Source organism: Bidens hawaiensis, unplaced genomic scaffold, assembly GCF_021521415.1.
Source record: "Bidens hawaiensis isolate Kalapana, Puna unplaced genomic scaffold, B.hawaiensis_p1.1 tig00041074_1, whole genome shotgun sequence".
NCBI lineage: Eukaryota > Viridiplantae > Streptophyta > Magnoliopsida > Asterales > Asteraceae > Bidens > Bidens hawaiensis.
The window spans coordinates 1-72,089 of record NW_027497254.1 but is presented as its reverse complement, the minus strand read 5'-3'; the positions used below and the strand labels follow the sequence as shown (position 1 = coordinate 72,089).

The 72,089-nt window shown below is 39.7% G+C and overlaps 2 protein-coding genes and 1 pseudogene across 2 annotated transcripts; all 3 read right to left on the bottom strand.

The window, feature by feature from the left end:
* Positions 1-6,351: 6,351 nt before the first annotated feature.
* Positions 6,352-8,307, bottom strand: LOC143592586 (SNW/SKI-interacting protein pseudogene; annotated as a pseudogene).
* Positions 8,308-37,290: 28,983 nt separating this feature from the next.
* Positions 37,291-38,269, bottom strand: LOC143592585 (caffeoyl-CoA O-methyltransferase-like). Its single transcript, XM_077072472.1, has 3 exons — positions 38,112-38,269; positions 37,746-38,022; positions 37,291-37,631 (listed from the first exon to the last, which is right to left on the bottom strand). The coding sequence occupies exons 1-3, from the start codon at positions 38,264-38,266 to the stop codon at positions 37,338-37,340; spliced, it is 726 nt and encodes a 241-aa protein (XP_076928587.1). The 5' UTR covers positions 38,267-38,269; the 3' UTR covers positions 37,291-37,337.
* A 22,877-nt stretch (positions 38,270-61,146) lies between these two features.
* On the bottom strand, positions 61,147-69,637 carry LOC143592583 (phytyl ester synthase 1, chloroplastic-like). The gene is made up of 13 exons (XM_077072471.1): positions 69,223-69,637; positions 69,005-69,056; positions 68,732-68,787; positions 67,924-68,082; positions 67,622-67,726; positions 67,299-67,402; positions 65,683-65,804; positions 64,749-64,857; positions 63,959-64,089; positions 62,951-63,320; positions 62,237-62,350; positions 62,052-62,137; positions 61,147-61,447 (listed from the first exon to the last, which is right to left on the bottom strand). The coding sequence occupies exons 1-13, from the start codon at positions 69,605-69,607 to the stop codon at positions 61,147-61,149; spliced, it is 2,094 nt and encodes a 697-aa protein (XP_076928586.1). The 5' UTR covers positions 69,608-69,637.
* Positions 69,638-72,089: the final 2,452 nt, after the last annotated feature.

Here is a 72,089-nt window from a genome sequence, read left to right as displayed (position 1 = left end):
GGACAAGATGGAGGTCGTTCTCAAAAGTCAATGCTTATCTTACTAGCATGTATAATATATTTTGTAAGGTTATAATTGGATTTGAATAATAGTGTTGTGTTGATGATTAACACGAATATATAATATAAAATTAGAGAGATCGAGAGATAATTTTCTTTAAATATTCAGAGCTTACATGACTCAAGTCCTGGTACTACAATTTATTTATAAATATTACAATTTCAGGTGAAGTTGGCCTATAAGTGGTTATACGATATGCTTTACCAATGTTTTATGCATAACATGGTGGTACAATTTAAAGCTTATTCTGTACCATCATACCCACTAATGCACCGATCATTTGTCAAGGCTTCTTTCAACCCAGTCCCTTCTGTTGGGTTTCGTAGGCCTTTTGTTGGCCCGATTTGTTATTTGAAGTCCAAAGGGCAGATGGGTGTAGGGTGGCCAATCCGAAGCCCGGCCCGGTTTAGATTTCTTGCATAATAATTTACTAACCCTAGTTCAGTCTCTATATAAACAACATTATGTACTTGTAATCTTTCGTCATTCAATAAAGAATATCTAGTTGCCACCCGTGGATGTAGGTCAGTTTAGACCGAACCACGTTAAATCCTCGTGTTCGTTTATTGCTTTCGTGTGTGTGTTCGGTTTCGTGTTTGAGTTTAATCCTAACAAGTGGTATTTAGAGCTTAGGTTTAGATCACGCGAAGAACACGTTGAACCAGCCGAGTCGCCGCTAAACCATCCAGCCGCCGCCACCCTACTGCGCTAGGGTTCCGCCGCCGCCTACGGTTTTCTGATCGCCGTTAGGGTTTACGCAGTTGTTACGCCGCTACTAAACCCAGCCCGTCGATCTACGTTTTTGTTGGTTGTTGGTTCCATTCGAAAGCTACAGCAGTCGGCAGTTTCCGCCGCTGCCGTTTAGGGTTCCGCCGCGTCGGAGTTTTGCTTGCACCACCGTTCGCCACCACCGGTAATCGCCGTTTGCACCGTCGCTATCCCTTGTTGATTTGCCAATGATCAAAAGATCAAGGACAAAGAAGAAGTGTGTGAACAGGAAGGTTAGATCAAGCCTCATTTTTTTATTTGACCAGGTTGAATAGTGCCTATATTAGGCTTTGAAAAAAAAAGAAAAAGGGAAAATCTGGGCTGTGAACACAAGGAGTAAGTGTGGACCAGAATTTATTACTTTCTTTTTGAGGTTTGGTACATGTTTCTTTTTTAATTTAATTTGGTATTGGCAACAATAATATATATATTGGTATATATATATATATATATATATATATATATATATATATATATATATATTGTTTTGGGTGGAGATCATATTTTGCAAAGTACGAGCCACGAACGTTTGAATCAAGATCCTATTATTTGAATAACCGTTGTCAGGTCAGAAGAAATTGTTTAAAGAAACGGATAATCAGTGTCAACCGCGTTTGTCAGGTTTTATCGTTTCAGTTTAAAGTTTCAGTTTCTGATTTACAGTTCGTATTTCCGCTGCCGTTTAAATAGGTTGATTATTTAACAGAGTTCAGTAGAACAGCCGTTAAGTTCAGGCCCGTGCCATTGCTGTGTCTGTCTCTGTTTTTATCCAGTTTTTCGTTTAGTCATTGTCATGGCAGAAGACGGAAAGGTTTCTATACAGAAGTTTGATGGACAGAAATTTGGTTGGTGGAAGATGCAGATTGAGGCGCTACTTTGTCAGAAAGATTTAGATGTGGTGCTTGAGGATGTAAAACCAGAAAAGATGTCAGAAGCAGATTGGAAGAAGTTAGACAAGAAAGCCAGGGCTTGTATTACTTTGTCGTTGTCGGAAGATGTGGCGTTTAACATTATGAAAGAAACCACAGCACGTGGTATGATAGAAGCACTATCTAACATGTATGAGAAGCCTTCGGCAGCGAATAAAGTCTATCTTATCCGAGAGCTAGTAACAACAAGAATGAAAGAGGGTGGGTCAGTTACAACGCATATCAATAATCTTAATTCGATCTTGTCCCGCTTAGTGTCAGTTGACATTAAGTTTGATGATGAAGTTCAAGGCCTCTTGTTATTATCCTCTTTGCCCGACAGTTGGTCGCAAACAGTGACTGCAGTTTGTAGTTCGTCTACAAATATTACTTTCGATGGGATTCGAGATCTGATTCTGGGAGAAGATTCAAGACGCAGAAGTTCAGGTGAATCATCAGGCAATATGCTAGTCACAGAAGGTAGAGGTAGGGGAAAACAGCGAGGCAGTGGGAGCAGGAAGAGGAGTCAGTCTAAGACTCGTAAGGATATTGAATGTTGGGGTTGTAAAGAGAAAGAACACTTCAGGAATCAGTGTCCGAATGGTAAGAAAGAGGTGAACGTTACAGAAGACGACACAGATGACGGGGTCAGTAGTGATGAGGCTTTGGTTTGTAGTGTTGAGAGTAGCGTTGATGCTTGGGTGATGGATTCTGGTGCATCGTTTCATGCCACTCACTGTAGTGAAACGATGAAGAATCTTAAATTTGGGGATTTTGGAAAGGTTCGACTAGCGAATGATGATATTTTGGAGGTTACGGGTATGGGAGACGTTGATTTGATAACTTCAGCCGGTACTTCTTGGACTTTGAAAGACGTGAGGGTTATTCCAAGTTTGAAGAAACGTTTGATTTCAGTTGGGCAGTTGGATGACCAGAGGCACGATGTTAAGTTCGGGAATGAGCAGTGGAAAGTAGTCAAAGGGAATCTTGTGGTTGCTCGTGGCACGAAAATGGGTTCATTGTATATGGTCGGCATGTCATCGAAAGGAGTGGATCCAGTTTTGGTGAAAGACAAAATCCGGTTCACAGAATCTCGTGGGCAGAAGAAGGTTCGTTTTGCAAGTAACAAACCCAGAGCCAAAGTGAAGATTCAGGATGAACGAGCTAGGAAGGTTAAATCAGTTGGGGGACATCGTGACAGTGGGAGCACAGGTCGTGTTTCAGTTACAGTTCCAGGTCGACAGTGGATTAAGAAAACCGGTATTCCAACTTTAAAAGTCTCTCCAATGAATTACTTGCTGAATATGGAGAGTGTTTGTTCTCAGGTTATCTCAGGATCCGGTAGTTTGTTACAGTGGGAGCCGGTAGGGACAGAGAACGGGTCAGGGGCAGTTTCAGCCGTGACTGACGTGTTGGAGCTCCGGAGAGCTTCAACGGGCCTTCAGGTTAATTGATGAGAAGGCGGTGGCAACTAGAAGAAGTTTAATGTTCAGATTACAGAAGTACAATTAGGAGTGCAGATGAGAGTATTCAAGGCCTCCGAGTGGGAGATTGTTGGGTTTCGTTGGCCTTTTGTTGGCCCGATTTATTATTTGAAGTCCAAAGGGCAGATGGGTGTAGGGTGGCCAGACCGAAGCCCGGCCCGGTTTAGATTTCTTGCATAATAATTTACTAACCCTAGTTCAGTCTCTATATAAACAACATTATGTACTTGTAATATTTCGTCACTCAATAAAGAATATCTAGTTGCCACCCGTGGACGTAGGTCAGTTTAGACCGAACCACGTTAAATCCTCGTGTTCGTTTATTGCTTTCGTGTGTGTGTTCGGTTTCGTGTTTGAGTTTAATCCTAACACCTTCCACCGCCATAACCGCCATCATTATTGATGATAATGTTGCCGAGTTCCGCTTTGGAACCCTAGGTGATGGTGGCGTTGTCTATTGTTTGATTTGTGCAGGGGATGTGTAGTCTAAATGTTTGTTAGTATATTATGTGTGCACCAAGAACAGTTAATAAAGTAAATCCATTTTTCCCGGTGAATCACATATTTGTAGTCTAAATGTTTGTCAATATGTTGTCATTTTGTATTTTATATTTTTAGACTTTGTTTGACTTCGATTAGTGAATATGTTTTATTCAAATTATTAAATTATATTGATCACCATTATGGTTGACGATAAGGAAGCTTTAGCGGTGGAATTGGTTGACAAGAATATGGATACTAATCGGTTTTGCCGGACGACAATATGAAGACTGGAATGGAATTGGTTGATGGTTCAAAATGGGTGAAATTGTAGGCGGAGTGGCACTTCAGATTTATTTGAAGATGGATTTGATGAAACAGCAAGCATTGTTTGTTCTTGAGGAGGTTAGAGCCCTCTTTGTAAATAATCACTGCTATTCTTTTGGTAAATAGCACCTACAGCTTTGTTATTATCAACTATTCTTGATCCGCCGCAAAACATATGTTATGCAGCCCACATAGGTGTAACTAATATGGCTACTATCTAAAAAGCAGACAAGTTTGATGCATATAACTATGTTGGTCAGTTTGATATGTGCAACTAATATGGATGTTACCTCAAATGTTGGCCACTTTCTTAACCTGGTGTAAGACTGTTGCTTTCTACAAGCAAAACAAAAAAGTACACCAGACTCCGTTGTCGCATCGTGATGGGTTAACCAACTAGCTATATTATATATTAAAAGAAACATACGGTGTTTCCTTTCATATATAGTATAATTTTGCACCTTAGTCCTTAAATTTTAGATTATTTCAATGTAGTCCCTCCAAGTTTTAAATTGTTTTAGTTTTGATTCATGGCATTTCTTTTTGCTAAACTTTGTTTACTTTTTACTTTAGCATCTCAAAGTTTTCATGGTTTTAGTATCTATCTTAACATGTGTTTTCCGTCCAATATAGTTTTTTGTTATTACTTATACATTTACGTTATTGATTCTTTGGTAATCTTTAGCATACGATATTTTAAAAACTTTAGTATGCCGTTACAACATGCTCATATTTTTATGTCATGCCGTTAAAACAAAGTTGTATTCGCAACAACTTATGTAAGTTCCGATGAAAACAGAGTTTTTTTCGCAATAGAATTTTTTTTTTGTATTGTAACCACATACCGAGTGTCGGTACCACATCAATGCCGTAATGAGCCGAACCAATACCAACTATTTTGTTGTGCCGAAGTGATATTCGTTACGATGTGTTTGCGTATTCGTGTTTTAATATGCGGGTCTGTTGTCGAATTCCCCGCGCAATGCGCGTCGGGAACACTCTAGTTTACATAATTATGTAATAGATCTTGTATTTATGTGAGTAGTTTTCTATATTAAATGGGATAGTTGTAAGTAATAATGAGAGTATGAGAGAAAAAATGTCAATGTTTATAAGCAAATATGAAGAAACGGTGTTTATCCTTTATACTAATGTTTTTTAAAATGTTATTGTGGGTGAAGAATAGAAAAAGATAATGATAAATGTATAAAAAAAATAATACTTGATCGAAAAGTAGAGGAAAAAATAGTGATCCGTAATATGATTGTAGAGATAGATATTAAGAAGCTATTGGAATGCTCTACTAGGTACTAGGATTGATAATAAGGATTAGCTTTTATAAAGAATGCATGACTTCTTGTATGGCTTTATGCAGTCATCATGCTAAACGCATCTAGCTCTCAGCAATGAAAAGAATGTATCCAAGTCTGCAAGGCCGGCTTCAAGAAGGCGAAAAATTTTTGTTGGGTTTAAACAATTTAATTTTTAAATTGACATATCTGGTTATGATTTGAGTTGTGTAAAAAACTTAGCTTAAACTTATCTCAAATGAGACTAGAACCCGCAACCTTTTGATTGGGAGTTATACCATTTTGCCAATAGACCAAGTTAGTTGTTATATAATTAAGTTTAAACATTAAATATACATATTGTTTTTCATAAAATTACATAAAAAAAATTTCGGGCCTAACGAGGTGTCGGGCCGGGGGCCATCGACCACCCAGCCCCCCCCCCCCCCCCCCCTCCGCCAGGTCCGGCCCTTCTGTGAAGACATTGCTAACTAGGTTTGCATTATATACCACTTGGCTACTTGCTCTCAATGCATTGGTGTTTAAGAAAAAAAAACATAGATTTGCATTGACCTGATGTCAAAACTTGGCCACAAGCCCACAAATACAGACGAGAGTAACCATATTTTTACATGTGCAATGCATTGCTAGAACATGGTTAGTCCCTGTGAAGTGAATTATGACAAATATAAATTGTAGTCATTTAAAATACTTCAAATTCTAAAACAATTTAAAACTAGAAGTATTTATATTTTATTTAAAATTTTTAAATAAGTAATTTGGATAATTATCACTTATTAAATGCAAACAATTTCATGCTAATGTTTTAAAAGATGCATAAAATTATCTATATTAAACAAAGCACACTCATGTGACAGTTTATATCTGAAAAATAATAAGATAGTGCAGATGAAATAAACTTGCATAGTTTTGAGTAGTAAAACAAACATCCAGTTTAATACAAAGTCAAATACTTAAGACATGTAATGCAAGCAATTCCCATAGGAACCAAATCGGCAACACTATGGACTGGAATCACTGCCCCTTTTCAAACCCAATACGAGCCCTACCGGACCCTTCATATCCTTCTCGTGACCCACCCCCACTCGCTCTCATGGTCCCACCACTCCCAATCTTATCAAGCGGTTTCTTCCCGTCGTTGACCTTGGTCAAAAACTGATCCAAACCAAACGGATCATCTTCAAGCGCATCCCTCTCAAACTGAACCGCCCCACCCCTCGACCGGCTCTTCTCACCCGCACCCGTGAACCCCTTAAACCGGTCTGTCTTCCTAATCTTGTCAAGCTGCTCATCAGCCCTACCATACATCTCATCATCAGCGTCCTTCTTTGGCCTGTATAAAGTAGATAAGGTCGGTTGTGCAGTAAATAAGCCTTTATCGTATATATTATATTGATCATCGGTTGCAAAACCCGAGTCCATTCCCTTGTCTTGGTTAAATAACCGCTGGTCATACATGACCTCACCACCACGGCTCAATCCTGCTGAAGCCATACCAAGAGCCACTTTTTCACTAATGTCACGGTCAAAGTCTCGTGTGACCTTACTCTTTTTTCCCATGGCTGCATCTTTAGCTTCCAGCCGTCTTTTTCTCTCACGCTCTCTATGTCTTTCTTCTCGAATTTTCTCTCTCTGGATCCGTTCTTCCCTCTCCTCTTTTGTCTCTCTTGCCTAGTCTTGATCAAGGTCGAGCCCACGTTTATCTTTATGTTCATGTACAGGCATCGTTGGCTCATCGGTGTTCATCATTCTGATATCAGGTACAAATGAGCCTGAACCAGTGACAGTGAGACCGGTACCAGTCCTCTCAAATTGAGCTTTTTGGGCCAATGCGCGTAGCTCTTGCTCTTTTCTTTCTTTTTCTTTCATCACCATTTCTTTTTGAACTTTGGATCTCAATGATACCTCTTCACGAACCTGTTGTTCTGATACATATAGAGCTGCTGAAAACTTTGCAAAGTTATCATTAACTTGAACCTCTTGAAGTCCTCTGCCATTGGCTGCCAAACGCTTACCAAGCGGAATTGTGTACCCTTTAGGATTTTTCGAGTTGGAAATGCAAGGTGGGATTTTCCAATCTTGCTGGTCCTTAACCGTCACGGGTCGTGGTGGCGAGTGCATGATGGGAACAGGGGGTGACCCGTTGGCTTTTGGGACCCGCTTGTATTTATGCTTGGGTGGATCTAACGGATCAACTGCCATTTCCTTCATCCTGATGATTCTTTCTTTGGCACCTGGGTTAAAAGTAGCCGATTGCTGCGACGGTTTGTACCTAATAAGTTTTGAGTCTTGAGATTTAGTTTGAACGTTTTTCGGTTGTGTTGCGCTTAATTTCACGTTTCCATTCTTTTCAAGAGCTTCTTTTGTTTCTTGTGTGACTCTCTCAATCTCCTGTTGTTTCTCATAATCGTCTTCATGTTTTTCTTCATCGTCTTTCAGAATCTTGGGGACGATATCTCTGTGTTGCGAATACACAATCTTTCTAGAATTTTCATTTTGCTTCACTATAGCATCAAAAGTTAAAATTCCCCTGTCATCGACAGTAACAGGTATTGTTTCTGGGCCAAAAATTGAATCTTTTTTCCTACCCATGTCAAGTGGATATTGTGCATAGTGACTCTCGGGAAATGCTCCACCATCACCAAAATCTTGTGGTTTTGATGGCCGGTATTTGAATCTTTCTGGTGCATTATATATTGGGATAGGGTTGGTTTTAACAATATTGGCTGTTTCTTCTTCTGTTGAGGCAGAGTACCTATGCTTGAACCAAGGATCATTTGAATGATCATAGGGTGTAGCGGCAGATGATTTGGCTGGTGGCATTATCTCCTTCAGAACTGTCATTGCTACAAACACCTACAAAAAGAAACATCAAAATAAATCAAACAGATCCTTGTGTAATATCCAATGCTACTGAGATATACAAGTTAAACTCATGATGACTTATATAAACAGCCTAAATAAAGATTTACTGCATCAACAGTACCGCCTAACTAAAGCCTATGTAGTTAAAAACTCAGAGGAACGCGCCTAGGTGCCTTGAGTGCCAGAAAACAGTTTAAAACAGACGAAACAACACTCAAAACGGCCTATGCGCCTTGAGCCTTTAACTACCATAACTCAAACAGCATGAACAGCAGCAGCTCAAACAAACTCAAAAAGATACTACCATCATCATCAACGTACTCAGTAGTCCCACCAATAGCAAAGCTATGGTAGGGTCTAAGGAGGGTAAGATGTAGACAGCCTTACCTCTACCCCATAGGAATAGAGAGGCTGCTTCCGGTGAGACCCCCGGCTCGGTAAAAAGATACTACCACTCATGCATAAATATAGTCACAGATTTTCAAGATAATACCATCATCTGTATATATGTGGCTAATACATAACTAACTATACAAGCGATTCAGCAAATAAATTTGGTATAAAGTAGCAACTTACTAAACCAGCTAAAACAAAACGAGCGCAGGTCAACTCGTTACAAACAGTCAAAACCAAGATTTTTTTCCTATGGGTTCACCTTTTTCCCGTTGTTAAATTTTTCATAACCATACTTTAACACTTTAGTGTTGGGTCGAGGAACATAACAAAATAAACTATTATAATAAATATCGAACACATCACATAATACCTTCTCCATAACCTGGCCTGCTATGATTCATAATAGGAACATATACAAGTATAAACAGAAGCTTACAAGGCACTAGGAGAAGGTAAATGCAAGCATGCAACACACTTATAATAATAATAATTAAAGGAGAAACAATTAAACAAAAGTGCTAAAAGGATTGTAGGGACACTGAAGAGGTAGGTCCCAGCAGAGCCCAGTTGGACCCGCAAGACTCACCTTGAGTTGGGACGTCTGCGCAGAAACCAACTGGATCCGCAGGACCCACCATGCTCAGAGACGTGACGTCCTTACGCGCAGTACGCAAGCTGTTCCCGCAGGAAATGCCTCCCAATGGTGAAGTACTCTGCCTGTTCCCGCAGCTGCGGATACAAGCCATCAGGGAAGGCCACCCGCGCAGCAAGGCTACACGCACAAGGCACTTAGCTCTCAAATCACTCAGTTGTCACCTGAAGGAATGAGCAAAGCCGGGAACAATCCCGCACAAAGGCGGGAGGGGGAATACTCCCGCCCAAAAGCTTGTCCGTACGATACAGGAAGATCTTTTGTACTGTACCTGACGAGGTATGGGCAAAAGATCTGACTAAAGATACGACAGCTTATTGACAACAGTATGGCGAGCAGCATGCTCTTGTACTGTATGTCACTATTAGCCGCTGCCTACTCACCAACTCCTGTTATACCACGTGCATAGCCGGCAGTTGGTGGAAAAGGAATAGTACACAGCAGGCCTGGTCACTATCAGCCGCTGCCTACCCACCAACTACCAGCAGGGCACGTGCGTAGGCCACAGTTGGTAGAACAGGAATACTATTCAGCCGGCCACACCTCCTTGGAAACCTACCTTCGGCTATAAATACCCCAAATGGTATGATCATCTCATCTTATCATATTATCATCATATTATACCGGATATCTGCTCTAGCAATCTCTTAATATACATTTATATTTAAAGAGCAATCTAGTCTGATTCTCACGCCGGAGGGTGGTCACAAGGAGGAACCCCCCCTTCTCAGTGACAAGCTCACGGTGTCTGTTTTGCAGGTTATCAGAAGAACCATCTTTACCGGGTCTAACCCCTCGTGGGAAACATCTATCTAACCCCCAGGTTATCCGTAATCTGCCCCGGGTCACTTAGTGTTTCTTCATTGGCGCCATCCGTGCATAAAAGCTAGAACTTCATTTCTTTTCAGTTTTTTCAAACTTCTGGAAAGATGGTTAAAGAAATTCCGGTAACCACAACCCCAGCTACTGGGGGGAATACTGACTACACAGTTTTTACAAACACTACCCCGGTTACCCAAGCCGGGGCAAGTGAAGTAAATTTTACGAACACTACCCCAGTTACCCAAGCTGGGGCAAGTGCAGTAAATAATCGCTCACTGGGATTCACCGATACCCAGTTAGAGAAACGAACAAGACTCCCCCGCCAAACACTCGATGAAGTTAAGGCATGGGCGGAGGCACGTCAGAAGGAATTCCAAGCTGAGTTGGACGAACGCTTGCGTTCCGTCCAACAGGCTGACGAATTCGAAGAATACTTGGACGATGACTCGGAGGAATCCGACACCGACGCGAACCCTCGCCATAGGGCAAAAGGGAAGCGTAAGGAAACGGACTCCCAACAGAGAAGGCGTTTTGGAGAAGCCTTCAAACCAAAAAACACAGGTGGAAATCCACGTGACTTCTCCAAAACATTCAGACCAACTGTGGCAAATGCGGGAACGTCCAAATTTGCAAGGGACATTGGGGAAGCAATTGCCCCAAAAAGTGCCAAACAAATGTCCAACATAGGCACATATGATGGTATATCTGACCCAGACGATCATTTGAACAGATTCATAGCGGGGGCAACCGTCAGCAATTGGACGGAACCTACGTGGTGTTACATGTTCCAAATGACGCTTGTTGGGCCAGCTAGAGCGTGGTTCGATCGTCTACCGGTCAACCACATCTACGACTGGGCAGACTTCCAACAGAAGTTTAGCCAACACTTCAGCCAACAACGAAAGTATACCGAAGAGCAATGGACAATCCTCAAATGCATTCGAGAGGAAGATGAATCTTTGCCAGACTTCATCACTCGCTTCAACTCAAAGAAGTTAAGTCTGGGTAACATTAGCGAAGATCTTGTTCGCGCTGCTTTTATTCAGGGCGCGAACGACCCAGAGCTCATCCGCACCTTAACGGGTAAAGATGGCATGCCATCCACATGGGATGCCATCATGACAGCAGCTAAACGCTTTGCGGAAACTGAGAGGCAACTGGGTAGAGATCTCCCACAGAGCACAAACCTCTACACCCAGAAAACAAGAGAAGACAACGTCCTTACCGCCCGATTAAACAAAAAGCGGAAGCTAGGCATTTGGCAGTCAAGGGTAAACTTTGACACCTCATCCGGCTTGCAACATCGGTTAGGCGGAAGGGATAACGTACGGTCGAACCAGAACTCCAGATGGACGCCACTCACCAAAAGCGTCACCGAGATATTCGCCACTGAGGAGCTCCCATGGCCAAAGGCTCCAATAATCCGACATCGTCCCAATGCTGATCGGAGCAAATACTGTGACTTTCACAGGACAAAAGGCCACAACACTGAAGAATGCACAGACGTAAAAGACATGGTCGAAGCATTTGTCAGAGATGGGACGCTCGCGCACCTCGTGGCGCAATGAACGCTGAGCAGGCTGATCCGTGTAGAACCCCAGCTGGGGAAAACACGAATAAAATTTCCAGCTTCAATGTGGAGACTACATACTGCGTAAAGAATGAGATCCCGAACCAGGTGCATATCGGCTCGATGGCAATCCCATCCCAACAACATGGAAGGGAGCTCAATTACACAGTTTGCATGTAGATCAATTCCAAATTTGTAAAGAAAAGGCCCAGAGCCACTTCTAATGGAAATGATTCTCCTTAGAACATCGACGCTGATGATTTTACATTTATACTTTATGAACTTTCAACACGGATATGCCGGTTTTCACCGCATAATTACGAGGAAAGTCGTTGCGTGGGGAAGGCGGCAAAACCCGCATAAACCCAAAAAACGGCAAACCTTCACGCAGGTCAGTTGAAGGGGAAAAGTTCAGTCATCCCACTAAATGAAAGTGCCGGTCTATCCGCATGAATCATGATAGAGGAAACTGAACACTAACCTATTAACAACCGCGCGTCGAACGGTTAATTTATTCAACACGGATATGCCGGTTTTCACCGCATAATTGCGTGGAAAGTCGTTGCGTGGGGAAGGCGGCAAAACCCGCATAAACCCAAAAAACGGCAAACCTTCACGCAGGTCAGTCATAGGTAAACTTTGGTCAACTAAATGAAAGTGCCGGTCCTAACCGCACAAATCATGAGAGGAAACCGAACCTATTGACAACCGCGCGTCGAACGGTTAACTTATTCAAAACAGAGAATTTCTAACAAAAGGATGAGGAAAACCTACACGCAGGTCAGATATAGGTAAAGTTTAGCCATCATACTAAGTGCAAGTGACGGTCCTACCCGCACAATCACGAAAGAGGAAGCAAAACTTCAACTTATTATCTACCACGTTCAAAGGTTAACTTATCCTAAACACTTAGAAATTTCAAAAAAATGAGGAAAACCTACACGCAGGTCAGATATAGGTAAAGTTTAGCCATCCTACTAAGTGCAAGTGACGGTCCTACCCGCACAATCACGAAAGAGGAAGCAAAACTTCAGCCTATTATCTACCACGTTCAAAGGTTAACTTATCCTAAACACTTAGAAATTTCAAAAAAGATGAGGAAAACCTCCACGCAGGTCAGATGTAGGTAAAGTTTAGCCATCCTACTAAGTGCAAGTGACGGTCCTACTCGCACAATCACGAAAGAGGAAGCAAAACTTCAGCCTATTACCTACCACGTTCAAAGGTTAACTTATTCTAAACACTTGGAAAATTGCTAATTTAAACTAAAGTATGCAAGTCATATAACGTTTATAAAGCAAGGAATCCAGTGAAAATAGCGGTCTTACCCGCACAAAGATTTATATTTCACAATGATTCATTACAAGAATGGCCGGGTAACTACCCGCCTACAAGAAAATAAATCTATACAAGCTAAACCTATCCTAACAGTGGGAAGGGATCTTCAGGATCAGGCTTCAGGGCCACTTCCACTTGGACCAGCACCATCAGTAGAGCGTGGCAGTTCAAGGAAAGCTTTAAGGATAGCTAGCCCATCATCAGCAGTAGCAACTTGGTTCACCTTCTCCACCACCGGATGCGGGAAGGCGGCATACTGATTCACTGCTTGGTCATAAACAGCTTCAGTATCAACATTATACAAAGGGAAGTTGGAAGGCGGGATGCCTTTCTCAACGAACCCTAGACCAAGCAGGAAGCCGGCCTTTTCCCCATCCTCGTGAGAAGCGTTGAGGGCTGCGCTCATAGCATCGTCATAAGACGTATCAGCAAAGACCCGATGCACAACCTACAAGAAAAAATACAAGTATCAAAACCTTTTCTATTTACAAAGAAAAGCGCGAAGACTTTATAAAACTAAACATACCTGAGACAACGCTTCTCGAAGAAGCCATTCCTTGGAAACCAGAGCCTCCTGGAGGGCAGCTTGAGCTTCAGTACGGGCGCGTTCGGCTTCACTCTTGTTGAGGTTGGCAAGCAACACTTCTTTAGCCGCAGCCTCTTCGACGCCCATTAGCTTCCGTTCAGTGTGGTCAAGCACCCCCCTCTGGTCCAAGATCTCTTGGAGCTTTTTGGCGTCTTCCATCGCCAAGGCATCATGAGCCTGCTGGAGAGCCTCTAATTTGGCTTTAAGCTCTTCATTCTCCACGCGTAGAGGCTCAGCAACAGCTTCAGCCTTGGTGGCCCTCTCGGTTGCGTTCCTTGCAGTTTCCTTAGCCAGCCGAAGCTGTTCATTAACAGCTTGGGCAGCCTTGGAACGGGCCTCGAGCCGGGCCTGAACTTCAACCTCGAGGGCCTTGAAGGCCTTCTCCTTTTCCGCAGCAGCTGCGGTAAGCTTTACGTTCTCCTTCCGGACAGCCCGCGCCCGAGCTACTTCTTGAAGACGAGCTGCTTTTAACTTGTCGTTTTCACGACAAAGCAGCTCGACGCGCGGCTGCATCCGGGCCAGGAGAACCCGAAGCTCATTGGTTAGCCTACCCTCCTGGTAGCTAGCCATGGCTTCCCCCAACGCACCACTGGGAGCAGCGTGACGAGCCCACTCCACGCACTCCACAGGTGTGCGAAGGGTTGTTCCTCGGCGGATGTTCCATCGTGGAACATACACTTCATTGGAATCCGACACTGCAAAAAACATAAAGCAGTTAGGAAAAGATGATAAAAATATGAAAAGGGCCAAAAGAACCCTACGCACCTGTAGGGTCAACAACAGGCCGATAGCCGCCAAACCCATCACCTGAACCCAAGGGAAATCCATCCAAGAGGTCAGGCAGATGGGAAGGAGGCAGAGGTTAGCGATAAGCCCCATGCATACCTGAAGGATCGGTCGTCGTTGCCGATGACGGAGGCATGGTAACAGCCGCAGCGGTCGCCGCTGCGGAATCCGCAGCAAAAGTAACCACCGGCTCAGTGAAAGATGCGGTAAAAATGGCACTGACAGCCGGCGGTGAGGTCATCACAGCTGGAACAGTCGGCTCAACGGAGTGAGCAACTGAACCAGTGGAAGCAGGCGCAGGCGCAGCCGCCTGGGTCGTCGCCTCAGGTAGGCTGACCAAGCCTACCGTCATGGGCGGAGGGGTACTCCTCTGCGCTCCACCCTGGAATGCGTCAACATCCACGCCTGCACAAAGAAGATAAAGTATTAAATATGGAAAATTATGAAGTTAAAAATAAAGTTTGTACTTACGGGTTTTCTTGAGCCTAAATGTACGGACAGGCGGGGATGAACCCGATGGAGCCGGCCTCTTCACGCCGCTCACCATTGTCATCCTGGGCTCTCCGGAGGTGACAGTTGTCGCAGCCTCCGGAGCGGTGGTCTTATCACCACCGGGATTCCCCGCCACCTCTTCGCTCTCGGTCTCCGAATCAGACCGAGGCACCGGATCGGCAGTGGAGGCCACCTTCTCCTTCCCCTTCCCGCCGGCAGCCTTCTTCTTCCGCACCAACGGAGGACCATCTGCGGATTCCTCATCAGAACATAAGATTAGAGGAATTCCAGCAGAGGTTTCAACATTGAGGGGTCGAGGGTTGAATAGCGCCTTACCTGGCCGCCTGGCGCTAAGGATCTCGTGGCCTAACGGGTAGACCTCCACGAACCGATCCGCCGTTTGTTCTAGGATGGGCAACTCGTTCTCGTCTAGAGCGCGAGTACCCATCCGAGCGGGACCGTCAGCCTCCCGCGGGTACATGAGCGACTGCAAGTCGTTCCCCTCTGAAATAAACAGGAAAGAAGTTAGAAGAGATTCTAAATTAACAAAAAGAAACAGAGCATACCGTAAGGAACAGAGTTCGAACCGTATTCAAGGACGATTGGGATCTTTTGCGCATCCGCATCCTTCCACACCCGGCTCATCCCCAGCATCACCATCCCGGACTCCGCAAACCGGTAAACCGGAGATTGGACTCGGGATATCTTCGAGAACCATTCCGCCTCCTGGTAGTTGGAGGCGTGAAGGCTGGGAAGTGCTTGCCCATTCTTGAATTTCATGGCAAGGGGGATGGCGCGAGCGGAGATGTAGAAGAACTCCCGCTTCCACGAGCGAAGACTGCGTTCGGTTGCGCAAATCTTCAAACCCTTAATCCGGGTTATCAGCGTATACCACCCCTGGATGCACCTCCAAGAGTAGAAGGTCATCAGGCGGTCGACGAAGGGCTCAATGCCCAGAATCCGGCACACCCACTCGAAGTGGCAAATCTTCGCGATCGCCATCGGGTGCACCTCGGTCAGGTGTACACCGTGCCTCTCAAGGACACGGTAAACAAACTTTGTCAATGGGAACCTAAGATTCCCATAAACAAAGAATGCAGCATATACCCCGATCTTGCCTCTGGGGGCATCATACACCGTCTGATGGGGTTCAGGAAACTCAGGCTCGAGAGACTCGAGCATGAACTTCCTGACGATGTACTGATACAGATCGACAAGCAGAGCACACTGGCACTCGCCAGCAGTACTCTTGTCATCGGCAAACACCCCAGCCTCCTGGGCTGTAGATTCGAGATCACGAGAAGACATCTTGCAGATGAAAGAAGAAAACGATTTCAAGAAAATGCTCGACTGAAAGGTGAGTATTCGCCGGAAATCGTTTTGAAGATGAAGAGAAGAGTGAAAGTGTGAATTACAAAGAACCCTCTCCCCCTTTATATACTAATCGCAATTAATGCGATGAATTTAATGCGGAGGAGAGAGAAATCGAAGGTGCAATGAAACTATGACACGTGGCAAAAAGCAAGCTGGCAACAGCTGTTGAAAGGACGCGTACCATTAATTTCGCGGCCACGCGCCCGAAAAATCGCGCCCACGCGCCTGAAAAAGCGTCTGGAATGACCATGTACTGTCACGTCACCATAACTTCCTGCACGTCCTGACACAGTCAGAAGAAACCGTCGCACGACGTTTCAGAGGTTTGGACTGTTCTTATCCTTTCACCAACCCTTCGAATTTCAAAAAAATTCAAAAAGATTCAAAAGTAAGCGGGAAAATACCCCTTACCTTGGCAACCAAGTAACCATAAGACGGGTGCGGGTACAGTGTTAAGGCAAAACCCTTCACATACTTAGCACCTGCAGGGAATTGAAGCCAAGAATACCTCGGCAACCAAGTAACTATAAGACGGGTGCGGGTACAGTGTTAAGGCAAAACCCTTCACATACCTAGCACCCGCAGGGAATTGAAGCCAGGAATACCTTGGCAACCAAGTAACCATAAGACGGGTGCGGGTACAGTGTTAAGGCAAACCCTTCACATACCTAGCACCCGCAGGGAATTGACGCCAGGAATACCTTGGAAGTAAAGTAACCGTAAGACGAGCGCGGGTACAGTGTCAAGGCAAAACCCTTCACATACCTAGCGCTCCCTAGAGAATTGAAACCAAGAAGGATCTTCTGGGCAATGCTTGCGGAAACGGAAATAACATCCCCGCATAGCGGGAACGTCGAGAACTACATTGTTTGAAGCTCCAGGATGAAATTGGTGGTTTTAACATAATTGATCACTATGTTCGAAACTACCAAAACCTCATGGAGAATCCACACAAGTGGGACTCAACGCTCCTGACTTGCGAGGAGGTTACAGAACTACCCGCATCATACCCAAAGATCAAGCAGGAAAGTCGGGAATTTCATCAAGTGACAAGGACTTCCGCGGGAAGAATCCCCATGGAAAACCTTAAAACTAAACCCTTTTCAAAACCCTTTGCTTAAGTCCAAAAGTTCACCTCACTTTATTAAACATTCATGAGAAGAACATTGGACTGGGGGGACTTGAAGAGGTAGGTCCCAGCAGAGCCCAGTTGGACCCGCAAGACTCACCTTGAGTTGGGACGTCTGCGCAGAAACCAACTGGATCCGCAGGACTCACCATGCTCAGAGACGTGACGTCCTTACGCGCAGTACGCAAGCTGTTCCCGCAGGAAATGCCTCCCAATGATGAAGTACTCTGCATGTTCCCGCAGCTACGGATACAAGCCATCAGGGAAGGCCACCCGCGCAGCAAGGCTACACGCACAAGGCACTTAGCTCTCAAATCACTCAGTTGTCACCTGAAGGAATGAGCAAAGCCGGGAACAATCCCGCACAAAGGCGGGAGGAGGAATACTCCCGCCCAAAAGCCAGTCCGTACGATACAGGAAGATCTTTTGTACTGTACCTGACGAGGTATGGGCAAAAGATCTGACTAAAGATACGACAGCTTATTGACAACAGTATGGCGAGCAGCATGCTCTTGTACTGTATGTCGAGCAGCTTATTGACAAATTCAGAAAAGAAAGCTTACTCTCGTTCGTTTGAAACTTCGTCCGATTGATCCTTTGAAAGAAAGGCGAATGTCGGTTTCGAGAATCGGTAACCCTAGGTTGGTTTTAAAAGTATATATATAATATATAATAAAATTAAATTAAAATGTAGGACAAATACGGAATCAAATCAAATGGTTTAGCGAGAGGAGGCTTCAAAGTTTTAAAATTATTGTCGGTTTACTCCGTATTTTGGTTATATCGTCTCTACTAAACTTTCAATTAGGTGTGTGCACAAATCTAAAAGATCAAGCCAAAACAACCATAAATATATATTTATGCATGAGTGGTTTTAATATATGGCTAATAACTATATGTTTGGTTTATGTATATATGGTTAATAACTAATAATATTAATACTTTTAGTTTTAATTTTGAATATATATTTTATTAAATTTTCAGTATTATATTAATCATTATCATTGTTCAGTAATATATTAATCATTATCATTATTTTATTTATTTATTTATTAAGCCCTAAATCCCAGTTTCAATATGTTGGGTTAATTTTTTTTTACAAACATTTTGACCCAATTAGCAAAATCTGAAAAACCGAATTGTACCAAATAACCATAAACCAGAAACCAATAAACCCGAAACCCAATAGTTTGAAAAATCTAAAAGAAAATTGGTTCGGTTTGGTTTTAGCTCAAAACCAAACTACACACAACCCTTTCAAAGTTTCAAGTTTCAACAATTAACTGGTTCCCGTGAACCCGATAGCTTCAATGTGGGTCCACCCTTGTCGGCTCCTCAATACATCTAACAATTTAGACCCACCGCTATACACCGGTAGGGGTTGGTAACTGGTCTGACGTGGCTGTCATGTCATCTGAGTGACACCAGTGAACACCGCCCCGTCCAATAATGGTTCACACATGACCTGAGGGGAATGACCATGGTTATTCAGGTCATTCACCCAATGGTAGAGCTAGCAATTTATACCCGATACACGAATATACGACACGTACCTACACGACTTTAACAGGTACCAGGTAAGGCCTTAACAAGTTTCGTGTACTAAACAGGTAGACACGAATCTACCTGTTAATTTTCGTTTCTAAACATGTAAAATACTTGTTTACCTGTTAAGTACATGTTAAGTACCTGATTAGATTTGAATAATTAAATATATATAATTATAAGTTATCCTAAACCCTAAATTCCTAAAACATTCTTACTTTCTCTCAGCCATCACATTCTTCCGACATTTCTAATTAGGTTAATACAAATAATTTGACTGTCGTAGGATCGATTTCAGTTCATATCATGTATAGCAGGTATTAACAGGTTCGTGTTCGTGTTTGGGATACAGGTACACGATAAGTTTTCGTGTCGTGTACAGGTCGGTACACACATTTCGTGTTCGTGTCTTATCGTGTACGGACATACACGATATGCCAACCCTACCCAATGGTGGTGGGGCCAACCTTTTTAATGGCCTCATTTCCTTTTAAAAGAAATCTAATTTAATAAAAAAAAAAGAAGATAGAAAATGGATAATGATAAAAAAAATGAGGAGAATTATGTATTTCCTTGGTTAAACGGTGTTGAAGGGTGAAGTTGAATAATGGAGGAAAGCTGACGTGACTCAGAGATGACGAATAAGATGAATAATGTTAAGAGGTGTATAGCCCTTAGCTTTAGTGAATGTTGGCATCATTCCATAAAGTAAGTGAGAGATTCAAATTAAGACCCATATAGGAACCTTATATGGTTCCGGTTTTGTCAAGTAATTATGTGACAATATTTTTTAATAACAGAAGAAATATTGATATTCAAGCAGTCTCCATTCTCCAAGACAGTGGACAAACCCTCAACGCTATTGAATTTGAAAAGTTACTAGCTCGAGTTATTGTTGGAGATATAACCAACATCAACCTTAGACCACATGTCCACATCTAAGTTTGGCAACATGTTCTCAAAAATTTGTGAGTGTATACTCTAATTTTTAGAGTACATATTTAAATAGGTGAAAGAGAAAATGTTACCATTCATTATTACATTTAAAGAAATAACATTCGTACTTTATATATTTTTAATATTTATTAAAAGTGGTTCTGGGTGTAGGAGAGTAAAAACTATTATTTGTAACTAAAAATTAGAAAGAAAATGTAGTGATTTTTAGTATAATTATAGATATGAAGTTAAGAGACATGTAGGAAATGCTCTTATGTATTTTTTTAATATATTATTAGTTTTTTAATTAATTTACAATTCTTAATAAAACAAAGAAATTATAAAGTTCTTATCACTCTGTATATATTTATATAGCAACTTAATTAAAATTATATTTTAGTTGTCGAATATTTTCAAATTTGATCAATATTATTACATTAAGAGGCGTGCCCTGTTTTAGTGGAGACTGGAAATGCAGGTTCGATTCTTATTTGGGCCAGTTCGAAGGATATTTGGGTGAATTGACGAATCAAAGATTTAATCTCAGGTTTGAACCCGATAGGGGACGAGGGTTTATGGATTTCATCTGGTTCCCGCGCATCATGGGATACGGTCTCACGGTGGTTGAAGTGTTGTTGTTGTATATAGCTCTGCAAGGATAGGTTTACACGTAAGATTCTTTGTCGTTTAAAAAATAATTAACACTACTTGAGCATAAGATTAATAAAGAAAAATAGGGTAAAATAAAACAAACTAAAAAATAAAGGTTTATTGGATTTTAATAATCCCTATTTAATGTTATTGACCGATAATAATCTCTATTCATTTTATCGCCACCAGCGGTCCCAAATTTAAAAAAGTTGGCCCCCAATGGTTCTCCGTTAAAAATGACTTACCGTCGTTATACTTTTTTCCGAATTTCAAGCTAATGTTTTAGGGATTTTGATCGGAACGAGAATACGAGTCGACTATCATAAAACTTTGTTTGAAACGGCGCCCTAAAATGATGAAACAATGCTTCGATTCGGGTCTTTGAACTTACAATTAACAAAAATCAAGCGTTTGGATCAACGTTTCGAGCTAAGTTTTACACCAATCGACTCGTATCCTCCTTCCGATCAAAAACCCAAATTAGTTTGAAATTCGGATAAAAGTATAACGCCATTAAGTTCTTTTTAACGGGAGACCATTGGAGGCCAACTTTTTTAAATTTAGAACCGCCAAAGGCTATAAACTGAACAGAGATTATTATCGGCCAATACCATTTGATAGAGATTATTAAAATCCAATAAATCAAAAATAAAATTAAAGTAACACTCCAATTTATGCCCATTTAAAATTGACATGACCTATATATATCTCATGTTGTTTTGGCAGATGTGGCATTATGTTTGTTTTAATAATTTTGACTTAAGTAAGTCAAAGTGGTGGATGATTAGCTGGGTTAAAATCATCTAGATTCATCAGCGAAATTTGTTTATATGCACCATTGATCTTCTAACTCAATTTGAACTTGCTTTGGTTTTATTTGTAAAATGAGAAGACAAAGCCTAAGGACCTATCAAAGAATAAGGATAATTACATTATGGTATGCCCTTCAAACAAACTAATCCATATTAGCTCCATATTTTTTTCATATATCAAATATACTAGTTTTAGAGCCCGTGTTACATACAAAATAATTCAAATTATAAAATTATAAGTAAAACAAATGGTTACATGGCGTATATGAAAAAAAATGTATTACATCTATACTTGTATTTATACAATTTGTACATAAATTGATTTTATTTATATCACAGAATGGTTTTTTTAAATGAATTTTAAAAAAAATGTCGGTGCAAAATCGTACCCGAGAATGCTTCTTTCTATTGGAAAATACATTCTCGGTGTCATATATGTATAATTGAAAGAATTTTGGTTATGAACCAATTTCGAAAATAAGACTTCTCAATTCTCATACGATAGTAGTTCTAACCACTCAGCCTAAATACAAAAGAGGCTTCACCTTTATTGATATATTTATCAATTTACCACCCATCAAAAGAAAGTAGGATATTAAATTGTAACAATGGTTATTCTTCAAGAGCTATGTTTTTCTGAGCTACACCATAAAAAAGATTTTGATAAGTTTCAGAGGGCTTCTCGACTTTGTCATAATGACAACATAAAAAATAACATGTTAACCCATTCAATTTTGTGAATATTTTGTTTCATTTAAGCATAGTTTGGCATGACATGCTTCCCATACAACGTTCTGATCACCATTGAAGGAAAAATTAATGTTAACATAAATATTTGAAATTTGATAAAAGTTAGAAGCATTGATAAGCATAGGGGTGACATGTCGAAAGTGTTCACAATCTTTTCTTAAGTTTTAATAGTTGAGGGAAAAATAGTCAATTTGCCAAATCCCAAACCTTTTGATTATTTCAAAAAATGCCCTTAAAAATAAACTTGAAACCCGAATCATGTTTAAAATTCTAACTTTCATACTTTTGACATTTTAAAGTCAACACTTTGAACCCATGACAAATTTGACGATAAATCTATTTTGCATTCTCGAACTTTTAAAAATACTCAAAATTTTCATTTTTTGACCCGTAACAAAATTTGACCTAAATATAATTAACTTGTACCAAACAATTTATTTACCAACTTTTAACCCATAAAATCAAAATTAACATCCACATAAAACCCAAAACAATTTTCATTTGAGAAACATGATTTGTTGTTGATTTTTGGAATTCACCAAGTATTTTGAAATATATAGTAAAATAACATGTTAATATTTATATTTATAAAAATATATAGATATTATATAAATATAGTGTAAAATAAAAGTGAATAATTATTGATTTTTATTACATATATTAGGGTATATTAGTTTTAGAGAGAAAAAAATTATGAGAATTAACCAAAACATGATAAGTGTCTCTATTTATTTTACTTTATTAGAATAGATAGATGTGGTCAAATTAAGTGAAAACCACCACGGAGCATAATTTTATTCCATGAAGCAAACTCCATAAACCAATCACCAAACGGGTCAACCTTTGCGGGTTCTTTGTTGAAGTCATTTTTAACTGTTATAGAAAGTTTTCGAGGTAATTTTGTTGCTTTTATTTGTGTGTTTTGTGTCTATATTTTCTTTTAAATATATGCACATATTTGGTTGAATCTGATATGTTTTCTTATATATATTTGGATTTAATTGAGCCCAATCAATGCAAGAACCTTTGGACAAAAATATAATATTATGTGGTATACTTTAACCTCTTTTAACTTCACATAAACACATCACTCATTTTTCTCTCTTTTACTCCATCTTACCTAAAGAAAATTGTTTAATCCATAATAATAACAAATCATTTAGTAATTAATACATAATTAATACATATGGTTCTTTTTAACCCGTGAAAAGCAAAATTCTTGAGTTTTTTTAACAAACTTAACACTAGTATGGAGTGGTTTAATGCATATTTAAAGTGTCATGTCATCTTAACTTATGTTAAGCACTAGAGTATACCGTAGGACCTAACAAGCAACAAAGAAGCAATAAAGACGTTTGAATGCGCTACAAAGGAAAAAAGAAAAACAATGAAGAATTTTGAAAGTGCCTTGCGCAAAATACGGAAATATTCATGTACATATAAATAGCAGATTCTTCTTTAAGAACATAAATGTCACTGCTAATTATACTAATTATATGCTTAACCATTGTCCCAATTAAAACAAAACAACCGTTACATATTTAATGATTTGGAAATCAAGAAATGACATGATCCTCAACAATAAACAAGTATCTTTTAACAAGTTTGTTAATGACATCAAAGCTACTTTGTTCTTATGGTTCAAACATAGAAACGTACAAAAAGTCATGCTTGAAGTGGGAGAAGTGATGCAAATTTAGTTTTATGAATTTTCTTTTATACGAGCCGGGGGTCTCGCCGGAAGCAGCCTCTCTATTCCTTCAGGGTAGAGGTAAGGCCGTCTACATTTTACCCTCCTCAGACCCTACAATAGCTTTGCTATCGATGGGATTTACTGAGTACGATGATGATGAATTTTCTTTTATAGTTTAATTTCTTATGTTGTGTTTCAAATTGGTCGGTTGTACCTTTGGGCTTCTTTCTTCTTAATTATAAGTTGCCTCTTTTTTCGTTGCCATATTGTTCTTTTAATAATAAATAAATAAATAAACAAAACAAATCATTAGATATTGATAAGTATTTGAAATTTTAAAACTAAAAGTTAAAGTAAAAAAACCGATTGTAAAATCAAACAGATGATCAGGTTCGAACAGTTTAAGGGTTTGAAATCGAATCTTAAACACCTCTAAATATGACAAATCTTATGGTCCACCATGGTTGACCAAGTTCACGCTCGTCTATCTGGACATAACTATTAAGATTAGGAAATCGTCACATAACTATTAACTATAAAGATAAAGATTAGGAAATTGTCCTGATATTATTATATTAATAATATAATTTGAAGAAGTCAACTTTGTTCTCAAATATTAGAAAAACTAAATGTAATTATTACAACATTTTATGAGTGAATGACGTACTTTGTTTCTTATTTTTCAAATGAAAAATTAGTTTTTCTTTTCTTTAAAAAAACAGCTATTTGGATCACTAACGTGCCACTAATCATCCGATCATCATCATTTCATTCTTAGAAGGTAGGGATGACAATGAAACCCGAACCCGATGGGAAAACCCGAAACCCGACATAAATGGGGCGGTAATACCCGACCTGTTAGGGTTTGGGACGGGTTTGGGAATAGTTTTGAAATTTTTCGGGGGTTTGGGATTTCTAATATACCCGATTACCCGATAACATAGACCCATTTACTCGATTATATACCCGATGTACCCGATATAGCTTATTATATTATACATATACTATATTCCAAATATATTATTTGTCGAAACTTGTTTATGTCAATTATTTTAGATATTTTACCTTTATAGTAACCATCTTTGTAATTGATTAGTTATATTTTGTCAAAACCCCGGTAGAAACCAGACGGGTTTTGAGCCGGGTATACTCGACGAGTATTTTGTCAAAACCCAATAAGAAACCCAAAACCCGAAGGGAAAACCCGACGGGTAATTACCCGATTAAAACCTGACGGGTTTTGGATGGACTTTTATAACCGGGTATGGGTTTGGGAATACTTAAACCCGACCCATTGCCATCCCTATTACAAAGATGTTTCACCATGGATGAGAAGCCTAGCTTATAATCTATCCAAATTGAAACTCCCTATTTTTTTGTGTCACATTTACAACTTGAACCCAAAACTTCTATTTTTAAATTGAAGTCTTTAAATGTTTCAACTAAATATCCTCAACCACTTGGGATGGTATTTCTTTTTTTTTTTTAAACAACTATTTGGATCACTAGCGTGTCACTAATCATCCGATCATCATCATTTCATCTTCAAAAGGAAACTTATTATAGATGAGAACAGGGATGACTCGTGGAACAGCAAAAACAAGTTAGGGCTTTAGGCCCACACTTAATTAGGGCCCCCAAGTCCAAAAAAACATTTATATAATGGGTAAAGTAAACTCAAAGTAATGTATTGGTATTGTTTGGTTGTTACCTAAAATATAGTTCATGAGTTCAAAACTTTTAATAAGCAAATTTTTTTGCTTAACTATTCTCATGAAAAGTCCCAAAAATCTTGTTTCGATTTATGTCTCCACATTCGTTGAGCCGGCCTGGATGAGAAGCCCCTTGATCTATCCAACTTGAAAACTCCTTATTTTTTTATTATTTTTTTTTCGTATTTATAAATTGAACCCAAGACTTCAACTTTTAAATTGAAGTCTTTAAATGTTTCACCTCAATGTACCACTTAGCTTGTTAGTGACATGAATATTCTTAGGATCATTTGATTTTATTTTAGTGACAGTTAGAATACACTATCATCAATAACACAGAATAATAAAATCAAACAAGCATACCAACTCTTCAATTATATCCTATGTATTGTCAACTATGGTTGGCCGAGTCGTAATTCAACTCTAACCAACACCACCCACACCAACCCACCACCTTCCTTCCTTCCTTCCTTCCTTAAGTTAATCATCCTTCACCAACTCCCAAGCCTTACTTACTATAAAGTCTGGGGCACCCCGATCATTACTTCTCAGGTTAATTATTCACAAATCCTAGCTGTAGGGGTATAGTACTAAACCCGGCTTACGACCTTAATTTATTATGTTTGGCTTATTTTATTATATGGACTAATACAATATTATTGGGCTGAGGGGGTTTTGTGGAGGTAACCCTAACTGGGCTAGGCCCATTAGGGTACCATGATGGTGGCCATGAGGCTCCCTATATAAGGAGGTCTCCACCTCCTTATTAAGGGTTGTTGTTGTTCTCAATAAGGGCCACCACCATAACCATTTTTGTGTCTGTAAACAAGAGATCCTCGAGATTTCTTAGCAGTCACCTCCACACCCCCAAAAGCCAGTGCAGATCTCAAGCTACCGGAGAAGAAGATCGAGTCGTGGTTCGTTCATCTCGAAGACCGGGGAACATCGTCATGGATCAGGTCAGATTCATTTCATGTTTCTACATTGGCGCCATCCGTGGGACGGCAACGAGCTACCCTTCGATTTTCGTCTCGGTTCTCAGATCTGTTCATCCAAGAAAAACCCAGATCTGGAAGTTTACAGAAAAATGCTTCAAGATTTGTTCTATTAAAGCTCAAAAAGATCCATAGATCTAAAAGATGCTTCCAGATCTGTGCAAAAATGAAGCTGAAAAAGATTTGTAGATCCAAAAAAGAAACTACCTGATTCGGACGGTCAGGCCTCCGGATCTGTGATGGTTTTAAATTCTCTCCACTCCGAGCTTCAGATCTATCTAGATCTGGTTTACAGATCTAGATCTAGGTTATAGATCTAGCGAACAAGACTCTCGACGCCGTGCACGCGCGCCCGCGAGTCATCACTCCACCGCCATGCATGCGCGTCCGCAAAAACCCACCATGCGGGTCGGAAGACAACTCCATGCCTTTGGTTTTGCGCAGAAGACTTCGCCGCTATGCATGCGCTCCCGCGGAAACCAACATGTGGGTTGGAAGACGACTCCATGCCTTTGGCGCAGAAGACTCCACCGCCATGCATGCGCGCCCACGAGTCACCACTCCACCGCCATGCAAGGGCACTGCGGATGATCAAGATTCTGCTACCATGCATACGCGCCACCGGAGATCAAGTTTCCGCTTCCATGCATGCGCATTGCCGAAGATCAAGACTTCGCCACCATGCATGTGCGCCCATGAGTCACCACTCCGCCGCCATGCATGTCACATCGGAGGAACACTCCTCGCCATGCATGCGTCGCCTCGGAGGAAGCCGCATTGGAGGAACACTCCGACGCCTTGCATGCGCAACCCCGCGGATCAACAACCCGCCATCATGCATGCGCGCCGCCTCGGATGATGTATTCCGCCGCTATGAACAGGCGCCCTGCGAAACAACTCCCGCCATGCATGCGCGCTCAACTCCCGCCATGCATGCGCGCCCAACCCCAAAAAGACATTCTTAATCGCTGAGAAGGTGACAAGAAGGAAGGCGGCGGGGAGCCTAACAGACCTTTACCAAGAATATGGACTCCCCTCACCTTTTGCATACATGTTTCACACTCCCCTTTATTAATTTTGAGCAATATGACAACATTGTATTGACATCAAACTAAAAATAAAACGAAGTAAAACATACATGCGCGAGCTCCAAGCTCAGACGCGTTGACGAGTTTTAACTCTAAAACGTCAGGGCCTTAGCCCAATAATATGAGCCTTAGCTCAAATTACTCATAGCATCCATCCTACGTATTGCGCAGCTGGACCATAAAAATACCTAAGCACAACTAAGGCAAAACACATGCCAAAGCATAGTTGTTAAGGTCTCAGGTCGGGGCCGCGCATGGGATTATAATGGATATAGGCAGAGTAACACATACTGACACGTAAAGGCTAAAAAACTCATTCATAATTCCCTATAATAAATGCACGATAACGTCGCGCAAAAGAGGAATAATGAAATGCCATGGCACGTGTCAGCATATTCAGAATATCGCGAAATAACTTGAAATATGACAACTGTTAAGGATTAAGTAAAAATAACTTCCTTACAACCTTGTTCAAGTTTCAATGTGTAAGCATACCTTATATTCAACAAGCACACGCATGCGCCACCGCGGTTCGATACACCGCCACCACGCATGCGCCACCGCGGTTCGATACACCGCCATCACGCATGCGCCACCACGGTTCGATACACCGCCACCACGCATGCGCCACCGCGGTTCGATACACCGCCACCACGCATGCGCCATCGCGGTTCGATACACCGCCACCACGCATGCGCCACCGCGGTTCGATACACCGCCACCACGCATGCGCCACCGCGGTTCGATACACCGCCACCACGCATGCGCCACCGCGGTTCGATACACCGCCACCACGCATGCGCCACCGCGGTTCGATACACCGCCATCACGCATGCGCCACCGCGATTCAATACATCGCCACCACGCATGCGCCACCACGGTTCAGTACATCGCCACCACGCATGCGCCACCGTGGTTCAATACATTTCCACCATACATGCGCACAGTCGAGGATTAACATTCCGTCAACATTCATACGCGCCACGACAAGTGAATCTCGCCACCGCGTAATGTCATTGCGCCACCACGCGTACACGCCACCGCGGATAACCATCTGGCCGCCATGGTGCATGCCACTGTGAGTTCCACCGCCATGAAGCAGCAGCGCGCCATCACGCATGCGCGCTGGCGTCGAGCACACGAAGGTCTGACAACGCCTCCATCTCTGATGCATGTCAACACCAACCAACCACATGCATTGACTCGTTTTAACCAAATGGATAGAATTTCGCGCAACACACATATGAGAAATGAAAAAGAAAAGACAAACCCTGTTAAAAGAGCAAACTATTAAGTCTAATATCTCTTTTACCTCGCTCGCGCGAGACAAGACACATTAGACTGGGGGGGGGGGGGTTGAAGGGGTATGCACCCGCCTTAATATCGAGTAGGGTGGGTCAACCCACAAGATATAGAGGCTTGAAATCAGGATGTCATGAAGACAAAGCCAAAACCTATGCGCGTGGCGCATATCACATATGCTCACGCATCACATATGCTCACGCATATCACATATGTTCACGCATCACATATGCTCACGCATCAGGATGTCATGAAGACAGCCAAAACCTATGCGCGTGGCGCATATCACATATGCTCACGTATCACGTATGCTCACGCATATCACATATGCTCACGCATCACATATGCTCACGCATATCACATCTGCGCGTGGCGCATATCACATATGCTCACGCATATTACATATGCTTACGCATATCACATGCTCACGCATATCACATCTGCGCATAAAACATCTGCGCGTGAGAATAAAGAGAAGACCTTGCGCATCCCCGGGATAGGCGCATAAAGGACAACACAACAAATGAGAAGTCTAATCCAAATCAGGATAAGGACAACCATGATTGTACTCATTAGACAACCTTCCAGAAGGTATCTTTTAAGGAATAAAGAATGTGCTGATGTTGACAGCTGCCAATGAAGGGTGGACAACTCAGCAAAACCCATGTGCCACCACGTGATGGCACATGGGTCAGGTAAAATACCTTGGTCAGAGAATAATCAATGAAAAAGCACCAGGTGTCCTAAGTACACGTGGCACAAAGCAATAGGAGGAGGCCAAAAAGGCCCTAATTGGGTCTGAGCCCAATCATTGGAAACCCTAATACTATAAATACCACACCACCTCCATAGTTGGGGTCAAGCAAGAAATATATTCTAAGTCCTTTACTCATTTTCACAACACACCGCCATGCATGCGCCCACGGACCAACACTCCGCCGCCATGCATGCGCACTCACGGATCACCACTCCGACGCCATACAAGTGCGCCGCGGACGAACTCTCCCAGCCATGCATGCGCCGCATCGGAGGAACACCCCGACGCCATGCATGCGCAGTGCTGAGGGTCAAGACTCTAACGCCATGCATGCGCACGCAACCCTTCGCCATGCATGCACGTTCAACTCTCCGCCATGCATGTGCACGCAACTCCCGCCATGCATGCGCGCTCAACTCCCGCCATGCATGCGCGCTCAACTCTCCGCCATGCATGCGCGTTCAACTCCCGCCATGCATGCGCGCTCAACTCTCCGCCATGCGTGCGCGCTCAACTTCCGCGGGTGACAAGCGCTCAGATATTCCAGCCCCGGCACAGTGCCACCATGAAACAATAACGGCGTGTCATCTGGGCACTTACGAGGATCAACTAGCAACCATAAAGAGCCGCATGCGCACTCCCACAAGCTAACTTCAGCCATCATGGATGTATCGCGGGTCATTTCTGGCTCCCGCAGATCACGAGAGTTCCATAGCGGGTTGATTCACACCATTCCGCGCCCGTAAACAACTTTTGCGGGTTACTACCGGGGCTCGTCACGCTTCCGCTTGGATGAAATTCACTACCACCATCATCGGGGACTGAAGAAGCGATCCGGATATCTTTCGTATGATGAATAAAGGTGTTTTCTTGATTTGAGTATATAGGATTTGCATGAAATGGCACAAAAAGTGCTTATATTAATGCAGAACACACGGCTACGCGCCGAATACATAGGTTTGGGAATCCTCATAAACCCATACGGCTACGCGCCATGCTTAAAGGTTGGGAATCCTCATAAACCCATACGGCTACGCGCCAAACTTAAAGTTTGGGAATCCTCATAAACCCATACGGCTACGCGCCAAACTTAAAGTTTGGGAATCCTCATAAACCCATACGGCTACGCGCCATGCTTAAAGGTTGGGAATCCTCATAAACCCATACGGCTACGCGCCAAACTTAAAGGTTGGGAATCCTCATAAACCCATACGGCCATGCGCCACATTTAAAGGTTGGGAATCTTAATAATATCCCACATGGCCACGCGCCAAACATAAACGTCGGGAGCTTAATAATATCCCAAACGGCCACGCGCCAAACATAAGGGTCGGGAGCCTAATAATATCCCACATGGCCACGCGCCAAACATAAAGGTCGGGAGCCTAATAATATCCCAAACGGCCACGCGCCAACGTAGGTTGGGCACACCTCATAATTTTCCCGAGGATGGGAACCTCGTAATACATCCACTTTTAGTTGATATGTTTTTGCAGGTTCGGCAACGAGTCGCACAAGCACCTATGACATTATTATTATCTGGCCGTTTGTGCCTCCATTATTATTTTGAAAACAAGTTCGGATAGTCATCCTGCGTAGAAGAGGCCCTTGTGGGCCAGTCATTATCATCATATTATAGCTCATAAGCCGCAACTCGCGCATGCTTCATTATTTTATAGCTCGTAAGTCGCCTCGCGCGCAAGCTTCATTATTTTTATAGCTCGTAAGTCGCCTCGCGCGCAAGCTTCATTATTTTTATAGCTCGTAAGCTGCCTCGCGCGCAAGTTGTATTACATTATTATCGAGATGCGCACTCTATCTTTTATCAGGCCCCGCGCCACTATTGTTATGATGCGTGCTATATCTTATTCATGCCAGTGCACCATTATTATCATAAGGATCACAACATGTCACCATCATGGAGAAAACCTCTCAAAACTCAAAAACAATAAAGACAAGGCCGAAGAAAAGGGAAAAAACCGCCTCATATCCTAACACACCTTATGAAGTCCAGCGCTCCACCTATACGCTTACACGCCTAGGAGCAACACTGGACTTGGGGGGCTTGTAGGGGTATGATACTAAACCCGGCTTACGACCTTAATTTATTATGTTTGGCTTATTTTATTATATGGACTAATACAATATTATTGGGCTGAGGGGGTTTTGTGGAGGTAACCCTAACTGGGCTAGGCCCATTAGGGTACCATGATGGTGGGCATGAGGCTCCCTATATAAGGAGGTCTCCACCTCCTTATTAAGGGTTGTTGTTGTTCTCAATAAGGACCACCACCATAACCATTTTTGTGTCTGTAAACAAGAGATCCTCGAGATTTCTTAGCAGTCACCTCCACACCCCCAAAAGCCAGTGCAGATCTCAAGCTACCGGAGAAGAAGATCGAGTCGTGGTTCGTTCATCTCGAAGACCGAGGAACATCGTCATGGATCATGTCAGATTCATTTCATGTTTCTACAGAAGGTTATATTAATAGAATGATTATGACTCAAAGAATAGGTTTCCTTCTCATTAACATAACATATTTACAATTACGATATTAACACTTGACTACCATAGTCTATGCATTACACTATATAAATAATCTAGTCTAATGTATCCCCTCAAGCTTCAGAGGAGGATCACGGATGCTTATGCTAGATCTGAAGTCATTGAACATTACATTAGTAAGCCCTTCGTAAAAAATAGTAAAAAGTATACGCTAGTTGATAACGAGAAGGAACGTGAAACACATAGATTTGTGCTTGTACTTTGCCCAAACAAAAACAAAATGAGTGCTGATCTCGATATGTTTGGTAAGTTGACGCTGAAAAGGAGTTCTAAACGTATAAATAACACTCCCGTTATCATGGAGACTGGCAATGCTCGGTGTGTAGGAGGACTAAAGGTCGAGACCGAGAGGATGAGAATCAAGATGGTGGTTGTGACAACCGATATGGTCAACATCATGGGTTAAGGCAGACATATCAAAGAAGAAAAATGATCGACAAAGGGACGGAAAGAATAGATCACAGGTTCAGCGTCACCATTATGATGATTTCGTTAACTTTGCGTCTATGTGCTTGTAACGTATAAAGAAAAGAATCTAATCTGAACAAAATTGATTATTTTGATTCGTTTTTATTTATGATAAAAGGTGATCAAGAAATAGTTTTTCTGAATGAAGATGGTGTAAATCAAAGCGTTTCGAAACCAGCTGATAGAGAAAGATCTTTGGTATCTCGACAACAGAGCATCGAACCACATGACGGATAATAAAGTGTATTTTTATGAATTAAATGAACAAGTCACGGGAAAGATGAAGTTCAGAGATGAATCTTGTATTGATATTCGTGGAAAGGGTCGGTTTTAATTGAAGGAAAAGCGGGGGAGCAGCACCTGTTAACCGATGTCTACTACATCCTGAGCTTACAAATCAATATCATAAGTCTTGGTCAAACAATAGAAGGTGGATGTGAGATTTACATGAAGCATGATTTGCTAACCATTAAGGAAGATGGAGGTAAGATTTTGATGAAGCTAGTGACAAGGACCAAGAACCTATTGTACAAGATTAGCCTCAAGATAGCAAGTCCGGTAAAAGAGCTAGTGTTGGAATAAAGAATTTTGCCATGTCGGGATCTTCAAAGAATTGCACTGAAGGAAGATAAGTCGGTTACCAGTCAGATTCAAATCAAAGATCCCGGTTCCAAAATTTAAAGTTCAAAGAAGAGAGTTCAAGAAACCAAAAGCGCAGTCAAGAAAGAGATTCAAACCCAATTTAAAACGAGTGAGTAATGATCAAACGAAGAAAGTATTTATTCGAGCTAAGTGGAGCCCAAATAACATTGCAAGAGATCAAGAAAATCCTCGGGAGAATCAAGAGAATGATGGCAAATGTGAAGTTTAAGACCCCCCCCATTTCAAGTAGGAAATTAGAGGGTGATTCGTGTGAGTCGGGTACAACCATTGGGGGGGGGGGGGGGTGATTCTTGGCTCAATTGTTGTTTGGCCCGAGTGCAGGCCTAGCAACAAAAATTAAAAGGGTTATTAATGGGTTGCTTAATGACCAAGTTAGGGGTATTTAGTTTCTTGTTAGCTAAGTTAGAGTTAGCATTATAAATAAATGCAACCAAGTTAGGGTTAGAGACACGAGTTATGTGTAATAGGGGTTTTTGAGTTGTATTTTCTCTATAATATATTATATTGAGAGTTATTCAATATCTATTTTGTGTGTTTTACGTTTTGGCGAGCTATATTAATCCGTCCTTGATAGATTGAACATGGGCTTTGAATTGAAGATACCGACCACAAGTTTGGTTGTCATGGTCTAGCGGCAGTGGTGGAGGAGGTAGTGTGGTTAATATAGCCGATATGGAGGCCGGGTGCGGGGGAAATAGTGGTGGTTTTTGGGCGTTAGGTATAGGATGAAGTTATGAATGTCTGTGGCTAGTTTAATAGTTATCATCTTATCTAGCGTATATGCTAAACTAGTTCTAATATTGCGTAAAATTTCCATATTCTTTAGTTGATCTTTTAGCTTTATTCTAAAGCTTCTCCGCAACTTTTAGAATAACTTTTATTTTCTTGGAGAGCTATATATACGTGACATCAATTATTCAATTCTTATGATACACATCGTATTTGGTAAAAATTCAGAAACTTACAAGTTACATCTTTTGAATATCTTTTTAGCATGTTGTGATGTTATGTATTATTGTATTTTCATAAACATCTTGTTTTATGAAGGTTTGATTCAAATTGTGGAAGATATGGTGATGATTGAGCACACTTTGTCCCCAAATAAGCCAATTTATTTACTTGGAGAATCTTTTGGTGGAGCCTTAGCACTTGCAGTGGCTGCTCGGAATCCTACAGTTGACTTAATACTTATACCAGCAAATCCAGGTTAACCTTTATGCTTTTCTGAATTTATTTTTATTTTTAGGGTAATGCGAATTTCAAGTATGCATTCCATATGGTAACTGCTATTGTAACCATTTTAGCAACTTCTTATGAGAGGTCACCATTGCACGTTCTACCATCACTTTTGGAATACCTAAACCCGACCCATTGCCATCCCTAATCGCGGGCGGCTCCTGTCCACGTGAGGGAAAACTTGCGGCGCCAATAAGGTAAGTTCCATCCGCTTACTCCTCCAACCGCCGTGAAATTAAGGAGATGATGGAAAGGATTAGTCATCCCATCATACTTTCCCAAATTGCTAGGAATTTTCACGTTCAGCGGGAAGGGAACGGTAGCAATCAGCGGGATAAATTTGGATTCTTTTGCAAATGCTGCGGGCCTATTTAGTTTGTGAAATCCACCTCCGCGTCGCTATAATATTCAGTGTGTTTTATCATCCGCGGCCGGCTAGCTTCTTCTTTACCGTAATTCCGATTATCATCACTTAGGTAACCATCATTATCATAACGATATATGTTATCGTGGTAAGCGCGAGAGGCATGAATCCGATCATACGTGTGTTTACAGGATAAACTTCGCTCAACACAAAGACCTCTGCCTTCCCAATGTTCCCCCGAATTTGTCGTAGTCATAGCGCTGGCGCCGAGTTGACTTTGGTGTATTGTCAGTGGGGGAGATGGAGAGACAGAAAAAGCGATTCTTCGTACGTCAACGTCCTTGGTGGTACTCGTCCGTGACTCAACGTATGCTCGTATTCGTCAGCAATTTGTTCATGCCCTTGACGTAACCATTCCACAGGAGTTTGCGTCCTTCTTCCATATTCCAACTGACGACGGCGAACCATCGTTTCTTCTCCCCTACGACGCGGAGATTATCTAGATCTGATTTCCAGATCTAAGGCTCGTTGATGTTGACGAATTTCTATCGTCACCCGTCCATCGCCGGTTGGAGTTGGGCCTTCGAAAATGGTAGTTCGGTTTGTTATCGTAGAGTATCCGCCGGATTTTGCTGGTTTTGACTTTTTCAACCAAAAACAACAAATGAAAACTGTTCTAGTCAAAACACGAATGGCGCCGATGAAGAAACACAAGTCTAATTCATGTTAGGTTAGACCTATATTTCCACCAGGGTGAGGAATGAAGGATATAATTAGGTTAAAGTAAGTCGAGAGTTAAGCCAGATCCGGGTTTAGGTCCTACAAAACAAATCACTGTGAGATCATTACGAGAAGGACAATATGGGAGGTCTTCTCGTAACCACCCTCCGGTGTGAGAGTAAGTATTGTTCTTCTAGTGAGAGAAAGTATTTAAGTGATTGATGTAATATGGGAATTGTGAATGATCACCTCCTGATGATTGAGAGTGTATTTATGGCCGGGGGTAAAAAAAGGAAATTGGCTAAGTTGTCACTATCCAAAAGATGCTTCCATTCACCTGGAGAGACACGTGGCTTATTCTGATAAGAAGCAACAACCTGGCCATGTGCTAGGCCGTTGGAGAGTGTCCAGCTGTCTCCTTTTCATTGGTTAGACTGTCGCATGCTCTTTGTTAAGGAGGTACTTTTGGTTACAACTGTTTCGCCTTGCAAATGTGAAGTCACCCTTCTTCTTGCCCGCGGGTATCTTCCGCGAGCTTCTAGAAGGATTTCCTTACAATCCTTTGTTCTTCAACCTCCGGATGAATACCGCAACCTACTTGAGACTTAAGTCTTTCTTCCTCCTGATGGCTTTCGCGGATTCTAGAAGAATGTTTGGACTCACTGTTTCTTAGCGGATGACTCCCGTAGCTATGAGTGACCCGTAGAAACGTTAAATGGGCCAAGGGTTCTTTTTGGGCCTTTTTCCTGACCCTACCTCTATAAATATCAAGGACACAATCACTAAACGTCACACATAGCAACCAAAACCCTCCAAAATATTTTCCCAGCACCAGTCATCCTAACTCTGCTCCTACATATAGTTGATTTGACGGTCACTATACGTTGACAGGTCGAGTGACTTAATCATCTACTTTCGTCATATACAAGCGTTAAATCCAATCATGCCCCAACACAGTAATCAAGCAGAGCGGAGTCAAGCAGGGTTAGCTAAAGCTTGGCTTGAAAAATAAACCGAGTTGAAAACTTGTTGCCCATTTCTTCTTGGTTCGATTAAAAAAATTGGATCGGCTCGGTTAACATTGTTTGAATTTAGAATAAATAAAAAGTTGTGATCTGAAGTGACCGGATAATGATGAATAGTTGAAGTTAAGTTTAAATGTTAAGGTGTGATAATGATAAATAGTTGAAGTTAAGTTTAAATGTTAAGGGGCAACACCAGGAACCTAAACAATTTGCAATACAAAGTGTTCAATGGTGCATCTAAAATTTTAGCACAATGAGTCAAACATTGCAAGAATACTACAATGTTGTAATTGGTTTGATGCGGAATTGAAGGTTAATGTGTCAAACAAATACCATAGTTCATCCAACATGTAGATCTGTGTCCTCATGTTCAGGATTCACCAACACAACACTAATGAGGTTGGTGGTCCATTGGCAAAAATAAAACTTTTAAAACGTTAATGGATTGGAAGGTGTTGAATTCAAGTCTCCCAGAGTCCAACAAAAATTCATACTTTAAAAAAAATAATAAAAAAACTAAAAAACCCAACATGATCGACACCCTACATTTTACATCAAAATGTTAAAAATGCATAGACATTAGTGAGATCTAGAACTAAAGCATGAAAATAAGCTAATGGAGCTGCGCTTCTTTTACAACATTTAGAAGACATTGGAATAGAACAGTTGACAATCAACCTTACGTTCAGTTGGTTCATGAGTTTTGTTTAGCATACGCGACGACACAAAGTGATTCCATCACCCACCGGAAGTTGACAAATCTCGACTCTTGTATCAGCAGCCAAAGCCTTGTTAAGCTCTAGTACGAAATCTCTGTAATACCTGACATACTTCCTAAGCGGTGCATTAGGTGGTGCCACCAAAGACCCGTTCCAAAGGGTGTTGTCGTACCCAATCACTCCCCCGATCTTGACAAGATCAATTAACCTTTTGTGGTAGTTAAGATAGTTGTCTTTATCGGCATCCACGAATATAAAGTCAAATGATCCATGGAAATTTACCTGGTCAATCAAAGGCAATATTAGCATTTTATTTAAAAAACAACATAGATCATGATCAATGGGGTAGTACTGAAACCACTAGCACAAAGATGAATATATATAATAAGTACTTACATCATCGATCATTTGGTCAAGAAGCGGAAGAGCAGGGCCTTCTCTAAAATCAATCTTGTGAGCAACACCGGCTTTCTCAATGATCGGAAGGCCAATTTCGTAGTTTTCACGGTTTATGTCCAACGCCAAAATCTTGCCATCATCTGGGAGAGCAAGGGCAGTGGGAAGAAGAGAATAACCGGTGTAAACGCCGATCTCCATTGTGTTCTTAGCGTTAATGAGCTTAAGCAGTAGATTTAAAAACTGTCCTTCGTCGGCAGACATCGTCATTAGATTCCTGCATTAATTAGCAGAACGTTTAGATAAAAACGAATTATTTAAATTAATAATGAAGAAGTGAATTATTATTATGATGTATATATATACCAAGGGTGTTTGGCAGTGACTTCACGTAGCTCTTTCATGGGCTGTGGCTCTCTCGGGTAAACACTGGTTTCAAGAATGTATTGGTAAAGTGCGTCGCTTTGAAGGAGACTCTTGTGCCCAACTTCTTGGTGTTTTGCGGGTTGAGTTTCTGCCATGAATGGAATAACTGAAAAGAGAAATGGATGGTTTGTAAGTTACTGTGGTCTGCTAGTGTAGAAACATGAAATGAATCTGACCTGATCCATGACGATGTTCCCCGGTCTTCGAGATGAACGAACCACGACTCGATCTTCTTTTCCGGTAGCTTGAGATCTGCACTGGCTTTTGGGGGTGTGGAGGTGACTGCTAAGAAATCTCGAGGATCTCTTGTTTACAGACACAAAAATGGTTATGGTGGTGGCCCTTATTGAGAACAACAACAACCCTTAATAAGGAGGTGGAGACCTCCTTATATATGGAGCCTCATGGCCACCATCATGGTACCCTAATGGGCCTAGCCCAGTTAGGGTTACCTCCACAAAACCCCCTCAGCCCAATAATATTGTATTAGTCCATATAATAAAATAAGCCAAACATAATAAATTAAGGTCGTAAGCCGGGTTTAGTACCATACCCCTACACCTTCCATTGGTGTTCGATCACAAACTGGAATATGCAAGAACTGTACATTGAAAACCCTGCCATTCAAATTGAGAAAAATCATTGTAAGAGCAGGAGTAAAGTTTCCACTTATGGTAACTTAGTATTGACCTGTGCTTAACTCATTAACCAAATAAAACGATAGAACATTTTAGATTAAGAGCAGCTTACTTTCCAAGAGCTTTCTCATGTATAACAAGGCCGACTCCAGTCCCATCTATCCCTAAACAAAGTATCACACTGATAAGGACAAACCGAACAATATTATAGGAGACCTAAATAGTTAAGACCATAAATTGTTGTTAAGTGTGCAAAAATAAATTAACACTAGTTACCAGGTAAATACAAAAGAACTGGAGCATTTTTTATAGCTTGGCCACATGAAATGGGACAGAACCACCTAGGAGGCCCTCCATCACTCATAACCAAATTCCTGCCAATTTCAATCCCATCGTCCACAGTTTGTGTCCCGTAACCATCATCCCAAAATACTTTCAACTCTTTAGGAACATCCTTACCGCTCTTTTTTCCTCCGACATTAGAAGCAGCTACATAGGCATACTTCTTGCTAACAGAAGAAGCACCACTGATCCCAATTGATTCCCCTGAATTATCATTACCTACACTCCTAACAAGAACACGTCTACGTCGCCCATGGTTTTCATTTAGATTGAAAGGGGGTAATGATGGAACAGAGGAATGCCATAAAGTTAAGATCATTAGGGTAGTAGAATATTAGGGAAAGCAACATGCTGCCTTGATAAATTCAAAACTCACTATATCAACCTGACTAGCAAGAATTGCAAAGGAAAAGGTCCATGTTGCGTATTCAACACATCTTACAAACAGAATGAAATGTAGTTCTCATGCATAATTCTATATGCATGACAAAGAGCTAAATCACATAGTAGGTGGGAAACAAGTACTCATAACAGTTCAAAACTGTAAATCTGCTCACGGACCCCAAACCGCACTTAAGAAGTTGTGTATAAACAAACAACAGCATAATCATGAATGGAAAAAAAATTACCTAGTTGATCAAATTGCACATCTATTTACTTATTTAAAACGTTTTAATTTTCAAAAGTTCATAAGTTTAAATGATGGATGTAAAGCTATATATTTCTATAAAAAGGAATAACGTAGAGTTCATCCAACTATTTGAAAATTTTCACTGAAAATATTGAACGATTAAAATTTGTACCTTTTGTTGTGATTAAACATATATACGATTGGGCTGCGAACTGGAACTAGCACATCGAGCACAACCCAAGACCCACGGCCACGACCCCTGCCATGGTAGCGGCCCATGTCACAATTACGCTGGTCTGAGCGGTGTTCCATGTTGTACAGAGATTGGGTTTCTGGTTCGACCGTGTTGCGTGAAGGGCTTGTCTGGACGCCTGGGCTAGTACATGGTCTGAGTAGTCTTGTGACCTTCTTCAAGTATGTATTTGTTTGGACCGAACCTCATAGAAATCAGGGAACGGTTTCGTTTGAGGAAGGATAGTAGCAGATGTTTCTTATCGTTCATTGAGGCCATAGATGAGTTGTAGAACAAGCTTGTCATTAACGACCGGGGTGTGACCGTGTACCATTTGCTAACTGATCAGCAATTACATTGAAGCTTGACAACAAGAGGAGATGTCCTTGGACCCGTTAAGCTGGGTATTAGCAAACTTCTGGTTGAGGAGGATAGTCTGGGTTGTTTTATTATCTTGGAAGATGTTTTCCAAAGCGGTCCAGGCGTCATAAGCAGTGGTGGTTCATAGATTTTGGATTTTTCTTTGGAAGAGGCGGCAGGGAGGACACACGGGAGAGGTGTTCAAAAAACAAAAAAAACATGACAATGAATCTTGAAAAGTTTAGACCATGATGTGTATTGGCTGGTTTCAAACTCGAGGGTGATGGAGATATAAGTTTTAATGTTTGAAATAAAGGGAGAATTCGATGAACATATGTGTAAGAGGAAGGATTGAGAGGTTGAGAAGAAAGAGGCGGTGGTTTTAGGGTTAGGTTACCACAGAGACTCGTGATCCCATGAAATGAATGAATCAATGCCTCTTCTAGTTCATTCTCGAGTATAAATCAGTTTCTTGAATGTATTCCCACCATTTACCGTTCAAATACCTGGTGGGTGCAAATGTGAATAGAATTTCAAGTTGTATAAAGCTTGCAAATAGAATTTCAAGTTGGGATACTATTATGGGTACGCTTGATTCACGGCTGTCTAGATGAAAATCTAGTACTTTGTGTTAGTCCCATTTTGTTTTAGTCTTTTGTATTGTAATTATATGTTTTGGGCTTTAGTTGTTAGTTTTGAATGTATGGGCCCAAGGGAAATAATGTTGTAAAGCCCATTGGGCATTTGATGTGACTTACTTCTCATGCATGCTTCCCTATATATAGGAAGCATGCCATGAGAGATGTGGTTGTTCATTTTTAATCAAAAGAAACCTTTTTGCCAAACTCTCATTCTCTCTCGGTTTTCTCTCTTTCTCTCAAACCAACCGAAAATAACCTCTCAAGATCCGAGACTGCTTAAGTGGCTTAGTGTGATTTCCGCTAGCACTAAGCTCGGTTGATCCAAGATTATTGTTAGATCCACCCACGTTGGGACCTACAATTGGTACCAGAGCTTCGGCTTACTAGTTGAGGGTTTTGGATCACAACCTTGGGTTTTGATCTTGAGAAGAAGAAAACAAGTGTTCTTGACAAGAAAAGTCACAAAAACAACAAAAATAAGAAAACTACAAAAAGATTCGGTTTCAAGTTCATAAAAATGTCTTAGAAAGTGTTCTTAGTGAAGATAACAAGTGTTCAAGTTCTAGATCTGAAAAGTTTTAGGCTTAAAAGTGATAAATTTTGGTGTACGGGTTGTTGAAAAGTGTTAAAATTAACAAGTTAAGAATTTCGTTTCTCATGGCATCAAAATCAGTGTACCAACTTTTGACCTAGTACTGACAAGTTAGGTAAACAGATCCCAAGAAAGATTGCTTCTAGAAAACTGAACTTTTTCGCATATGAAAGTTTTTCGCTTCGCCTGAAATTTTTTTGCTTCGCTTGGATCTTTTTCGCTTCGCCTGGAACCCTTTCGCTTCGCATTACTGTTCATTAGTTTCACTTCGCTTGAAACATTTTTTCGCTTCGCTTGGACTTCTTTTCGCTTCGCTTGAAACATTTTTTCACTTCGCTTGGACTTCTTTTCGCTTCGCTTGGATCCTTTTCGCTTTGCCTGGAACCCTTTCGCTTCGTATTACTGTTCATCAGTTTCGCTTCGCTGGAAACATTTTTTCGCTTCTCTTGAAATCTGTTTCGCGCGAAAAAGTTGCTTGTGTTAATTTTTAAGCTGTTTGAAGGTTGTTAAGTGTTTGAAACTGCCAAGACCATGACGAGCACTAATTCTGAGCTGTTGAAGGGGTATTTGTTATTAGAAAACCAAGTGGGAACACCTACAAAGCCACCAAAGTATATGACCTTGGATGATAACTTTGCCGACTTCAAATGGAGATTCATGAACTATATCTCATTGACTAAGACTGACTTAATGAGATGTTTTGAACAAGGTCCTTATGTTCCCGTGACTCGTACTGATGCTGGGGAACAACTAAAACTCCTGAAAACTATGATCAAAATGATAGGGACCTGTTAGCACAAGACAAGAAAGCCTATCTCATTTTAACATTTTGTCTCTCAAATGAGATCACTGAGACTCTATGTGAACATACAAGTGCCAAAGGACTGTGGGAAGCACTTGTTGAGAAGGTTGAGGGAAATGCTGAAATTAGGGAAAACAAGAAGGCCCTATTGAAGGAAGAATTCAATATGTTCAATCATTGTCAGGGTGAAGTTGTGTTGGATTTGTTAAAGAGATTTGAGAAGTTAATGGTGAGAATTAGGGCTGCAAGTGTCAACATTGCAAATGCTGAGGTCAACCACAAGTTGATGAATTCATTGCTTTACAGCTGGAGTACCAATACAGTCACAATCAATAGAACTACTAATCTGAATATGATGTCAAACACTGACTTGATATCCACCATCAAGTCATTTGAAATGAATGAGCAGATGAGAATGAACAATCATCTAAGTTCTCTGAATCAAGCTGGAGTGAGTACTGCTTCCTCAATGCCAACTGCTTTTATTAGTAAAACCCAACAAAATGTGTATCCTGTGACCACTCCTAAGTACTCCCCAAGTGTGCCTTCACAACCAACTGCTTTCGTCTCAACTAGCAATCAATTAGATTCTTCTAGTACAAGTTCATTTCAAAAGGCAGTCGACAGTGCGGTTGCCCAAGCATTAAAAGCTCAAGGGATTTCCTCATCTTCAAAACCTCAACCAAGAAAACCTTCAAGTTACTATGAAGCACTTCCATTGCTGAATGATTCAAATGTCTCAATAGTTCATGCTTTTCTGTCGAGCCATGAAGAGTTGTTGCAAGGAAATCTATTGCCACCACAATTTGAGTTCGGGGACCTGAGAGATATCAACCAAAAGGATCTTGACAAGATGGATATCAAGTACCAAATGGCAATGGCTGTGCAAAGAGCAACAAACTTCATGAAGATGTACGGGAAAGACAGCTTCAAGGATTCAGACCGGAAGAGGATCGGTTTCGATAAGTCAAAGCTGAGGTGTTACAACTGTGGTGAAATGGGTCACTTCTCGCGAGAATGCACGAATCCAACACAACCAGCCAATGATATTCGTGTGTCTGCAGGAAGAAAATAGTAAAGCTGCTGGAAAGAAGCATGAGGTGCAGAAGCCAAATAGCTCAGTTCCAAGAATAGGCAATCATCTACACAAGGGCAATTCAAGCTCAAACACAAGGGCCCTTGTCTCCCAAACGGAGGTCCAGACTGGTATGGATTGGGATAATCAATACCAAGAGCTGCAGAATCCTCTCAACATGGCTGCATGGCTTTCACAACAAACAATGAAGCATCTTCGTCTGCTACTGCAAGTTCTGATGCGTCACCCTCTGATGAGGTAAATAAAAATCTTTGCTCTCAAGCTTGAGTGAATAAAGTTACATATTATAGATATCTTCAGGACGAAGTTTTGAAAGAAAATGCAAAACTTCGTTAACTAAATGCTGAATATGTAAAGGCTGACAAGATCTATGTTGAAAAGATTAAAACTCATCACGATGATGTTGCAAATCTTAAACTTAAAATCTTTCAAAAAGAGCACAATGTCATCTATTATAAGAACATAATTAATAATTTAAAAGATGAGATTGAAAATTTGAAACTTGTTATTTCTGATAAACGAGAAAAAGAAAAACAAGTTGAACAATTTGAAGCATCATCAGGGCTGGGTTATGACTACACTGCCATACCACCACCATTCAACGACAACTACACCAGCCTGCCTCACTTTAGCTATAATACTTCTCCTGAGGAGGAGATGTCATATGGAGTTGGTAGAATACCAAAACCTGTGAAATTTGTTCCTGCAGTACCACAAACTGCTACTCCAATTCAATCATTTAATAAATCTAACGTCAATGTGTCTTGTGGAGCAGGTGATGTAATCAACGGTGAATGTGGGAAGGTTAACCAGGGTTGTAATCCAAGTGGAGAGTTAGAACCCCGTTTTGAGTCTTGTGTGGGTTTAACAAAATCAATTAACAATCCTGTTTGTAATAAAGTTTGTGAATCTATGTTAGGAAGTCTTATGACAAGATCAAAAACTGTATTTTGTGAAACTTCAAGCGATGACAGCTGTAAAAACGTTTGTAATGAAAATGAATGTTCTTCATCTGATTCAGAATGTGAAACAATTTTTGATGAAACAATTGAAGCCAAGGTTGACGAACAGAGAAGTCCTAGCCGCTCATCAACTGATCATCATTTTGAGAACCTAACTAAAGAGAAATCAAGCTTTGAAAAGGAAAAACCAAGCACTTCCCGTAAATATGTGCCACCTAAGAAAACTTCATTTTCTCAAAATACTTATAATAACAACAGTTCTCAATATAATGATCAGTTTGACAGTGCTTATTACTATTCTCAACAGAAATTGAGGCACTCAAATTATTTTGCTTCAAAATTATCAAATGTTCATCATTATCAGACAGACATAGGTTACAGACATGTTAACCCAACTACATCACCCTATCCTACATATCTCAGTGAACAAGATATCTATAATTTCAATCAAAGAAAGTGTTGCTTTGTTTGTGGCAATCCGTCTCATCTTGCAAGCACTGCAAGAACTGGCATAAGCAACAAAGAGACTTCAACAGTAAGTTTGGTCAGTCATTTCCTAAGTTTCATGCTCAAACTAAGAAAAAGCCTAACCAAACTTACACTTTAGCCAGTGAGACGAATTTCAGACCCAAGAGAACTGACAAACCCAAGAAACCATTCTGACTAACCCAAAGAGAACGGAGGCGGTTAGCAAAGGGATCGGAAGCTGAAAAGCCCAAGAACCCTTCAAAAGTTTTTACTAAAGAAAATGAAAGAGATTTTATGGTTAGGCCTAAACTAAAACGAAGGCAATCCAGAAAAACGTTTCAAAACCGAGGAAATCATAATTTAAGTTCCTCTAGGGATTGCTCTTCAGATTCTGACTCACCAAAGGATTACATTTTTAGAAATCAAAAAATTAAACTTGGTGATTTTGTGTTTAATTTTCCCGAGACAAGTACGTCTCGGGAAACCCTCCACTAACTGGTTGTTCGTGTGTGAAGGGTCAGCCAGGATGGCCTGTCAACAGTATTTGGTACTTGGACAGTGGTTGCACCCGACACATGACAGGAGATGAGTCCCTGTTTTTCGACATCAAACCATTCGATGGTGGACATGTTTCCTTTGCCGGTGACATTGGAGGAGAAATAACCAAACAAGGGAAGGTCTCGAATGGTACTTTGACATTCGATGAGGTTAATCTGGTGGAACAGCTTAACCACAATCTCCTTAGCGTGTCTCAAATCTGTGATAAGAAATTCTCAACCCTATTTACAAAAAATGAATGTATTATATTAAAACCAGGTTTTAAAGTCCCTGAAGAGTGGATCATGTTACGTACTCCGAGGCACAATGATGCCTACATTCTGGACATGAGAAGCAATTATTCCATGCGTTCCGCTTCTTGTTTGATGTCCAAGGCCTCGGAGAACGACTCATCATTATGGCATCGACGTTTGGGTCACGTCAACTTTAAGAACTTAAATAAGTTGGTTAAAGGTGACCATGTGAGGGGTTTACCAGTAAAATCTTTTCACTGTGCTAAAAAATGTTTATCTTGCTCTAAATGCAAACAGCACAAACTCCCACATAGACCCAAAACCGTCAATTTTGTAGATTCAACTCTTCAGTTGTTGCACATGGATCTTTTCGGTCCAATTCAACCAATGGAAATAGGTCGAAAAGCCTATTGTCTGGTTATTACTGATAACTTTTCATGTTTTAGTTGGACATTTTGGGTAGGGGACAAGGACGAGACATCACAGTTTCTGCTTAGGTTTATTGTGTTGGTTGAGAATCAAACGGACAAGAAGGTGAAGTATATCAGAAGTGAAAATGGCACAGAGTTTTGCAACAAGGTGGTGAATGAATTCTGTCACAACAAGGGAATTGTTCATCAACTCAGCGCACCTTACACTCCTGAACAAAATGGGGTGGCTGAAAGAAGGAACCATACGTTGGTTGAAGCCGCTAGAACAATGCTCTCATATTCCAAACTACCATTGATTTTCTGGGGTGAAGCCATCAACACTGCTTGTTTTACCCAGAATCGTGTGCTTCTGAACAAAAGACTGAACAAGACTCCGTATGAAGTCTTCTATGGAACGAAGCCAAGGGTAAATTTCTTCAGAACGTTTGGATGTCCCTGTACCATACTCCAAACAAATGCTGGAACAACCTCCAAATTTGCTGAAAAGGCGGATGAGTGCTATTTTGTTGGTTATGCCGCCGACAAATGTGCTTGTCGGGTCTACAACAAGAAAACTAGAGTAATCTTGGAGTCATTCAACATTGATTGGCAAGAATTGAACCCTACTGATGCACACAATGGTCCTGACTGGATGTTTGATTATGAAAGTTTGTTTAAGCAATTTCGTGGAATGTACATGACTCCCGCTGTACCAATGGTTTCCCCTGATGTTTCTCCACTGGTTCAACCTGCTTATGATCAGTCTATCCTGATGCATGCTGTATTGATAGATCTTAGACATGTTGATATAGCTGCTACTGTACCCATACTTAATGTACAACCCGTGGTGAATCAACCAGCCCCGGTTAATGATGAGCAGCCCTCTGCCGACACCACTGAAATGCCGGTTGTTGAAGACATGATTGATTCAGATTCTGATTCATATGTGTCAGCCGACAACAATGAAACTATTCAAGTTGAATAGGCAGAGCCACCTCCCGCAGAACCAAGTGTGGTGGAATCTGTCCCCACACCTCCCTCAGAAGAAGATACTCAAGTTCCTGCAGTGGAAGTCGATGCATCAACGGTGCAAGTTGTTCCCAGTCAGAATGAAGCTTCTGATAACTCCAACACAACCTCTGTTCCAGCAGTTGTTGTCCCATTCTATGATAACCTATGGGAAGGTCCCATTGCTGCAGAACACTTGGTTGATCAGCAAGAAGGTGATTTTGATCCTCAACCAAGTGCTTCCGTCCCTACGACCACTGTTTGTCATCCCATAGAGAGCCTGACTATCCAGCTTGAGGCCACACCAGTCGAACATGTCGAGCAAATTCCTCAATTAGAGATTCATCGTCGACATCTGACTGAGAACATCATTGGAGATCCGTCCGCTGGCATCCAGACATGCAGTACTTCTGATAACATTAACAGATGTCTTTTTGCTTGTTTTATTTCACAGGTGGAACCCAAGGAGTACAGAGTTGCTTTGAAGGAAAACTCTTGGTTGGAAGCCATGCAAGAAGAGCTGTTGCAGTTCAAGAAGCTGAATGTTTGGAGGCTAGTGAAGAAGCCAGAACATAAGATGCCGATTGGAACGAAATGGGTGTTCCGAAATAAGAAAGATGAAAAGGGGTGATCATTAGAAATAAAGCATGGCTTGTTGTGCAAGGCTTTTGGCAACGTGAAGGTCTTGATTACGATGAAGTCTATGCACCGGTAGCCAGATTAGAAGCAATTCGTATATTTCTGGCATACGCCTCGTACATGAACTTCAAAGTGTATCAATTGGATGTGAAGACTGCTTTCTTGTACTGGAAAGTAAAAGAAGAGATCTACGTCAGTCAACCGCCAGGTTTTGAAGATCCAAGTCATCCTGATCACGTTTACCGCCTTGACAAAGCACTTTATGGTCTTCACCAAGCACCTCATGCATGGTATGCCACCCTGGCTGATCATTTAGTGAAGAATGGATACAAGAGAGGAATCATTGATCAAACTCTCTTTCTCAAGAAGGTCAAGGGTGATCTGATTCTGGTACAAGTTTATGTTGATGACATCATCTTTGGGTCCATGAATGAGAATCTGTACAAGGAGTTCTCTGAGGTTATGCAACAACGATTTGAAATGAGTTCCTTAGGGGAAATGAATTTCTTCCTGGGTTTACAAGTTGAGCAAAAAAAAGAACGGGACTTTGATTCACCAAGAAAAATACGTTCACGACATTGTTCAGAAATTTGGTTTCAAGGACTCATCATCTTTCATGACACCAATCGCTACGCGACCTGTTCTAGCTCCTGATCCATCAGGAAAACCAGTCGATCAACACCTTTACAGGTCGATGATTGGTTCCCTGATGTATCTCACTGCAAGCAGACTGGACATCATGTTCCCTGTTTGTCAGTGTGCCAGATATCAGTCTGACCCAAGAGAATCCCACATGACGGCTGTCAAGCGTATCTTCAGATACTTGAAGGGTAGACCGCGTTTGGGTCTTTGGTATCCAAAGGAGTCACCCTTGGAACTTCATGCTTACACCGACAGTGATTATGGGGGATGCAGCTTGGACAGAAAATCTACATCGGGTGGATGTCAATTCCTGGGAGATCGGTTGATCTCGTGGCAGTGCAAGAAACAAGTCACTGTGTCCACCTCAACAGCAGAAGCCGAGTACATTGCCACATCCAGCCGCTGTTCTCAAGTGATATGGATCCAGCATCAGTTGCTGGATTACGGTTTGAATTTCTATTGATCCACGATCAAATGTGATAATGAGGCGGCCGTTGAAATTGTTAAAAAGGGTCCATACTGACTATACCTTTGCAGATCTCTTTACAAAAGCTTTTAGTCGTGCCCAATTTTTGTTTCTCGTTGAGTCATTGGGCATGATTCCCTTTGAGTAAATTTAATCTTTTAGTTTTTTTTAAATAGTAAATATTTTTCAAATATGTCACAATTTTAGAGGGAGAAAATGAGTTAACTTTAACTCACCAAAAAGATTTTAAATCTGCGCTTTAATTTTTATATATAATATTTATTTTATCTTTACTCGTATTTAAGAAAATCTTAAGAAAACTCTAAAAGTGTTGTCCTGTTTAGAGGGAGCTCCTTCGTAGAGGGAGTCGGCTATTTTAAAAATTTTAAGAATTTGATCCGACCATGTGGAAAGTGATAGTACATTGGTATGTATTGATCCTAGCAAGTCAAAAGAATAGAACAAAAGGCTACAAAGTCATTCATTGATGTGTAGATAGGCTTGACAAACAAGTAAGTGTTGGGCGATATAAACTTAAACTACTGCCGTTGCTAGTGGCTACATGTTTAAGAAGCGGTTGCATGATTCCATAAAATTCATATCAATGAAGGAAGAAATGTAATTACACATGTCATACCCAAGCCTCTCTTTACATGATCATAGTGGTCTTATAAAAGTCAGTGTCAATTTTTAATTTTCATTGAGCAAAGAAAAGAGTCAAGTAAAACGTCAAGAAAAGCAAAAAAAAGAAAAACAAAAGAGTCAGAAAAGCAAAGGAAAAAGAGTCAGAAAAAGGGTCAGTCCTAGGAATTTTAACTTCTGCTTTATGTCTTCATTTATTTTCGACTCAAGCCTTGGATTTTCTACGTTTGTAGTCATATAAGATCTGATTGTTAAGGCCCTGAGTCTTCTGCTTTGTTTTATTTTTCTTTCTTTTGTTCAAGCCTTAGACTTTCTCTGTGCGATAATATGGTATTATCCGACCTGATTGTTATGGCCTGAACTTCTGCTTTATTTTAATCTTTTTAGATCGAGTCAAGTGTACAAAGAGTCGTATGTACAAAGACAAAGTGTCTAGTGTGTTAATAAGAATACTGTGATCAACTAAGAAAGGTTTAAGTCAAGTTGAGGTGATATGTTAACACAAAGTAAACCCGAGATATGATGAAATCAGTAACATGTCTGATTAAGTGGGGACCACATAAGCACCGTGCCTAATTGAACTTCAAATGTATCACTTTGACATCAAAACACTTGTCAAGTTAAAAAGGTGGACAATATCTACAGTCAATGATGAATTTGTGTCACAATAACTTCAAAATGGAGATGTGATCTAGGGCTTTGCAAATCAATATGATTCCATGTCAAGATCGTTTTTTGTAGATTAAATAAAGAAAAGAACTTTGTAAATTAATTTAATATTATCTTCATCTAAAGTTTTTGTTTATTTTGTTTTTGGTTTCTAAAATATTAAGTACTTGTAAAGATTAATATTTTAAGTTTTATTTTTATTTTTTAATTTTAATTTTGTTTTTATTTTTATTTTTACTTTTATTATTTATTATTTATTTTTTATTTTATCTTTATGCTTATGCTTAAGAGATCGTTAGTGCAAAGTTTAACTGTAACGGACCGACAAAAGAAAATTATAAAAATTAAACAAGTGTTTGGATTCGGTGAGTAAATGTCTTTTGGGTTTGAAAATGCAAAATCTTTTTAAGACCGAGGACTAAGAATGTATTTTCGGTGAATACTCGCGATGTTTTGACCTTATCGCGAGATAGGCTGACCCTATATAAGAGGGAAATCTAAAATATCTTTTACTATTCACCAAACACTTTTACTTTTCACTCTATCTCTTCTCTCTCATCTTCAACTTTCAAACCCTTAACTTTTCAAATTCTTCAACGATCCGACCCTCATTATCAATTATGCCTTTGAATCCAGATCATGCTCCCTCGGTATAACATCCTAAACATCTCAGTTCATCCCTTCATCTTTGTTTCTGGGTTCTCGTGGATCGAGACGGCGGTTCTTACAAACCGTCGGCTGGATCTAAGACAGATCTCTTTATCTGTGTTGTTCTCATGGTTATAATATGTTATTAGGACCTTAGATTTATGTTTATCATAATTATTTGTTAGTTTTAGATTTTTTTTGTACAGTTTGTAGTTATAGGGTTTGTTCATGGGTTCTGAGGTTAAATTGACCAAGTAAACCAAAGAGTTTCAGGCTCAAACTTTCCAGAAACCCAATTCGGGTCTAGGCGACACACACGAAATGAACAAAAGATCCAAAAGGACAAAGTGAAACTTTTTCGCATGAAAAGGCCTTTTTCGCTTCTCTTGGGTTCATGCGAAGCGAAATAAAGTCACTTCTTCACTTCGCTTGGTCTCATGCGAAGCGAATGGGATTTATGTTTCGCTTCGCTTGGGTTCATGCGAAGCGAAATAAGTCTCTGCTTCGCTTCGCTTGAGATCATGCAAAGCGAAACAAATCTGTTTCGCTTCGCTTGGTTTTATGCGAAGCGAAATGAAGTCTCTGCTTCGCTTCGCTTGAGATCATGCGAAGCGAAACAAATCTGTTTCATTTCGCTTGGTTTCATGCGAAGCGAATTGAAATCTCTGTTTCGCTTCGCTTGGGATCATGCGAAGCGAAACAAATCTGTTTCACTTCGCTTGGGTTCATGCGAAGCGAAATAAGTCCATGCGAAAAACTCTAACTTGGCATTTTTTTGGTTTTTCAGACCGATACCCTCTGGACCATATTGAACTAATGAACTGTTGGATTCACAGATTGTTTTGGACTTGAACCTTGTACATATTGGAATCAGGAACCTATTATTTACTGAAATTAACCTATTAACTTATTAAATCTAAAATGTAAATAATTAATTAACTATTACAAATTAATTAAAAGATAAATATTTAAGGCATATATATATAACTTATCTTGTTTTGCTTTTATCTAATGATGATTCTCATGATCTTGTGGCATTAATTTCAGGGACATAATCAATTTTGTGCTCTTGAGCTTCCAAAGTCTAGAAATGACAAAGCGTTCACATCCATGGTCAAGGGACTTAAGCAATCACCCCTTGCACATGCTATATCTGCTGATCCAGCCATTTACTACAAGTGGGTCTTGGATTTCTGGGCATTTGCCAAGGTTGCTGATGATTCCCTATCGTTCACAACAAAGGTTGCAAGAAAAGAGTTGACCATCACTGAAGCAGATATTAGATAGGTGTTAAAGATTGCTGACGAGCCAGATCACAAATATGAGAAGGGAGACATGAAGAAGTTGGAAGACTTTGTGGCGAGTATGGGATATGATACAGAGTGGAAGAGCCTTGAGAAGAAACATCTCCCACCATACTGGAGATTTCTATTCCACATAGTCACTCATTGCTTTGCGGATATTCGTGGAGGATTTGATAGCATGAGTGTTGACTGGGTCAGGATCATGTTTGCATTAACGACTCGAGAGAAGTTCAATTACTCTCGAAGAATATTCCTGTGCATGTTGGGGAACATCAGGAGTGGAGCCACATGGCTTATGTACCCGAGATTCGTACAGATGATCCTGGATGATTTGATCCAAGATGTTCCAAGGCCGGGGTCAAAGAAGGCTAAAGACAATAAATCTCTTCCCGATCCCTATCATGTGAATGAAATCAAGACGTCAATCTTTGGTGTGTTGCTTAGAACCAAAGGAAGGGGACATCAGTATGAAGGACCATGACCGGGTCCGAAATTCGGTTTGTTTGAGGAGGCTGAAACTGCGGGTGATGAAGATGTTGAAAGTGAAGAGATTGAGGAGTTGGATGCTGAGATTGAGGCTGATTCTAGTGATGAGCCGGTCGGAGTTGGATGCTGAGATTGAGGCTGATTCTAGTGATGAGCCGGCCGAGGACCGCACTAAAGCCAAGCATGATTTAAAAAGGAAGGCTATTGAGAAGAGCAAGGATGTTGATTTGGAAGAGGAAGAGGAGGAGCAGCCACAGCCCAAGCGTATCAGAAAGATTGGAGACTCCCAGAAGTCATCCAAGTTTCTTGTCAAGATTCCCTCACAAGACAAACCATCTGACCAACCCAAGATCACCAAAGAAGCCTTAGCCAAAGCCCTCCAGGACTTAGACGTAACCAAAATCTAAATCCCTACCTATAAAAAGCCAAAGACCAGAAAGAAAGCCAAATCCAAGAAAACCAAAACCTTACTCCATGACTCACCTGAATCCTCACCTGAACCCACTCCAATAGACCAACCAATATCTACCTTCCTACCACAAATACTACCCTCACCACCTCAAGACCAACCCACAACTCCAGTCAAACAACCAACCCAAACCGAACCCAAACCTTCCCAAATCACAACACCACCCACTCAACCAATCACCGAACCAACAACTTCCTCCATATTCACATCATCCGTTTTCAGCTCACTTATCCAAACAACCAGCTTATGGAGTCAAACCATTATAACCTCCCCAACCCAATCCATAACACCACCTGTGACACAACCAATACCACCCACCACTGCTACTTCACCAATCCTTACCCAACCCATCACCCTACCTTTGCAAACAACATCACCACCCATATTGTCCTTCACATCACCATCCACTATCATCTCACCCAAACCTATTGCCCGAGGGAAATCGTCGACACCTCCAGTATATGCCGATCCTATCCTCGATAGGATCGTCGCACTGGAGGAATCAAACGCAAAAAGGGCAGAACGGGAAATTGGGCTTCTTAGATTTATCAAGGAAATGAAACAGAAGGAGGCTGAGGATGAGAAAGTGAAGGCAGAGTTGAGGGAAAGGATTCGGGTTTTGGAAGAGCAGAAAAAGGTGAGTGACTCAATGGCTGAAAATCAAAGACTATTGATCAATACGCTGCATACCCGGGTCTAGAATCAGCAGCTGCTCATGACTCACGAGTCCACCAAAAATGCAGACTTAAGACAAGAACAATCAAGACTCGCTAATAGAATAGCAACACTTGAATGGAGCCTACCATCTGCAAGCGCTCTTAGAACAAGTCTTAGCAAGAAGATTGAGGATGCCACTCGAAGATGGGATATTGAGAATGAAGCTACAAACTCTAGAGTCTCAAATTTAGAGAATCAGCTCGCTTCATCCGCTTCCCTCGATACACTCAGAGCCGAAATGGAGGCTGTTCAAGAGAAGATCAAGGAACATGATCATCTCAATGAGCTTTAGTTGAAAACAAATGAAGAGCTGGTGAGCAAGTATCAGGCGGCCTCAGACCTTATGGGTATTCATGAGGATGACTTTCATGGTCTGGAGGATCGACTTGATAAAGTTTTCAAGAGTTGGAGAAGGTCGGGAGAGACTTCTCAGGCTGGTGGTTCGCAGCCTACCGCAGGTCCGAGTGTGACCTTGCAAGGAGTTAGGGTTGAGGCATCTGAAGGTGAGGCGACTGTTGGTCGGTTAGTACAACAGGGCGGCCAGTCTAGTGGTATTGGTGGTGGAAAGGAAAGTGAAAAGGAAGATGTTGATGTTGAAAGTGATGATGGTGATGATGAAAATGATGATGATGGTGAAGATGATGACGAGGATGTGCATGATAGTTTTGATGAAGATAATGATGATGATGGTAATGGTAATGGTAATGGGAATGAAGGCGGAGACGGTGGAAATGGAGGAGCCGGGGCAGCAGGAGGTGGAGGTGGAGATAACTCTCAATAACCTCCACACACTCAACATGAAGTTCAAGACCCTGAGGATTTTGCAGGTGTCATGGACGATTTCATAGAGTCTGGAATGAACTTGGAGAAACTCATTACAATTGACATGGAGGAGGCAGTAGAAGACGACATCAACTACTCGCCAAATCCAGATACACCTCCAGCTCAAGTCCAAGCTTCAGAGACAGCTGCCGCTGATCCCGTCTCCAATCCAACCGACGACTTGACATAGGAACCACCAAAGAAGAAGAGAAAGAATCATATTGTGTCAAGTCGTGCATGCACACGCAAGCTCATCTACCCTTACCACGACGATTCGCTGATTGTCTATGAGAAATATAATAAGGAGAACGCATGTTGGGTTATCAGACCATATAGTGGTGATCTAATCTATCTCAACCACCATGAGCTCAAGTCGTTACCAGAACTTGACATTAATTATCTTCGAAAGGCTAGGCCATGGTGCGGTTGGGAGTACGTTGGAGAGTTGGATCCCGGATTATCTTCATCGTCAATCGAAAGTCGACTACAAAGATTTTGAGTCGAATAAGGGTCGGAAGTACAAGAACCCAAGGGAGATAGACCCAGCCACCGGAGAGCCACGAATAATGTGGATATACAGGGCACCAAAGAACTGTAATATCATCTACCATGGTGAGCCCTTTATTCCTAACATCCTCCGAGACTTCATTGGCTGGGAATTCGACAATACGACAGGGGAGGCCGTCATACGCTGCAAAGATCTGCCTGAGATTCGTGTATTTGACGAGCACGAGCTAATGGGGCTGCACATAGAAGACATCAAGAAGCTCTACAATTCACCCCTGGGAACTGTCGAGGACATCGGTCGTCAAAACACAGACCGGATAGTTGAAGCCTTCAACAAGTTTGTTAAAAGAGTTGTTGAACTTCCACTACCCGAGGACGATTGGCTGGATTACGATACCGACGGGTTCCAATACTAAAGACTAGAGGGAGATTGTTAGTCCCATTTTGTTTTGGTCTTTTATATTGTAATTATATGTTTTGGGCTTTTGTTGTTAGTTTTGAATGTATGGGCCCAAGGGAAATAATGTTGTAAAGCCCATTGGGCATTTGATGTGACTTACTTCTCATGCATGCTTCCCTATATATATAGGAAGCATGCCATGAGAGATGTGGTTGTTCATTTTTAATCAAAAGAAACCTTTTTGCCAAACTCTCATTCTCTCTCGGCTTTCTCTCTTTCTCTCAAACCAACCGAAAATAACCTCTTAAGATCCGAGACCGCTTAGGTGGCTTAGTGTGATTTCCGCTAGCACTAAGCTTGGTTGATCCAAGATTATTGTTAGATCCACCCACGTTGGGACCTACACTTTGTCAGTTGAGGATCGCCTAACTCTTGTAATTGGTGATGGAGACCCATTCAGCCTATTTTTTCTTTTTGTACAAAGCTTCGGTCAAGATTATCGAGCAACTTGAGGCCAAATGCAGGAAGTTTTTTCCTGGGGCGCGGACTTGGATGGTAATAAAATATGCTAGGTCAGCTGGAGTAAGGTTATTACCCCTATTAACGCAGGTGGGCTTGGGCTTACCCCCCTTGGGGATGTTAATGTTGCCTTGCTTACAAAATGGTGGTGGCGATTTAAAACCAAACAAAATGCGCTCTAGAGAAAGGTTATTCTTGCTATTCACATGTCGAAGAGGTCTGAAGCCATTGAGCTCTAGGATTTAAGATTGCTTCTTCGGCAAGTGGATTTGACAGATGTTGAGGGTAACTGGACTCGGTTGGAAGACCTCCCCGGAAAATTCGCAGTTTTGTCCATAAAGAAGGCCACGTTTAAAGGTAGTGGCGCTTACAGTTCTTTTGCTATGCCTTAGAATAACCGGTCCCGAAGAAAGTCAACATCTTCATGTGGAAGGTGGACATGGACATGCTGGCAACTAGAGAAGGTTTGGCTTTTCGTTCCATATCGATGCCCTCGATTTCATGTGGTTTCACTACTAGAAGATGGTTTTTTTGCTACAAACATTTTCTACAATTTTCCCACAACTTAAAATTTCTAACAATTTTTTCACAAATTTTCGACAATAAACAAAAACAAAAAAAATCTTAGAATTTTACACATGTTGACAAAAAAAAAAAAAGCGTTGTCGCAATTTCGTCGCAAACATAATTTTTTTTCCGACAAATTAGTGACAATACCTTTAATCATTTATTAATTATTACGTTCAGGATAAAAATGTCAAAAAATTATAAAACCCCCACTCTTTCGTGGCAAAATTGTAGCAAAATTTGTAATGTTTGCTACAAGTTTCCGACAAATCTGTATTATTTATTGATTATAGCATTGATGAATAATGAAACCACATTTTTGTGGCAAAATTGTCGCAAAAGTTGCAAAGTTTGCTACAAGTTTCCAACAAAAATGTGTCCACCGTGGTTGTTAGTGTACGTGTGTATGTATGTATGGATTTGTATGTGTGCGTGCGAATATAAGCATGTATGCATACACTCATTCATGTGTCTGTGTTAGTATATGTATTTTTATGTGTATGTGTGTATATGCGTGTGGTATATGTATGCATGTGCATCAGTGTATGTGTTAGTGGGGGTGGGGTTATATTAGAAACCAAGGCTGCAAAATTTACTGGGCGACCGACCAGAGAGTTGGATGTACTTAAATATCAATATAAATAAGAGAAATACATTTTTAAATACTAAATTATTCTAAAAGTAGCTAATCATTAACTAAAAAAGCTATATATAGTTTTTTCAATATTATAGAAATATGAATTATGTTTTATTTTCTAAGACAAAATCAGTTGACCGATTAGATATTTACCACCTTTTATCGATTCTTAGTAACTAAACGGAGCTAAAGAAACTCTCCTTGGTGGCATACCTTGTAGCGAATACCCGGGGAGTACTCGGCCTTTGAGACCTACTTTTACAACATTGTTAAAAAGTGAAGTGTGTTTAAGAATTGTAAGAAGAGATCTGGTGCGTTAGATTGAGTGATCTAATGGTTAAGATTGGAAATTGGTTTATTTGTGGGGGTGTTTTATTTTATTGACTTAATTATAGTTAGATAAGGGTAAAAATGTCCATAAACACTTGCATCCCGTCAACTATTTCTCTATGACAACTCCTACAATTTGGCTATCAGAATAAATATTTCTTACATGACCTCTCAATTGTCAATTACAAAGTTATCTTCTGGAGATAGTTTGAAGAAAAATAAGGTGCGCCCATCATATTAAGTTAAAGCATAGCTATCAATTGAATGTTAGTTTATTGTGTTTTCCGATCTCCGTCGCTGGGTTCAATGACAGAGTGTTTTACAATTTGGATTCCAGTGACTGTGCTTGTATTAATCATAAGTAAACAAAAAATGTTACCGGTACTAATATATAGCAAATATAAAAATCTAATAATGCCTACCATGGAAAGCAACTTATGCATTAGTATACTTAAAGTTGTAGAACATGTTATGTTTGTATGCTGGTGTAACAAATATGCAAGCAACAAAAGAAGAAAATAAATGCGTGTTAGTATTTACCTTAAGTCAGGTTGTAGAAGATAGTGCATGTATGTATATTCTTTCTAACACTAGTAGAATGTGTGGATGCAACAAATATGACTCCTAACATTCTTTAAAATTTTAATCATAAGAGCCCATTTTGTTATATATATGTGTTAGTATGTTAGAAAAATCTTTTGGTTAATATGTATTAATTATGCATCTTTTGACATATTTTAGCTTCAAAAGTCACACGGAGCTAAAAAAAAAAAAAAGAACAAGAGGCCTGGCAAAACATAGAAGCCCGCTTGGAACAATTTGAATAAGAACGGGCCGGACATGAACAAGAGTGTGCTCAACAATCGGAATGGCAACTAAAAGAAGGAAGAAATGATGTACGCGGATAAGTAAAAAAACTTCCATTATGTATTGATATACGTTAATTTTAATTATTTGAAAATGTTAAATATTGTGTTGATTAATTTGTAATAAAAAAATGTGTGTTCTTTTAAGATTTTTGTTATTTTTATTTCAAATTGTGAACATTTTTTTTTTTTGGTAATTTTCAGAAACTTTCTGCATTTTTGTGCAGTAAATATTTGGATATTTATTTTTTAAATGATTTTAGCATTTGTCGGAAGTTTGTCGCAAATAAATTTTCAAGATTTTGTAGCAAGTTTGTTGAAAATGTTTGTGGCTGGTTTGTCGAAAGTAATAAGTGTTTTGTGCCAAGTTTGTTGAAAATGTTATTCGTGTTTTGTGGCAATTTTGTCAAAGATTTTATTAGCCATTTTGTCTCAGTTTTTATTCAGGTTTTGTGGCAAATTTGTCGAAACCTTTATTAACATTTTGTAGCATGTTTGTTGGAAATTTATTAAAGTATTTTTTGTAACAAGTGTGTCGAAACAATATCAACTACAATATCAATCTACATAAACAATTATTTATAATAACAAAGAAAAAAACCTAAAAATTACAACAAAAGAATCAAAATCAAGAACAAAATAATAACAAATACTTATATCAGCAAAAGAAGAAATCTAATAATAACAAAATATAAATAAGCAAATACTTATAACGTCTCATAATCGAAAATTAGCTACTACGAACAAAAAATAACAGCAAACACTTGTAAAAATAAACCTAATAATAACAGCAAATTGGTTCTCACTGTTTTCATGTTAAGAATAAAATGTATTTGATCCTGCTTATATATATATATATATATATATATATATATATATATATATATATATATATATATATATATATATATAAATTGCCTTGACAATTACACTGTATTCTTGGGTTTAAAATATAAAAAAAAGAAATGATAATATTGGATAGGGGAAGAAAGGAAAGAAATTATATACTTAAAAAGCATTCTCAAGTTAAAATAAAAGAAAAGAAAGAGTTAGTTACATTCTTGAGTTAGATAGGAAGGAAGAAAGAGAGAAAAAAATTGTAACTTTACAATTATGTCATCATTTTTAAGTTAAATAGGAAGGAAAAGATAGGGTAAAGTAGTAATATTATGCATGACTATAAACTTTTCTTTCACAATTACAATTAGGCCATATTTGACTGGAAAGTTTTGAAGGAAAAAAGCCTTAACTTTTTTTTCCATTCTCTTTATTTTCTTAAAAAAAAACTCATGAATGAAAAAAGAAAAATTTTCTTGTCTTTTATATTCCAAACCCTTAAATAAAAAACTCAAGAATGCAGTGTAAGAGCATTCTCATCCAACCCCTTATTTTATGTGAGGGGTGTTTTTATAATTTAGAGAGTGATTCATGGTGTTATGAGTGAAGAGTTTTTATATTTTAGAAAAAGTAGTGATTTTTCTGTATATTTGAAAAGTTACTGTTCATCCCCTATAATTTTTTAATATATTTTGAGAGTGGTTATGAGTGAAGAAAAGAGAAAAGACAATGATAAAATGTATCAAAAGTATTATTTAATTGAAATGAAGAGAGAAAATGTAGTGAGTTTTAGTATAATTTTTGATTTAGAGATAGGGAGTAAGATGAGAATGCTTTTAGTGGGTGAATGACCTTATATCCAATTTCAAACTTAGTTTGATCTTGGATGAGCATCTAACAATTTTTGTAAGTTCATCAGAAGATTTGGTACACATTTCAACAAGACCCTTACTAATGTGTAATTCTTTTTTGGTATATTGGTTTTTAATGATCCAAACTATTGCATTTTGGTCACTACTGGTCCCAACTAATGAATTGGCTACTGATGGTCCCAACTTTTAAAGTATTTGTTCCTAATGGTCCGCGACTAACAGAATCCTAACGCCGTTAGTTTCAGGTAGTCGGGAAAACGTTTTTGGCCGGAAAATTCAAATTTGTTGCCGGAAAACATCACTTGAACTCCGCAACCACCGCCAATTGACTCACCGTTAACCAACTATCACCACTTGAGCACCATCAACCGATTCCGGCGATGGTTCTAGGGTTTCCGGCGACCTCAATAATTGGAGCTTTTACTAGAAAAAGGTTCCTAAAGGTCCGATACGAAGTTACCAAGATGTTTGGGACGAAAATGTTGAGTTTTCGGGAAAAAAAATTGAGTTTTCCGGCAAAAACCGTTTTTCCGGCGACCTGAAACTAACGGCGTTAGGATTCTGTTTGTCACGGACCGTTAGGAACAAATACTTTAAAAATTGGGACCATTATTAGCCAATTCATTAGTTGGGACCAGCAGTGACCAAAAGACAATAATTGGGATCATTAAAAACCGATATACCTTTTTTTTAATTTCATAAGCTAGATAAAGTACAATGGATCAAAATCACCTTATACTGGGTAATATTTATTAGCGATGCATATTCGACTGGAAACAGTAGTAACAACTATTTAATTTCCTGTCATTAATTCTGTGACCGTTTTTCTAGGCCATAATCGCTGGTTTTGCGACCGTTTCAGTTGGTCACAATCAGTCGCTAACAGTGGTGATAAGACTTTAAAAAACATCCGTATAATACCAACTCATGACCAAAGTGTGATGTATATGGAAGACTCAACATTTATGGCTCGAATGACGGAATTTGATTTAGCGGCCCATTTTTCATTTGCCACAAATACCTTTCAAAAGCACCTCTATAAGGATCCTCCTCTCGCTTCTTTAATAAATAAGCTATATTCTTTTCAACGTCATATCTTATCTGCAAATACAACTCTTGCAGATAATCATCGTCATCTAACATATGTTCTTTTCCTTTTGTTTGTATAGGCTTCCCAAACTTCAAGTAGAGTCGACCAGGTGGCTTGGGCAAACAAATAGGTATATGAAGTTGTTGCTCCGCAACCTCTCCTTTCGCACCCTCCCTGCGTCAAATAACATGCATAAGCAATATGGTCTTTATATCTAAAATGTGTCATATGATCTGTGACTTATAAATACTACTAATCGGTGCTGTTTCAAAAACATAGTGACGCATTCTTTTTTCTTAATTGAACAGAATTGTCATCGCTATCCATTTTGAAATGCATCTTTTTTGCAAAATCCGTTGCTAATTTTGCGACAAATTAAATCTAGTTACAAACTTTTCATTGCAATATATTTGTCGCCAATTTTGTTGGCTAGTTTTCAAACATATTTTCCAAAAAGAAAATCCATTGCAAAGTGGCGAAATTTTGTGTTCTGTCACGAATACTCAATTTGATAGTAGTGAGTGGTGTGTATTTAAGGTGGTCCTCAACCATAGAGGTAGAAGAATTCACGTCATGTTCAAGGGCTAATGCCTTGCGTAGATGAGCATGTGAGTATGTCGTCGTTCAGAAAACAAAAACCATAAGTATATGGCTCTGATATCGATGTGGTATGAACAAAAATCAAAGTGCATCTCAAGAGGGTTGCATCGCTTGGGTAACTAAAAACGGTTTACAATCTCATGTCCAAAATATCATAAAGAATGTGAAGTACGTTCACCTCAAGTTTATTCTCCTTTGGTTACCTTCAATCACCATGTGATTGAGAAGAGGGTTTCTCTTCATGTCATTATAATCAATGATTAGCTGGCAAAAAAGTAGATTATCAACATGTAATTAACTTGTTATTTCTACTTTGTAGATCAAGTTTTGGTTTGTAAAGAGAATGAGTATGTTAGATCTTACTTCTAGTAAATCATCTTCCCCAACCCCTCCATATGGTATAATGGTGGCCCCAAACCTCACTGCCATTCTTACAAATTCCTGTTTATCAGGCCAAAATAGCTTGCCAGCTTCACCCTGCTAGCAACAAAATTAAGAAAGTGATGTGCCATTTTAAAAGAAAATTAAATAATAATCAAATTGGATAAATAAGGGAAAATCCCCAAAATAACTATGTTAACCTCCCCATTTCCAGTTTTAGCCATCAATTAGTCAAAATCCCCAAAGTAGCCATCAAGAACCATCGGATCCGACGGAACTTGTTAAAGAGCCTCCGATCCTACGTAACTCGTTAAAGAACATTCTTGATGGCTATTTTTGGGGATTTTGACTACTTTATGTTTATTTTTTTGTGTAATATCAATCTTCCTCCAACAGATTTGCAAATAATTAAGATTTCCTTTGTCAACGAAAATGAAAATTAACGTGCCAAGTTAAATTGTCAGCATATACTTTTATTGGTTAGTAGGTTATAGTTTAGATTATTGAATTCTGATTTAACAAAATAATATTGAATCCCCTTATCAACTATTAATATTGCATTTACCAAGATAAACAGAAGAAATATCCCTTAAATGCTCGATTACTCCATCCCTTTTCATGGAATATTAAAACGATTGATAATGTATATATAGAAAGGTGCTACTTTCAAGTGACGTATAAGCACAAGCAACTCACCTTACGATGGAAAGCCTCCCGTGCACCACCAGGGTAAAGTAATACGTGCGACTTTTTTGCTAACAGTTTGAAAAAGTTTATTCCAGAAACCGGAATTGAGCCAGCTAACTTCAGTAGATCGGCAAAGGGAATCAAATAGTAATCATGTTCAACATCGATATTAAAAATCTCCGGGTGAGTTAAACCATGAAGCATGATTTTCTTTTCTCTCAAAAACTCCTTGACAAGAGGAAAAACATCGATCCCCATTAGCGTGTGATTACCAACAATTAATACAGGCCCTTCATCTGGAATCCCTGAAAGACCTCTAACTATCTTTCCATCCTCCATGGTTGAGAACATTACTGCATCTATATAAAGATGGTACCACCTGCGCACATGCATATGCTTCTTTTTTTAACAGGGTAAATCATTAAAATAACAAGTTTGATTAATGAGTTTGACAAAATAGCCTTGGCTTTTAAAAATTGTCAATCAATCAATCAGTGCCAGACAAGTGCCCACTGACGCAACAGATTTCAATCTTGGTGCACTGGTCCATTTTCTTAAGCCAGATTTTTCACCACCTTTCTGAAGTAGCATATCTATGCATACAGGAGATCCGTGAATGGTGCAAGAGATCCATATTGTTGCACGGCGACGCAAGGGTGTACCACACTGAAACTGCTGATTGGTTGAAGCAGGTTCTTATTTAAAAAGAAATATAATTAGTCAAAAGATGTTTTAATAAAAGAAAAGGTCAAGTCTATTTTCTCAAACTCATAAGTTAGCGATTTTGGTAATTTTTTGCGATGCTTTCCAAGGTAGCCTTCACTTGAACTGAAGAGAGTGACGCGCACTCGTGGATTTGAACACATAATCTAAGTAATCCTAGATCACACCCATATGAAGCCTTCCCGTTTTAATATCGGCAGCAACGAATTATTTTGATCCAATAACTTGTAAGTACAAGAGAGCTACCAAATAAGGAAAAGAAAACAAACAGGTCGAAGATGACTGTTAAAATACCAAGTCTCCACAGGTGAGGCTTTAAACTCTGTAATACTAGCAGGCAAGAAGTCTTTCACGAAATCATGCTTTGAAGAACGGCGGTACGTGGAAGTAGCTTTAATAGCACTAAGCACATTAACACCACTCTCCTGCACCAACAAAAAGAAGTGGCATCACTGCCTTATGGTAGCTTCTTTTGTCACAACTCTTTAGTATATGTTAGATCACTGTTAAGTAATGATAAGTCAACATGATTTAACATTTGATTTTGTCCAACCATGGCCAGTTCCAGAACTCTAATCCTGATCTAATTGAAGTTTTCTAGATAGATTTTAGTCTAACAATTCACCTAGGGTGCAAATGAGCCGAGCCCGAGCTAGGCTCGTTTTGACTTACAGGGCTCGAGCTCAGCTAGTTTTGAGCTCTTTCTCTAAAGCTCCAGCTCAGCTCGTGAGTTGTTTTTTCAAGCTTGGGCTCGGCTCGTTTATTTATATACATCATTTTATTATTTTTATAAATTTTGTGAAAAGTACCTTAATTAAACAAGAAGCCTAACAGAGGTAAAACTTAAAAAAAAAACACAAAGCTCACGAACAAAGTAGGCATAATTAACATCTTTACATGTTTAGAGTTATCTGTTCTTTTCCTTAGCCTTGTATTTTGCAAACAAAGGTCATTACGTGATGAGAACACATAATATTTACTGATGCATTTACACACCAGCAGATCTTCTTTTCTTTTTGTTCTTTTTTTTTTAATTTCTATTGGTGACAAGAAAGTGCAAGAATAGATCTTAATATAATAATACCAATAGAATTGTGTGTCCATTTTCCTCAAACACTCGCATGTCACAATGCTTCAATGATCTGAAAAGCCTTCGCGCCTCCTCTTTACTTGGCAAGAGGTAGTCCCTGCCACTGAAATGATAATATCGTAGAAATATTACATTCCAAAGTGCATATACACCAATTGGAAAGGGAAAGTTACCAAAATAGTAAACAGTCATTGAAATTTAGCATACAGATTCATAGTCATCAACCTTTTGAACCAATCAGAGAGCAGCCTACGCTTTTTGGCGCTAAAGACATAAAAAGTGCAGTGGGACTCACCTTATGACCAATCAGGGAGCGACACATGTCACTAGTAGACTAAATTTAGCCTATCAAAATAACACGCTGGTTTAGCTAATGCTTTCTGAATTAGCATATGGATTAACTTTGGCATACTCTTTCAAATTTTTTATTGCGGATTCAAATTTTAGCCTACGGATTAAGTTTAGCCAAGCCTACGGATTAAATTTAGCCTACGATTAAAAATTTTAGCTTGCGCTTTCAAATTTTAGCATATGCTTTAAAATGCAGCCTAAGCTTTAAAATTTTATCCTATAGTTAAGTTCAATTATGCTTTTAAATTTAGTCTACGGATAAATTTTGCCTACGCTTTCAAATTTTAGTCTACGCTCTCGGATGCTGTAGGCTATGAGGGACATTTATCACTCCTGATTGGTCAGGAGGTGGGTCCGATAGTTCTTTTTACGTCCTGTAGTGACAAAAGGTTGATGATTTTGAAATTGTTGGCTCATTTTGAAAATTTCTTGGTCAGACGAGTGTGTTTTGGTAATTTTCCCTTATCACTAGAGAACAAAATTTTGAAACATGGACTTGGCCATTGTAAATTGTCAATTAATGTGCACATGAATGTATAACTAAAAAGATAAACTATTATTCATAGAAGAAAGAAACCTAGCAAGTACAAGTACTTGAGATGTAACAGCATGGAGACGAGAATTAGCATAGGCGGCAGTTGATTGAACAAGCTTCAACCTCCATTTGAGAGTGTCTTTGGGTAATATTTTGGCCATCACCTAGCAGGAGAAATATAAAGGGTGGGAACTGGCATGGATGTAGAAATATTGATATTAAATAGTAATTCAAACAAAGTGAAGTTAACCTAGAAACACTAAATGAAACTAACAATATTAGATAAAGGGCTAACTCTATAAGATGACTATTTACATTCAAGAGGTAGACCAACTAACCCCGCAATTGCATACCCAAGCTCTTCTATATGGATAATTAGTGAAAATGCCAAAACTACACTTACGTAACTAATTTAGAGCCTAACTAGAGACTTGGCCAAACTATGCACTCCTACGTGCATAGAGAAAACAAACAAAAAGCAGAAACAAGGTATTCACACTAGGTTTTACGTGATGTAGAAGTAGCAATGACAATTTGCTATCACCAAACCAAAGTAATAACAAAAAGTTTTACGGTTTCATGTAATATCCAACCCTTTGTACAAATAACTAATGTATGTCTGTTTTTCAGAGTTCGTTCGGGTCAGTCGGGCGGAAACTTTTCATCTTGAATTGATCCCACACAAGCACGCTAACCTAGGGCTTCAAATGAACTGAGCGAACACGAACAAGGTCTTGTTAATGTTTGTTTGTTAAGAAAATAATATGTTCACGAACGCTTACCGAACGAGATTTTATGTTCGTGTTCGTTTATTAAGGTCCTTAATGAATGTGTTCACGATTGATTAACGAACATGAATAAAATCGACGGAGTCTAGAGAGTGAGATCGATGTATTCATCAATGTGAATATTGAGTAAGGTAATGGGTACAATTCAAAAACCATGTAACAAAATGATTTCCTATTTTATGTTAAGGGTAATAAATTAAAAAATATAAAATGTTTAGACAACATAAATAAAAAGTACAAAAACTTTTATGAACTGCATATACAAACGAACATGAATGAATGTTTATGAACATAGTATTGAACGTTCACGAACACAATTGAACGAATGAGGATTTGTTAACGTTCGTTTGTTTAACTAATCGAATGAAATTTCTTGATCATGTTCGTTCATTTACTAAACGAACAAACATAAACGACCTTCCTGTCGAATTGTTCAGGAACGGTTCGATGAACGTTCAGTTCGTTTACAGCCCTACATTAACCTTGAAGTGCTCCTCTAATAGACAATGCATCCAAAACACAAAAACACATCGGTGATATATGAGATTAATAATAATAATAATAATAATAATAATAATAATAATAATAATAATAGTAACTCCTTATGAAACCAACATTTCTCCTCCTGTCTATGTCTATGTCTACGGGCGATGTGAAATATGCCTAACATGGTAAAACATCTCTCCATGAAATGATCTAGCTACAATATAACCTAGAAGAAAAGGGTCAATGAGAAATAACTAGTCTCCCAATTCTATGATTTAGACTAAATTGTTTCCTTACTACAATGATGACTAGGCTAAAAACCCGTGTATTACACCAATGAATAAAGTAAATATTAAATCATTTCCAACTAAAGATGGTTCTTACGGGAAGGAGTCGTAGATCTTCACTAAAACGGGCAAACAATTGCAAAAGAGATTCCAAATGATTTCTACCGTAACTTCTAACCATTGCAATCTTTATATAATCACCTAAAAGGAGAATTTTTGAAATAGTTAGTTAAGACAAAGAGATATATATATATATACCAGAAAAGGCCCAACATTACACATTGTTCATTGTAAATAGAAAAAAATATTAGAAGCATAACTCAATGCTATTATTACAAGGATTAGAGGTATTAAATGTTACAATTAAGTAGCTAGTTAAACACACTTAACAGTTTCTAGTTAACTTAAACATTAGCATACCAGCAAGGGGGCCTATGGCATAAGGAAGCAACCCATAATATTCTTCAGGCAAGTCCCCCAACAGTGATGGTAAAAAAAGCAATGGTGACCTCTCATAAGAAGTTGCTGAAATGGATACAATAGTAGTTACCATCTGACATGCATACTCAAAACTGAGATTACCAATTTTACAGCGTAGCTTGTTGCCCGCTTATATGTCTCTCTATTGTAATTGGATTCTTGTAAATACCAATTTTACGAATAAACTTGTTAATTTACCCTAAAAATAAAAATAAATTCAGAAAAGCATGTAAAAAGCTGACCTGGATTTGCTATTATAAGTATTAAGTCAACTGTAGGATTGCGAGCAGCCACTGCAAGTGCTAAGGCTCCACCAAAAGATTCTCCAAGCAAATAAATTGGCTTATTTGAGGAAAAAGTGTGCTCAATCATCACAGTTTCTTCCACAATTTGAATCAAACCTTCATGAAAACAAGGTGATAATGAAAATATATAACATCACAACTTGCAAAAAAGATATTCTAAAGATATAACTTGTAAGTTTCTGAATTTATACCAAATACAATGTGTATTATAAGAATTGATCTCATGCATATAACTGTCCAAGAAGATATGATCATCCTAAAACTTTATTAGATTTATATAAGCTTTTATTATGTTTTAATATGTATTGAAATATTATGTAACATTACATTTAGTCTTAGGTTTATTTGTATTCAATTAACATTAGTATTTGGCAAGGTAACTTGGTAAGACGGTTGCAACATGAAATCGTTTCCAAATTAAATGGTTCTATGCTGCACCTAAAACCGTTGTAACGGTTAACAAAATGGTTACCCGCCAAAATTCTCTGTATTTAATGGTGATCAGTGCCAACACCCTTGTTCGGTACCAAGATTGATCATTATTCTATCAATTAATCCTTATTGTAATTCTTGTCTCAATTTAATTTGTGTTGCCATTCGGTTCAGATTGCCAATAAAGTTGCAGGTTGGGGGGAGAAGCTTTAGCAATAGCAGTCTTATAAAGCTAAGAGATCAACCAAAGACTAAGGAAAATTTTAAACAATATTAGAATCAGTCGAGCACATATGCTAGAGAAGATGATAACCTTCCATCGGTGTTCGATCCCAAACTGGAATATGCAAGCATTGAACATTGAAAACCCTGTCACTCAAGTTGAAAAACATCGATGTAAGAACAGGAATACAGTCTCCACGCATTGTAACTTAGTATTATAAAGTCTACCCAAGCATAGTTTTCTTAGATCTTGGTAACAAAATGGATCTATATTCATAAAAATTTATCTACAATAGTGACTTGTGCTTTACTTATCAACCCAAAAAAATGATAAAACATTTTGTGTAGATCAAGAACAACTCACTTTCCTAGAGATTTCTCATGTACAACAAGGCCGAATCCAGTCCCATCTATCCCTAAACATAGTATAACACTGATAAGGGCATACCAAACAATAATTTAGGAGCACTAAACAGTTACGCCGTACATTTTTGTTAAGTGAGCAAAGACAAAGACGCATACATGTTTTTAAGATTGTGAAGTTTTTGTAGAAACCAAACACGAAAATTTAACACGAATTACCAGGTAAATACAAAAGAACCGGAGAATTTTTAATAGGTTTGCCACATGCAATGGGGCAGAACCACCTAGGAGGCCCTCCATCACTCTTAATCAAAGTCCTGCCTATTTCGATCCCATCATCCAGGGTTTGTGTCCCGTAACCATCATCCCAAAATACTTTCAACTCTTCAGAAACTTCCTTCCCGCTCTTATTTCCTCCAACTTTAGAAGCAGCTACATAGGCATTCTTTTTGTTAACCAAAGAAACACCGCTGATCCCAGTTGATTCCCATGATTTATCATAACCTATACTCCTAACAAGAACATGTGAACGCAGCCTATGGTTTTCATTTAGATTAAAAAGGGGTAATGATGGAATACCGGAATGTCTTAAAGTTAAGGTCATTAGGATTGTAAGAATATTAAGGAAAGCGATATGCTGTTATGCTAAATTCAAACTCAGTATATCAACCTCACTAGAAAGAATTACGAAGGAAAAGGTCCAAGTTGCGTATTCAACTCTGCTTGGAATCGAAACAGAATGAAATGTAGGCCTCATGCATCATTCCATATGCATGACATAGAGATAAATCACATAGGTAGGTGGGAAACAGTTACAAAAATTTAAAGCCGGAAAATCTGCTCACGGACTCCAAACCACACGTAAGAAGTTGCGTATTAACACGCAACAGCAATCATGAATGGGAGAAAAAAAAATTACCTGGTTGATCAAATTGTACATCTAATTTTGTAGGACCAATATTATATATTGTTTTTAGGATTGTATATATCGTTTTAGTTTGCTTCTAGTCGGTGTAGTACGTATTCGGTACGTTTATTTTGTAAGTTTATTATGTAAAGTTTGGAGAAATGTGGACCATATAAAAGGGCCACTTACCCATTTCTCCACAACTTAACCCTTTCACAATTCAAGATATCTCTTGTCACACCCCGACTAGCACAATGCGGAAGCGTAAAACGGGAATGTAACAGACACCTCTGATATCAACACATTGTTTATAAAGAAACATGACAGAATTACAAATTTTGTCCTTTAAAATAAGACGAATTACGGTTCGTGTCCTTTTCTAAGTTTCCTTGCAGGCGGTGTACTTTAAACTTTTTTTTCCTACAAGTTTTGTCCTTTACGCTAACTGGGTTAGAAAAAGTCAGTTAAGTATGACATGTGCCAAACATGTGATGGGCATAATTGTAATTTTAATAGGGGAATGTATTATATATATTTTCTTTTCTTTCTCTCTTCTTTCTCTCTAAGCCACCACCATCACCATAAATTCCGGCCACCACCGCTAGTCTCACCGATTCCGGCAACCTCGTCCTCCGAAACGACACCGTTTCAATCTGGACTACCTTCGATAACCCCACCGATACTATACTCCCCCGGTCAAAACTTCTGTGGGGAACTGTGGTTCGAAAAGTCCCTCATCATGTAGTTCGTCTACCGTTGTCGGATTGGAACTGTGGTGTCTCAAATTGAATTGGAATGTTTCGTTTCTCTCCTAAAGGTTCGGTTTCGTTATCTGCAAAGTTCTATTTTGCAATTATTGGATAATTTGACATTGATGAGGGACTTTTGGTTTCTCTAGAAGAATATTTGAAAAGGAAGAATCTCATTGTCGGTCGTATATGTTGCAGGGTTATGATCGATATTACCACCCTGTCACCGGTATTACCTATAGATGTGGACACCGGTATTACTATTTTGGGAAACGTATGTGGCGGTGGTGTGGTTTGGTGGGCGGATTTACCTTTTCCGGATTCCCTTTCCAAACCCTAGGTGACGATGGCGTGGTGGTGGGTTGGTCGTCGTCTATCGTCGGCTCCGTTTCGGAACCTTGGTGGTCAGTCATGGTTGGCAATTGTCAGTCATGGTTGGCAATTGTCGGTTATCTGTGTTTAATAGCATCCTCTCCGTCGGTCCATCGGGTCAATAAAATCAAAATTCTGTGGGGTTATCGAAGGTAGTCCAGATTGAAACGGTGTCGTTTCGGAGGACGAGGTTGCCGGAATCGGTGAGAGTAGCGGTGGTGGCCGGAATTTATGGTGATGGTGGTGGCTTAGAGAGAAAGAAGAGAGAAAGAAAAGAAAATATATATAATACATTCCCCTATTAAAATTACAATTATGCCCATCACATGTTTGGCACATGTCATACTTAACTGACTTTTTCTAACCCAGTTAGCGTAAAGGACAAAACTTGTAGGAAAAAAAAGTTTAAAGTACACCGCCTGCAAGGAAACTTAGAAAAGGACACGAACCGTAATTCGTCTTATTTTAAAGGACAAAATTTGTAATTCTGTCAAGAAACATTACAAACTAATTTACAATATATTACATTTCTTCGTTCTATCATTGTTTTAAAGTCTAGGCGATACAAACAAAACTAGTTCGTTAACTAAACGTTCTTACTACTAACACCCTTGCTTCTATTCACATAGCATCGACCACACACTTCAGGCAAGTAACAGATCACCAAATTACTCCGATTTAGGTACACCTGAAAAGCAGTTTAAAACGGGTCAACTACTAGAGTTGGTGAGTTTCACGAGTTTCAAGAAAACAGTAATGAGTGTTCACAAGTCAACACTTGTAATCATGAAATAAGTATGTATGTAAATGATATATGTGATGTAATTATGCTAAGCTACAGTGAAGCCTTGACTATATGTGCTGCGTGCATCCATTTCCCACGCTCCATCAACCACCGTGGCCCCTTTCCGCCCACAACATGCCCCGGTAGCTATGTCTAACACTACATAGCCTGTTTGTATAAACATGGTCATGTGAAAACGGCGCTATGTGACACGGCAACCAGGCCGATTCCGTTTGGGTTTGTCAAACCAATAGTACTATTCACAAGCCACCGG

Bases quoted from the DNA above. Each gene is read 5' to 3' on its own strand.
- LOC143592585 (XM_077072472.1), bottom strand. From the start codon at position 38,266: ATGGCAGAAACTCAACCCGCAAAACACCAAGAAGTTGGGCACAAGAGT. The intron at 38,023-38,111 runs GTATATATATAC...TAATTAATGCAG, and splicing joins GTCACTGCCAAACACCCTTG to GAATCTAATGACGATGTCTG. The intron at 37,632-37,745 runs GTAAGTACTTAT...TTGATTGACCAG, and splicing joins TTGACCAAATGATCGATGAT to GTAAATTTCCATGGATCATT.
- LOC143592583 (XM_077072471.1), bottom strand. From the start codon at position 69,607: ATGACCTTAACTTTAAGACATTCCGGTATTCCATCATTACCCCTTTTT. The intron at 67,403-67,621 runs GTATGCTAATGT...TTCTCCTTTTAG, and splicing joins TGCCATAGGCCCCCTTGCTG to GTGATTATATAAAGATTGCA. The intron at 64,858-65,682 runs GTTTCTTTCTTC...TTATCATTTCAG, and splicing joins CAAGTACTTGTACTTGCTAG to TGGCAGGGACTACCTCTTGC.